The sequence below is a fragment of the Pinus tabuliformis genome, chromosome 8 (genome assembly GCF_031772625.1).
Source record: "Pinus tabuliformis cultivar Carrire ecotype Pingquan chromosome 8, CPIR1, whole genome shotgun sequence".
In the NCBI taxonomy this organism is placed as follows: domain Eukaryota; kingdom Viridiplantae; phylum Streptophyta; class Pinopsida; order Pinales; family Pinaceae; genus Pinus; species Pinus tabuliformis.
Window position 1 is genome coordinate 1,876,891,998 of NC_142294.1, and position 72,089 is coordinate 1,876,964,086.

The 72,089-nt window shown below is 35.4% G+C and overlaps 1 protein-coding gene across 1 annotated transcript; it reads right to left on the reverse strand.

The window, feature by feature from the left end:
• Positions 1–5,084: 5,084 nt before the first annotated feature.
• On the reverse strand, positions 5,085–52,205 carry LOC149243875 (uncharacterized). The gene is made up of 2 exons (XM_089371333.1): positions 51,021–52,205; positions 5,085–5,108 (listed from the first exon to the last, which is right to left on the reverse strand). The coding sequence occupies exons 1-2, from the start codon at positions 52,203–52,205 to the stop codon at positions 5,085–5,087; spliced, it is 1,209 nt and encodes a 402-aa protein (XP_089227459.1).
• Positions 52,206–72,089: the final 19,884 nt, after the last annotated feature.

Consider the following 72,089-nt stretch of genomic DNA (forward strand, 5'->3'; position numbering starts at 1 on the left):
AATTGGCAAACACAGGTGAATCGAGGTAAACATGAGCCAGAAGGAATTCATATTCATAACCAATTCAATCAGAAGAAAACATAAAGAAATAGCAGAAACTGAGCATAGAGAGTATTCAAACTAATTCTAGGCTATTCTTTCTTCCTGCTACTTAGATAGTGGTAAACAATAAACAGAGGTAAGATTCACTTATTGCTTCAGGCTGCAGCACGAGAATTCCATCTTCATACTTCCATAAACATTCATTCACAACAGACAGTTTGCCCTCCAAGCTTTCGACAATCTTTGATTATGGAAAAACTTAGGTATACACAACGAGTCCCTAGTGAACTTCTCAATTGACCAACACTAAAACTATACAGAGGGTGGTATATATAGGGCAAAAACTCTCTGCAGAGTTCATTTATTACATCTTGACCTAATTAGGTCATAAAGAAAAATGACTACTTAACCTAATTCTATCCAGAAATAAATGCAAAAGATATCTCGGGCTGTGACCAGGGCCGCCGTATCAAAACTGAATAAATGATGTTGTCCTTGGTGGCTTGCTGCAGTGTTTTCTGAAATAAATGAGTATGGGTTTCTTCACCTTCGCTGTCTGTATGCATTTAAAGCTTTAACTGTGATTTGAGGGCAAGGATGGGCTTACGCCTCCTGATTTGACTTTCTAGGGGCCTTATCAATGTTCAAGTGCCTCGAGCCCCTAAAAAATCTTGACTGATACTCTTTGGCTCTTCTTCTTCCTCTGATACTCTTTGGCAATAAATTGATGTTCTTTTGACGTGCCGTGGGTTTTATTCACAAATTAATGGCCGTTGCTCGGCCTCTGTTTCTCTCAAAACTGTTATCTGCTCCTTCCGGCAAGCTTCGCGAAGAAAAATGGGTCATTCGGCGCCTTTCGGACTTGCTGGGGCCGCAGAATAAAAAGATTCCCTGAAGATTCCCCATTCAGGCCCAAAAAATCTGGCGATGAGCGCAAATCGCTCATCAAAAACTGCTTAAGAATCGGATTCCGGGGCTCCGAAGTGCGATTTTCGCCTCTGCGCGCAAAAAGGTTGATGATGACGTCAGCGTGACGTCAGCATGAGGTGACGTTGTACGGTGGGTGACGTCAGCGTGACGTCAGCAGGACGACGTGGCGAGATGACGTCAGCATGACGTCATCATATACAGACGATGACGTGGCGGGGACACGTGGCAGGAGGCCACGCAGGCAGGTGACTCGACATGGTGACTGGGCAAAGGGGGTGACGCAAGCGGTGACTGGGCAGAGGGTGACGTGGGATGTGACGTCACGGGCGGTAAGCAGTTTTGTGGCGCACCGCTTCTGGGCAAAGGCGGTTTCGGGGGAGGGGGCTCCGCCACACCCCAGAGCTTGACGCGTGGCGGGAGTACGATGGCAAAACCGCCGAACTCTCGGACGCTAAAGCTCGGGTGCTTTGGAGATGGGACGGCCCGCCCACCGTAGATCTGTGGGGCGGGGGATCTAACGGTTGGCGGCGGACGCGAAGTGACGGCGGGTTAGTGCGGGGTATATGCGTTTTTTAATATTTGCGCGGGTGGGTCTAAAACTTAGGGAAACGGGTTTATGTGGGTTTTACAGGCGCGGATTTAATATTTACACACCGAAACTTTGGGTTAGGGGCGGAATATGGGTTTTTTGGGGGTTTTAGGGTTAGGGAAGAGGTTACTAGCTGACCAGATGTCAGACTAGCTCCTTAATGACGCGGATGGGCTAAAGACAGCCCCAGATGGACTGTGATTTCCCGGACTTAGTAGAATTATGGCTATAATGCCAGGGAGGGGATATTTACATAGGGGAGTTTTATATACATGATTTTAATAGGGAAAGGGAAAAACTGATAGGGGAGTTACATACTAAAGTTAATAGTTAATATGAAGATGCAAAGAGGGCGCTAAGGTATGAGACCTTAGGCTTGGTTGGGGAAAAGAAGGCTCACAGATGATGAGTGAGCAGTCCTTGAGTAAAGCAGATCCTTACCAAGGCGAATGTCATGGAGATGATGAACCTGAGAGGCTCAAGCAGATCTTGACCTCTTGGGGGATGTTAGTAAGTGACTTGGGGGAAATGAGAAGAAGGGGAGGTTAGTGAATTCCAGCTTGAGTACCTCCTTTGAATGCAAAACTGCCTGATAACTGTGATAAAAAATGGAATACAGCAGTGGCATTTGGACCAGGATACTTTCATGGCACTTTGTGCCTGCAGAGTGACTCGGGGGCAAGTCATAATATTTTTGTTGGGGCATTGTTGGGACAGGGTCCCCTGCGGTCAGTTTTGGGGCAAAAGCCCAAGTTTTGAGGTAGAAAGCCCAAGTTTTTGTTATGTAAAATGTAAATTCTCCGCAAGTTGTGGTCATGAAGAACGTAGATAGTAAGTGCCATAAAGGTATTTTCCCTTCTTTTATGTAAGTTGTGTCGACTTTAGTAGACCTACCCGTGGTCCGCGGACCATGGGATTGTTTAGGAAGGAGAATCTTAGAGAGTCTAAGGCAGTTCAGAAAAGAAAAGATAGCGAAGAAGGAATGTAATGGGTCATTAGAAGTGAAGAGTGAAGAGTCTTAGAGTAGAAGAGAGGCTCTGCAGCTATGTGCATAGAGGCCGAGAGTAGAGTCCACAGCTGAGTGCGGGGACCCCTATAGCTGAGTGCGCAGGGTAGTCTCGAGTCTGTAAGCAGAACAAAAGCATTAATAAAGAGATTATTCTGGAAATATCTGTGTTTTTTCCATTTACTTATGTTATGAATAATTGTGTTTATGTTATGATAAATGATGGGTTTATGATTTAATATTGTATTGATGTGCGATTCTGCAAGGTTTACATTGTTATATGAATGCAAGTACTAATATATGTTTACGCGAAGAACTAAGAGTGATTATAGAAGTAAGAGTAATTACAGAGGTGCGTAAGTAGTTGATTCACCTATTTAAGGTCTGTGAAAGACAGTTGTAGACCTTCGCAAAGGTCTAGGTGCTGGTAAGAGGAAGTTATATCAATAAGCCTTAAGGGCTTATCAATATGTGCGAAGGTAGGTTTAGAGTATAAAACAAGATCACACTCATCTCTTGGTGCAGAAACTTGGTTTCAGCACCCCCCCATACTGCTTCGGGTGACACTTTAGTCCACGCACTGCGGATTGATGCCGAAAGTGCAAGTAGTGTAGGGATTTATTTGGAAACTCTTAACCTGGGTTAGGACCCACTAAGCCAACAGTGGTCTCAGGCTCAAGAGTACAAGAAGATGATGCAATAATATGGGATAAGGAAGGTTAGGAATCAGAGTTTTCATGGAAATCCAGACTAAAGATCTAATGAAGTGTATCAAAACTAGGCATGGTGTCTAGATTGTTTAAGAAATCTCGCAATTCACCATCCTAAGTAGACTCGGTATGATGTTGAATCAAAGAAGTAGGCTAGGTCTCCTCATCACTATTGTCATAATATAACCATAATGTATCCTTGAGTTGCCAAGTAGATCTAGCATGTGGGTATAAGGTGACCTTTTTCCTAGAGTCTCCATGTGAAATATACATGTCACCGAAGTGACATCCAATGTAAGCATTAGTTGTGGCAAGCCATGGTCGTCCCAGAATCAAAGGATGTCCTCCCACAGGATTCTTTGGCTAAAGCACAATGGAATCCGTGGGGTATTCCCATGAATCTATAGAGACAACCATGTCGTCCAATACTCCATCGGGCTTGATTTTATATATGTCTGCAAGTTCAAGCACGGTGGGTGTCGGACCCAAGTTGTTCCATGGTTTTCCTGGTCATCACATTGATGGCCGCCCCCAGGTCTATTAATACATTAGAGACAAGGATATCACCTATCTGAACAGAAACAACTAGGTTTCCAGGATCTTTATATTTCTCCATCGATACGCATCCTGTCATCAACTCAGCTTCTCTACCAACAAACTGAATGGTCTGAGGTTCTACACTCTTCCTCCCTGGATTTTTAAGACATAATTCCCAAATGATCTTTGTGCATATGGGAATTTCTCAGATAGCCTGAAGTAATGGAACCTTTATACAAAGATTCCTTAATTCAAAAGCCAAGGTGGACTCAAGGTTGCTCTTCTCCATGGCCAATTGTTCTGGATAGGGGGGCTAGTTTGAAGAAGATGGTGAACTTGAAGGCACAAAAATGGGCTGAAGGGTGATATTGTTTTTCGAATGATTAGGAGTTGCCTCCTCATTTTTCTCCTCAATAATCACCATGGACTGTTTTTGTTTTTCTGGTATAACCACCCTTCCCTATCTCAACTAAAGCTCATTTATCCCAACCGAAAAGGTTCGATAGGCTGGGAATGGGCATGGTCCAACCGAATGAATCAGTTGTACCACCTTATTATTAGGATTCGGTACTGGTTGAGCAGGTAGTTGAGGTGGTCTGAATGGTGGTGGCAAAGGCAATGGTGGCAATGATTGACTTTGCTAAGGTGGAGAGGGGAAATATGGTTGTGACATATGGTGTGGTGCATAAGAAGGAGGGTATGATGGCATCTGAGGAAGATAGGAATGATATGAATGGTTTGGCCTTCTCCATCCTTGTTGTCAAGGATGAGAGGACTGCCCATGATGGAAATGGTCCCCATGCGGCCAATGTTGAGAGTGATTATTATTATTATTATAATAGGAATATGGAGATGCATTATAGCCATAAAAATGTGGTTCAGGAGCGATACCTGAGGCCAGTTCCTTCGTGCTCCCCTGGCATGTAAGGACTTAGGTTCGGAATGATCTCCTTCAAGTACAACTTTTAATCCTGGTATGAAGGGGCAATCCTCGGTGGCATGGTTCTCTACACAAATCACACAATTATTAGCACTTTTCATATTAGCGGGACATTCTCTTAAAGGATGCTTCTTTCTACACTTTGAACAAAAAATAGACAATGACTCTTGTTCTTTTTCTAGTTTTTTTTGAAATTTCAAAGAGTCTATTTGTTTGTTAATAGTATTCATTATTTCAATTTTCATATTATCCATCTTATTCTCCAAGCCAATGATCATAACATCTGTAGATCCCAGTTTGTTAGTTTTGCTTCGACCTCCTCTAGTGGATCTAGACTAGTTCCTCAAGAACTTCCTGCACATGTCACAAATTTGTTCAAAATTTTTCTGAGAAATGTCTCCTTGTCCTAACAAATTCAAATTATGTCTAGAATCCTTAGTAAGTCCTCGTAGGAACAAGGTTCAAATATTACTTAAATAAAATTTGTGTTTGGAATTTTGGAGTATATACAAAAATATCTCTAAGTAATCCTCCAAAGTCTCATCATCACCTTGTACAATAGTGAAGATCTCATCCTGGATTTCTCTAGTTTCATAATATTCCTTATATTTATTCAAAAATACTATCTTCATTTGGTCCCACGAACTTACAGTGTTTCCTCCTAGTCCAATGAACCAATGCAAGGCTGAATCCTTAAGAGTTGCAGGAACCAACTTTAATTTCTAGGCATCAGAAGAGTAATCATAACTCTGACATAATATATAATATTCGAAAAGAAATGAATCTAGGTCTTCGTGCACCTTACAATGAAAGTGTGGGAGCGTTGAAGGTGAAATATTCTTCATTTGTACATTCTCTTTCGACTTCACTATTGGAAATCCAAAAGTGGACTTCTCGTTATTTACCTAGTTCTCACCAGACCCCTCTGCATGGTCTTCATGATCAGCGATTGTTGTGCCTCTGATCGAACTACTACTAGAAGGTGAAGGTTGACTAATGCTGAATTAAATTTTTCCATCGCCTTTAGCCTCCTTCTTCCCCTTTTCGGGTTGTTTCACACCTGAACCACTGTGTCCAAAATCTAGGTGGATTGTTCCAGCATGATGAGTTTGCGTTAACTTGGACTCTGCCTTTCTGTACTGTTGTCAACCATTCTCTGCGCTCTTCAGTATCTCACTACTCTAGCCTCTGTCACTCTGATCTCTGACTGCATCAATCACTCACAATTAAACTCATCATGGACCTCTAAAACTTAGGGAGAACATATACATGACTTCCAAAAGACTTCTAACTTGAAATTCCTAAGTTAACTAAGTCAACTAACTTAGTTAACTACTACAAGTTTCTATGAGAAAAGAATTACAATTTTAATTCAAGGAAAATTAAATTAGAATTTATGGATTCTATTTTTAACATTTCTTGTTGCTATTTTCAACATATCACTCACCAAATAGACACCATGATTTACCATAGAAACCCTTAAACAAGAAACTATCCAATCTTTGAATGGCACCTCTAACTCTAAATCTAATTGTATTAACTTCATTATTTAAAATACAATATATAATATTTTGTGGCATACCAAACCTTAATCCATTACCCTAAATTAGATTCCTTAATTGGAATTATATTACAATCAACCAAAAAAACTATTAGTTGAAAAACACCAAAAAAAGCCAAAATAGACCAAAATAGCCTTATTTTTTTTTTTCTAGGGATGGTAGGGGGCTTAGATATCCCCTCCCTACAACCTTCTTGGAAAATATGGACAACACATGGAGATAGCAATGTAAATACGATAGCGCATTCCCAAAAAAAAAAAATAGATTGGTGTACTGAGATTTGTGCTTATCCAACTTGTTAAAATGGAGTCTATAACATAAAGTAAGAGGGATGAAATAAATCAATAGGAATGATGAAAAGTGTTAATTTGACATGTTAAATCCCACTTATGAATGCTAATAAATATTACTATAAATGAAGAGAACATCGGCTCTTATAAACAACTCTACTTATGCACATCCCTGACACATAAAGGGTGATCTTATTTCAAGGCCAAAACACTATGTAATCTTCCAATGAAAAGAAATTACATAATTATTCAACTTGAAAATAAAAATGTAATGAGGGTTAAATAGGAAATACATAATCCCAACCTCCTTCTCTAATGAAGAAACTGCCTTATGTATTGAGGCCCTTATTACAAAAGAGTTAAGAGAAAATTTCTAGCAATAATAATAACCAAGCTGGAGGAAAAATGAAGCCACACATGTATAAAAACCTTTATTTGTCCATTAGCTTCATCGGATATCCAATTAGGCTCATAGATTGGATCTCCCTAAATGTAACCAACATGTACAAATGGAGAGATCAAATCCTGATATAGATTTTAGTTCAATCCCTTACAATAAAATAATAATTTAGTGGTTCTCAGATCCATCGATTACTATAAGGCAAATATTAGAAAAAGACTAAACTATTACATAAAAGGCATATCCATGAATAAAATAATGAAGCCATGTAAATGAGATCCCACATGCCTTATCCGTATACATGATACTCCACGCAAGATGTTAGTGGTCCTCTTTGCCTTTAGAATGCCTTTCAAAAGTGATTCTGTATAAACACCTCTAATAAATAATTAATATGTTATAAGTCCAATGAAGTGGGGGTGCTCTTCAATAAAAATTATTCATCCTTAAGATGGAGATATGCCCAATGCCCAATAGTCCAACAACCTAAGATAATGTGTATAAAGGGTGGCACTCTCTCCAAAATTAGCACAAACAACCCCGAGTTAAAATTTCATGTAATAAAGTTAAAAAAGAAAAAATAAGACTAAGGTCATAAGACGCTTATTCCAAGTTTAATGTATGCAAACTAATGTGAATACCAAATAGATAAAGATAGTATAAGATGCCAAAATAAAATACATTACTCGTGACATGACTAAGAAGATAAACCATATTTATCTTTAGTAAATAACCACCTATCCATCACTAAATACAACCCTACCAAACACAATAAATGTACATACAAATAAATACACATAGACTCATCGTCACATCCATTAAGTTTTTATAGTACAAATTAACATGTGGTTCCTCCAAGGAGAAAGATGCTTGTGTGGATATAGATATATCACAAAAGAAAATTTTGTGAAGTTGTACCCCTTGACAATGAAAGGAATCAAATGTCATGGTGAATTGCTAGGGTTGTCCAACTTAAATTGTGTCCATGAAACTACCACTCCCTTCTCTCCCGGGCCCACAACTAATTCTACTAACCATTTTTCGAAGAGTGTGACATCCCCTTTTACCATTTTCTAGAGACAATGTAGGTATTTTTTTTGGGATAAAAAGATATGAAATCAATATTTTGTTTGGAGTTGAATGTTGCACGCCTTTTCTTTATCGTTTATTGGATTCTGATTAAAACTAAAACCAGAAGTGATGGTCGAGTGGTTTACCGACACCTGGACAACTGAAAGAAATGCACATGAGCCCATTAGCGACTCTCTAGCAACGCGTCAGCGCGGAGAACAAAACTAACGACGTCTCTTGACGTTTGGATTTCTTTTTAACATCGTCATGACAAAACAAAAGAAAGATCGTATTGGAATCCTTTTCTTTTGTTTTGTTCGGGTTAACAAGCGTGTAACTTCATTCTGAAAACAAGTCGAGGTTCCACTGGAGGAGATTTCCACGAAGAGAAAAGACGAGCATGGGGTATAGGGCCATTAGATCGGGCAAGTGCTACGGCTAATGAATTTGTCATAGGGCATTAAATGCTCGCTCAGCTGCAAGCTCGTTAGCCATATAACACGAGGTGGGGACGGAGTGTTCCGAAAGTCACAAGGTGGAGACGGAGCGTTCCGAAAGTCACCGCGCGCGCGTGTTAGATATGGCTAATGAGCTTGCAGCTGAGCGAGCATTTAATGCCCTATGGCAGGTTTGTTAGCCCTTGCCATTAAATAGCCTCGTCAAACACGGAAGCGGAGAATAATTAATCCTATTGGTCCTACGTACGACTTTCCTTAGGGCCCCACCCGCTTTACGACTAAATGATGACTATGGAGGCGCTTCTTACTAACTGGACGGCAATTCCTATTTCATCGACTATAGAATAGTTAATGCTGCCTGACATGCAGGCATTTAACTATCCCCCTTTCAGTGAAAGCACGCTCATCGAGATAGCATCATCGAGAGGAAGGGGGATAGTTAAATGCTTGCATGTTAGGCAGCGTTAACTATTCTATAGTCGATGAAATAGGAATTGCCCTAACTGGACATAGGACCAAGTTGTTCACAGCCACACTGTCAGGTAAGTCTTTGGTGAACTTTTTCCATGTGTCAAATTTTCATTTGGCCAAGGACGACACAAATTAAGCTTACTCATTGGCTGCAGTGAACAGTCTTTGGATATCCAAAGCCCGCAGTGAAAAATTCCTTCAGCGTATTAATGTGATTTATATTATTGGTTTCAGAGTTTTATGATCTATATTGAATTAATTAATGTTTTTTGGATTAATCACATTATCATTTGTTGATTTATGCTTTCAATCATTTCATGTGATTTATTTTTATGACAAAATTAACAAAATAAATTTATTATTATAAATAAATAACATAGATACAACTTGAACATTAAAAAATAAAATATTTTAATTTAAAAATAAAAATTAGACAATATCAAAGTATAAAATCAATATATTAATTTTTTTTTTAAAAACTATTAAAAAAATATATTAAAAACTACAATTAATTTTAGAAACATTTACTTATATAATATATAAGTTATTCTGGAAGGTGAGAAAAGACAAAAGTAAAACATAATGACATTGAAAATAAAATTCACATATAATACAAACCATAGTTACCGAATTCTATCGAAGGGGAAAAAATCCGAAAATACAGCGAGGTTCCATAAGACATATTCATCATAAACCCTTTCACATCCATGAAATTACATACGGTTAATTGTTAAATTGTATGCAACTTTCCATTAATGGAGTTGGATTTAGCATACTTTGTTTACAGGGAGAGCGGAGCAGGTTTCCGATCAAAAATTACGGGAGGTTTTGCAAGGTGAATTTCTTAGGAAGGTTGCTAATAAAATTGTAAAGACTTATGGCTGAGGATTTGCAAAGTGAATTTCTCATGAAACTTGCTAATAAAATCCATCAAAACTATGGTTTAGGATGGATAGTAAAGGTTTTCATTAAAATTATGTTTTAGGATGGTTGCAACATTTTTAGAGAATTATGAAGAAAAATTGAGCAAATCCAGAAGCTTTTTATAACTTATAACCTAAAAATTAAAAATAATACACCCTATCCTATTCTCCTTATAGAAGTAGGTATTTCCCCCATTGAGAGCCTAACTATAATTAGGTTTCTGTTGTACAAGCACAAACTCAAAAACATAGACGATCATAGACTTCCTAAGCTAGCTTTAAATTCTAGCCAAAACCACCTAAGGCTCAATCGGGGGTGGCATAAAGACACAAGGGCTTAGTTAAACTATTGGGAGATCAACGAGAATGATGCATTGCAAAACATAAATAACATTAAAGATATTGTTACTTCTAAGTTCAAAGAAAAAATGCAGTGTGAGAAAGATTTAACCGCTAAAAGAAAATTAAGTTATTATAAGGAGGTCATCAACCCCACCCTAGAAGATCAAAAGTATCTCTCTATTTTAACTAGCTTAAAGAAGAAAATTAATATAGCAAAGATTAGAACGAATTCTCATGAGCTCCATAGTGAAACAGGTCGTTGGGCAGTTCCTAAAACGCAATGGATGGAAAGGATCTGCCATATATGTGAGAATAGGAACATCGAGGATGAAAACCACTTCCTCATCTGCCATATATGTGAGAATAGGAACATCGAGGATGAAAACCACTTCCTCTTAGAGTGCCCCGCGTACAACCACATTAGATCTCAGTTTCACAATCTTTGTTACAATACTGACCTTCTTAGCCTTTTACAATGTCAAAATTATAGTGAGCTCGGGAGGCTTCTCTCCAAGCTTTTTGAGCATAGGAATAAAATCTTAAACCAAAATAAATAATTTTTTTCTTTAGGTCCGATAGACCAATGTTTGGTCTTAGCGGACGTTAATCATCATCATCAGAATAGATTATTTGTTTGTAAAATAGAAGATAAATATATGTGTGGTATATTTATTAAATTAATTGATAATTTTTTTATTTATTGGAAAGGTAAGTAAATATTAAATTATAAAGTTTAAAATAGATTATTTTTTTGAAAAAGGGAGGATAAATATATTTGTGGTATATTTATCAAATTTAAATAGATATAGGAAAATTTTGATAATATATTTTATTGAAAATTTGAATAAATATTAAATTATAATATTTAAAGTTTTCTAATATTTATAATAATGGGTAATAAATGTTGTTGTTAACCGTTATAATTTATAATTTGATTTGATTGTATTGATAATAAATGTTTTGAAATTTTCAATATTATATTGTAATTTTTAATTTTTAAATATTGGTAAAACAATATATTTAAGTATTTGTAGATTTAATTAATTAATTAATTTTATTTTATTTTTGAATTCAGGTTTTTGTGATCCATAATGAATTAAGAAAAGTTTTTTCGGTAGAAATCACATAAGATAAATTTTTGGCCGATGCCACAAGTGTGGTTCATCATCTTGACCAGATGAAGAGGCAAATCATGGCAAAGGCTTAAATAGAAGCCAAATATGTCTTCAACTTGGAAACCCTTACGCGAGACTGTTCAAAATGATGAACTTTAATAGTAGTGGCCCTTCTGTATAGGGTAGTGATTTCTGAATTCAGGCTTCTGCGATCCATAATGAATTAAGAAAAGTCTTTTAGTAGATATCATATAAGAGAAAATTTTGGCCAACGCGTTTCAAACGAACAAGTGTGGTTTATCATCAGGACTAGATGAAGAGGCAGACCATGGAAAATGCTTAAATATAAACCAGATCTGTCTTCAACTTGGAAACCCTTACGTGAGACCGTTCAAAATGATGAACTTTAATAGTAGTGGCCCTTTCGTATAGGGTAGTAATTTTTGAATTTAGACTTCTGTGATCCATAATGAATTAAGAAAAGTCTTTCGGTAGAAATCACATAAGAGAAATTTTTGGCCAACGCATTTCGAACCAACAAGTGTGGTTCATCATTAGGACGAGACGAAGAGGCAGACCATGACAAGGCTTAAATAGAAGCCAAACCTGTCTTCAACTTGGAAACCCTTACATGAGACCGTTTAAAATGATGAACTTTAATAACAATGACCCATCTGTATAGGGTAGTAATTTCTGAATTCAGGCTTTTGTGATCCATAATGAGTTAAGAAATGTCTTTCGTTAAAAATCACATAAGAGAAATTTTTGGCCGACATGTTTCAAACCAACAAGTGTGGTTCATCATAAGACCAGATGAAGAGGCAGACCATGGAAAATGCTTAAACAGAAGCCATATTTGTCTTCAACTTGAAAACCCTTACGCGAGACTGTTCAAAATGACGAATTTTAATAGCAGTGCCCCTTCCGTATAGGGTAGTAATTCATGAATTCAGGCTTCTGTGATCCATAATGAATTAAGAAAAGTCTTTCGGTAGAAATCACATAAGATAAATTTTTGGCCAACACGTTTTGAACCAACAATTGTGGTTCATCATTAAGACCATATAGACCATGGAAAAGGCTTAAATATAAGCCATATCTGTCTTCAACTTGGAAACCCTTACATGAGACCATTCAAAATGATGAACTTTAATAACAATGACCCTTACGTATAGGGTAGTAATTTCTGAATTCAGGCTTCTATGTGATCCAGGTGGATATTGGTGGCCACCTGCCAAGTCCACCTGGACCCGCACCATTGTCTTTCTCAGCATTTTCAGTTTCCTTAATTGTAGCACAACTTACTATTTTTAGCAGTTTTTCGGGTCCTAAACTTTCGGATCCGTTTTGAGGCCCTAGACGACGTTTTTTTGGGAATCCGCCGGCAACATGGGTCCATAGAATGGACCGATGTTGCCTGTTCCAACAATGATAGTGCTCGGATAGATCTTCCTAATGAGCTATTGTACGTGTCAAACGGAGATCATATGCCAAATTTACGACCCCGGGAAGTTGATGTACCAACTTACCCCCAAACGGGGCCTACAGTTTGGCGTTTCATCTCCTAGGGTTAGGTTTTGGAATGTTAAGGGTTTTCCATTGTTTCTCAACAATAAATAGGCCTTCGAGCCTCATTGTAACACAGTTCAGAGGCATGTAGCCATCACATCTCTTCTCAGAGATAAGCTACCATCGCCCTAGCTAGTTTGTTTCCATTTCTGGTTGTAAGCATATTTCAGTATTTTCCATTAATGAAATGAAGTATTATTTCCGCTGCATCTTTGTGTATATGGTTATCTCTATAATTTGTTGCGTTCTTGTTTAAATCCGGATCAGTGGTATCAGAGCAGTCTGCTTTTTCTCTGTTTTTCTTTGCATGTCCCCAACAAGGTCGGGATATAAGGAGTTAGGGCTTGAATTGGTTGAACCTTTGCAAGACCAGCCTCGCAAATCCCGACGGCCTCCCATGGCGGACGAGAAGAAAGATGAGGGGGCAGGAGATCCCATCAAAATCTTGCTCGAAGAAGCCCTCGAGCGACAACGGAACGCGATGATGGACAGCTTTGCCCAGATCCTTCAGCGGCTACCCAGAAGCAACGCATCGGCTTCCAGCAGCTACTCTGGAAACGCCACACCCTTTAAGGTACAAGTTAATTTTGAAATCCCCATATTCGAGGGTCAGATAGACGCAGATGCCGTAGATAAATGGTTAAATCTGCTAGAGGGTTATTTTTCTGTTCATGAATTTTCGAGTCGGGAAAAGATTGTTTTTGCTCTCCTCAAAGCAGCCCCCCACATCAAGGACTGGTGGGAAACCTACTGCGAGCAAAAGGATGAAAGTACTGGCTCACTATTTTCAGCCGCACCCACCTGGGATTCGTTCCGGGATGCCATCAAGGAGCAGTACTACCCTGTCAGGAGCTATGAGGATGAATACATAAAGTGGACCACGCTGCGGCAGGGAAGGGACCAAGACGTGCCAGAGTTCACCAATCTTTTCCATACCCTTCGCACAAAGTTGGGTATCAAGGATTCGGAGCAACATTTGATACTCAAATACCATGGCTGCCTGCACAAGTACATCCAGGAAGAAATACAATTCCTAAACATCCCCTCGCTCGGCGCAGCATACCGGTATGCTGTCAAGGTCGAGCATAAGTTTAAACAAAAGAAGCGAGACTTTGGATCTGCGAATCCAAAGCAGGGGAAAGGTGCCCCTAAACCACAGAACAAAGGACAAAGCCAAGGCGGGACAACCCAAGACAACCAGCCGAAGCTGCAAGCAAAGAACAGCGCCGCGAAGCCGAGAAAGGACACTGGAAAATGGTGCGAGTTCCATAAGAGCTCCACTCACAACACAAGTGAGTGTCGGGCCAAGCAGTCACTGGTGGCTGAGCTAAAGGTTTCAGAATCAGATGCATGTTCCGACTCTGAGTCAGAACCCGATAAGGGGTATGAAAAAGGGAAGCAGATCATTGATGCAGACCCCAGCGCCACTGTTGCTACCGCAAAGATCCAGAAAAATGAACCCGAAGATCCAGAGGAGGAGGAGCGTCTCTTCCACTCCCAGATGTGGGTAAAGGGCTCCCCGATACAGTTCATTGTTGATAGCGAGAGTCAAAAGAACCTCATTTCGGCAGAGGTCGTGAAGCGGTTGGGCTTACCGACCACAGCACATCCACAACCATACACCATTGGGTGGCTTCACCAAGGACGAGATCTTCGCGTGAGCCAGCAGTGTCGCCTTCCATACAACATCAAGCCCTTCACGGATGAGGTATTGTGTGACATTGCTCCCCTTGAAGTTTGTGATGTATTACTAGGACAACCATACTTGTGGAAGCGACATGCTGTGTATGAATCAAGGCCCCGTGTTGTTATTATTACATTGAGAAATAAGTTGTTCAGGATACCAGAGGTAGCACCACCTGCCGCCCTCTCTTTGATTACTGCAAAACAATGCAGTAAGATCATTTCCAAAACCAGGAAATTTGTTTTTCCTGATGATACGCCCTCAAGGAAAGAAGAAGACAGTGGCCGCGGCCTCCAAACGGGGCCCCTCTGCACGACAACTACAGATGGACAAGATTGTGGAGGAGTACGAGGACATCTTCACCTCCCCGGCAGGGGTTCCTCTGCACTGTCAAGTCAAGCACTCCATCGATCTGACCCCAGGTGCGCCGCTACCCAATGGACCAATTTATCGGCGCTCCGTTCTGGAGAATGATGAAATCAAGAGGCAGATTCAGGAGCTCCTGCAGAAAGGTCACATCCGTCCGAGTTCATCGCCCTGTGGGAGCCCGATCGTGTTGGTACAGAAGAAGGATGGGACGTGGAGACTCTGTATTGACTATCGGGCGCTGAACAAGATCACTGTCCGTAATAGGTACCCGATCCCGCGAATTGATGACCTCCTAGACCAACTAAAGGGGGCGAAATATTTCAGCAAGATCGACCTGAAGTCAGGATATCACCAGGTACCAATCGAACCCTCCGATGTGTGGAAGACTGCCTTCAAATCCAAGGAGGGCCTCTTCGAATGGTTGGTCATGCCTTTCGGATTGACGAATGCTCCTGCAACCTTTATGAGGCTAATGGATGACATCTTGCGGCCATTCACCAACTCCTTTGTAGTAGTATACTTGGATGACATTCTGATCTTCAGCCAGAGTTGGGAAGAGCACCTCCACCACATCCGACAGGTTCTCCAAACACTGCGGCAACACCAACTATGTGCCAATTTGGAGAAATGCACTTTTGGCATGACCCAGGTTCAGTATCTGGGATACATCATTGATGAAAGGGGGTGCATGTCGATCCAACCAAGATCCAAGTCATTCGGGATTGGCCCTCTGCAACCACTCTAACAGAGCTCCGCAGCTTTCTAGGTCTTTCCAACTTCTACCGCATGTTTGTGTTGGGGTTTTCTCATATTTCTTGGCCCTTGAGTCAAGTCACAAAGGGCGGGGCGAAAGCAAAATTCTTTTGGTCTGAATCTCAACAGAAGGCATTCAGGGAGTTGAAGGATCGCCTCTGCACGGCACCAGTGCTCGCGTTACCAGATTTACAACAACCATTTGAGGTCGAGACAGATGCCTCTGACTATGCTATTGGGGCAGTCCTTACTCAACATGGACATCCAGTGGCATATCACAGTGAAACACTTTCAGACACAGTCCGGAAGTACCCCACTTATGATAAAGAGATGTATGCCATTGTACATGCCTGCCGACAATGGAAGCATTACATTTTGGGGAAGGAAACGGTCACCCACACAGACCACCGACCTCTGCATTTCATACAGACCCAAGGGAAATTGCAGAATGATCGCCATCAGAAGTGGTCTACATACCTGCAACAGTTTCACTTGAATATCAAGTATAAAAAGGGCAGCACCAATAATGTTGCAGATTTCCTCAGTCGACCACCGATCATGGCGCTAACCACCGTGCTCAACTCTTGTGGGCACGAGACTTCTGATTGGCCACTTCTCTACAAAAGCGACCCAGAATTCGGCCACACATACCAGACACTCTTGGAGGGTCGGCAGGTTGCAGATTTTCACCTCCAGGATGCCCTATTATGCCACCTCGGTCACCTTTGTGTTCCTTCAAGCGAGCGTGCCAAGATGATTTGGGAAGCACACTACAGTCGGGCTGCTGGGCATTTCGGGGTCGAGAAAACAGTGGCAGTACTGCAAAATTATTTCTATTGGCTGAATCTTCGACAGGATGTTGGGAAGTACATCCGATCATGTACTGCATGTGCCATTGCCAAACCGGCCATTAAGAAGCACGACCTCTATACCCCGTTGCCTACCCCTAGTCGACCTTGGGAATCCATCTCCATGGATTACATGTCAGGCCTTCCTTCCACTAAGCATGGAAATGACTGTGTTTTTGTGGTCGTCGACAGGTTCTCGAAGATGGCCATTATGGTGGCCTGCAAGAAGAATATCACAGCAGAAGCCACTGCTAAACTCTTCTTTGAACGAGTGTGGGTGCACTTTGGGATCCCACAGTCTATCATCTCAGATCGGGACAGTCGGTTTCTCAGCACATTTTGGTCCAGTCTCTGGTCAATGCTGGACACCAAACTCACGAATTCCACAGCCTTCCATCCTCAAACTGATGGCCAGACAGAGGTTGTCAATAGGATGATTGTGCACATTCTGCGCATGTATAACTCAAAGCATCCACGCACATGGGACGAGAGCCTCCCCTATGTTCAGCACAGCTACAACCGAGCTCTTCACAGCTCCACTGGCCATAGCCCTTTTCAGGTGGGTTTGGGATTCCAGCCACTATGCCCCATTGATGTGGCCATGCCACTTGCAGCTACTCACATGAATTCAGCTCATGTCCAGTCCGAAAAAGATAAGGCCACCAGCTTCATTGAGCACATCCAACATATTCGCCAGCAGGTCCATGACATTCTTGAGAAATCAAATTCCAAGTAAAAAGCAGCGACATGACCAACATCGGGTGCCACACAAGTTTCAGGTGGGCGACAAAGTCTGGTTGCATTTGCAAAAGGAACGCCTTACTGGAGCCTATCGGAAATTGAGACCACTCTGATATGGTCCTTACACCATTACTAAGGCTATGGGAGACAATGCATTTGAGCTCAGCATTCCCCCATTCCTTGGCCTGCACCCAGTGTTCAATGTGGACCGCCTTCGGCCATACTTTCCACCATTGCTAGACACATCCGACATTGCAGAACAGCTCAAACCCACAGAATTAAATCCAGATTGCATGGAACAAGCTGCAACTGATCGGATCATGGACACACAGATCAAGAACAATCGCCAACAGAATATCCAACTGTATCGAGTTGTCAAAGCAGGTCAACTCCTTCAGCAGGGCAAGTGGCTCACCAGGGAACAAGTTCAGCAGAAGTTTCCTCATCTCATGGAGGAGCTCAACGCAATGGGGACCATTGCTTCCTAAGGGGGGAGGAATGATCCAGGTGGATATTGGTGACCACCTGCCAAGTCCACCTGGACCCCCACCATTGTCTTTCTCAGCATTTTCAGTTTCCTTAATTGTAGCACAACTTACTATTTTTAGCAGTTTTTCGGGTCCTAAACTTCCGGAGCCGTTTTGAGGCCCTAAACGACGTTTTTTTGGGAATCCGGGGGCAACATGGGTCAATGGACCGATGTTGCCCGTTCCAACAATGATAGTGCTTGGATAGATCTTTCTAATGAGCTATTGTACGCGTCAAACAGAGATCATATGCCAAAGTTACGACCCCGGGAAGTTGATGTACCAACTTACCCCCAAACGGGGCCCACAGTTTGGCGTTTCATCTCCTAGGGTTAGGTTTTGGAATGTTAAGGGTTTTCCATTGTTTCTCAACAATAAATAGGCCTTCGAGCCTCATTGTAACACAGTTCAGAGGCATGTAGCCATCACATCTCTTCTCAGAGATAAGCTACCATCGCCCTAGCTAGTTTGTTTCCATTTCTGGTTGTAAGCATATTTCAGTATTTTCCATTAATGAAATGAAGTATTATTTCCGCTGCATCTTTGTGTATATGGTTATCTCTGTAATTTGTTGCGTTCCTGTTTAAATCCGGATCACTATGATCCATAATGAATTAAGAGAAGTCTTTCGGCAGAAATCACATAAGAAATCTTTTTGGCCGATGCGTTTCAAACCAACAAGTGTGGTTCATCATCAGGACTAGATGAAGAGGCAAACCATGGAAAAGTCTTAAATAGAAGTCAGATCTGTCTTCAACTTGGAAACCCTTATGCGAGACCGTTCAAAGTGATGAACTTTAATAGAGTGCCCCTTTCATAAAGGGTAGTAATTTCTGAATTCAGGCTTCTGTGATCCATAATGAATTAAGAAAATTCTTTTGGTATAAATCACATAAGAGAAACTTTTGGCCGACGCGTTTTGAACCAACAAGTGTGGTTCATCATCAGAACCAGATGAAGAGGCAGACCATGGCAAAGACTTAAATTGAAGCCAGATTTGTCTTCAACTTGGAAACCCTTATGCGAGACCGTTCAAAATGATGAACTTTAATAGCAGCGGCCCTTCCGTATAGGGTAGTAATTTTTGAGTTCAGGTTCTATAATCCATAATGAATTAAGAAGATCCTTTCGGTAGAAATCACATAAGAGAAATTTTTGGTCGACACGTTTCGAATCAATAAGTGTGGTTCATCATCAGGACCAGATGAAGAGGCAGACCATGGCAAAGGCTTAAATATAAGCCATATTTGTCTTCAACTTGGAAACCCTTACGTTAGACCATTCAAAATGATGAACTTGAATAACAGTGGCCCTTTGGTATAGGGTAGTAATTTATGAATTCAGGCTTCTGTGATCCAAAATTAATTAAGAAAAGTCTTTCGGTAGAAATCACATAAGGTAAATTTTTGGCCGACTCGTTTCGAACCAACAAGTGTGGTTCATTATCAAGACAAAATGAAGAGGGAGACCGTGACAAAGGCTTAAATATAAGCCAGATCTGTCTTCAACTTGGAAACCCTTACGTGAGACCGTTCAAAATTATGAACTTTAATAGTAGTGGCCCTTCTGTATAGGGTAGTAATTTCTGAATTTAGGTTTCTGTGATCCATAATGAATTAAGAAAAATCTTTCAGTAGAAATCTTATAAGAGAAATTTTTGGCCGACACGTTTCAAACCAACAAGTGTGGTTCATCATTAGGACTAGATGAAGAAGCTGACCATGGCAAATACTTAAATAGAAGCCAGATTTGTCTTGAACTTGGAAACCCTTACACGTGATCATTCAAAATGATGAACTTTAATAGCAGTGACCCTTCCGTATAGGATAATAATTTTTGAATTTAGGATTCTATGATCCATAATGAATTAAGAAAAGTCTTTCGGTAGAAATCACATAAGAGAAATTTTTGGCCAACGTGTTTCAAATCAACAAGTGTGGTTCATTATCAGGACTAGATGAAGAGGCAGACCATAGAAAATGCTTAAATAGAAGCCATATATGTCTTCAACTTCAAGACCCTTACATGAGACCGTTCAAAATGATGAACTTTAATAACAGTGGCCCTTCCGTATAGGGTAGTAATTTCTAGATTCAGGCTTTTGTGATCCATAATGAATTAAGAGAAGTCTTTCGGTAGAAGTCACATAAGATAAATTTTTGACCAACGCATTTCGAACCAACAATTGTGGTTCATCATTAGGAGCAGATGAAAAGGTAGACCATGGATAAGGCTTAAATATAATCCATATCTGACTTCAACTTGAAAACACTTACGCGTGACCATTCAAAATGATGAACTTTAATAACAGTGACCCTTACGTATAGGTTAGTAATTTCTGAATTCAGGCTTCTGTGATCCATAATGAATTAAGAAAAGTCTTTTGGTAGAAATCACATAAGAAAATTTTTGGCCGACACGTTTCGAACCAACAAGTGGTTCATCATTAGGACCAGATGAAGAGGCAGACCATGACACAGGGTTAAATAGAAGCTAGATCTGTCTTCATCTTGGAAACCCTTATGTGAGACCATTCAAATGATGAACTTTAATAGCAGTGGCCCTTCAATATAGGGTAGTAATTTCTAAATATAGGCTTCTGCGATCCATAATTAATTAGGAAAAATTTTTCAGTAGAAATCACATAAGAGAAATTTTTGGCGTATGCGTTTCGAACCAACAAGTGTGGTTCATCATCAGGACCAGATGAAGAGGAAAACCATGGCAAATGCTTAAATAGAAGCTAGATATGTGGTCAACTTGGAAACCCTTACGCGAGATATTAATATCAGTGGCCCTTCCGTATAGGGTAGTAAAAACCATGGAAAATGCTTAAATAGAAGCCAGATATGTGGTCAACTTGGAAACCCTTACGCTAGAGCATTCAAAATGATGAACTTTAATATCAGTGGCCCTTCCATATAGGGTAGTAATTTCTAAATTCAAGCTTCTATTTACTTCCAAATTTTCACTGTATTGAATTTTAAGCATTCTATGTAATAATTGATAATATGGAAGGAGTAGACAAGAGAGTATAAGAGTTTGTTTGACTTTTTAAATCTTAAGTGAAAAGTATGCATATTCACAATTTTAGGTTTATATGTAATATATGCTTAGATAAATTACATTATATGTGATATATGTTTAGATAAATTATATAAGAAAGATAATCTTTTTACATAGTGGAAAATTTTATCATAATTCATTTGTTAAACTAACAATGGGGGCAATTATTATTGCATGTTGACTTATCATTATTATTCGAGGAAAACCAGGTCATTTTAATGAGTGGTTCATAAAAATGCAGGCTTTCACTCTTCTAAGATACCTCTAGGTCTTAGGCGATTAACCTATTTCTTTACTTTCAAAAAACAAACTCTTAACTACACAATTTTTTTTATAATTAAAAAAATAACTTACAAAACCCGCTTTCACTCTTCTAAGATGCCTCTAAGTCTTAGACAATTAACCTATTTCTTTACTTTCAAATAAACGAACTCTTAACTACACACTTTTTTTTTTTTTTTTAACTTACAAAACCTACAAAGATAAAAACCAATTAAAAGGAAAAAACAGTAAGAGAATACCACTGCCACTTATTTGAACATTGAAATTCAACCAGCCATGAACAAATGACCACTGCTCCGGCGCATAAAGCGTCAGCAAAACCAACTTCTTTATCTGCAATTCTTGTTCTCATTTTTTTCTTTTAAAAAACTCCCGTTCTCATAATGACGTGTAAATTAAAGTTTTGATAGTGGTAAATGTTGGCTTCCAGATGATTTGGACTTTACAACAACATGATGGACTCGTGTGTGATGTGTTAATGAGGGTTAATAATATGTACGTTAGAATTATAATAAGTTTAAAATTATGAAATATAAATTATTAATTATTATTACATAAAATAAATTAATTTTAAAATATATATCTATATATATATATATATTTTTCAAGTTAAAGATAAATTTATGTTTTATGTTAAAGATAAGTTTGTTAAAAGATTTTAGTTATAGAGTGATTTGGTGAATAATTATTATTTTGTTTGATGGATTTAAGTTTACGAAAATATGTAATTAGTCTTTTTTGTATTTATAAAATAATTGTAATGATAAATATTTGAGACATATAAACATTAGTTATTATATTTATGGAATAGTTGTATTTAGTGTAATAATAAAAATTAATTGTTAAAAATTATTAATTCTAATTTTTTTTAATTAAAAAATATAAATCACTTTAGATATTGATCCTTATCCACAATTCGTCCCCACAATTATCGCACCTCCATAAATAAATAAATAAAAAAAAAAAAATAGAAAGAAGTAAAATGATGAGTTTACACGACGAATGAATCACAGTGGTAGACAAATGAATCGTAGTGGTAGAGCCTCGTTGATCATAATGGGATCGATGGTCTGCTGCAATCCTGTGGATTGGATGCATCATTCATCCAAAAGCAGTGCAACTATTAAGAACGGCCTAAAGGTCAATAAACCTACGTCGTTATCAAAGCTTACCAAGCTATTATCAGAAGAAAATTCGATCTATGGCCAATTAACACGATACTGCCAAATATCGTACAATGAATTTTTATCTTAAAAATTAGAGATCCGGTCTTAAATCCTAATGGAGTCAGTGATATAAGTTTCATAATGACCAAGGAAACTAAGGAATTTTTTTTAACTTAAGTTTTAAAAAATAACATATTAATTAAAATATTAATTAAAAGTCAAAGGAAAAATTATAATTCTCTCAAATTTGGTAAAAGTTTAGCAAAAGTAAGTCACACTTGAAGTGATATAATAGAATAGAGAAATAAAATTTAATTATTTATTTTTAGTATAAAATAATAAAATAAATAAGAAAATTTATGTTTAAGAGAGATTTTTCAGCATAAAGTACAAGATATTTAATTTGTTGACGGGTTTGTTGAATGATTAGATCAGGGTTTGCATGTTAAATAGATAGAGCAGAAACTCTAACGACTATGACTAGGTAATGACTATATTGACAACGACTAGATTTTATTGGATTAGGGGAATAACCATTATTTAATTAAAAATTAATTTTGGTTGATTAAATTCTTAAAAGTAAATGGACCCTTTTTAACCACTTATAAATATATCTCAAAAATAAATTATAACCTAAATTAATTTACATTAATAGCTAGTTATCAAAGTTGTTATATATAAAAAGTTAGAGTAACTAATAGTTAATTATAAAAACTATTAAATATAAAAATACATAAATATCTAGATATATAATTCAAAGGGACTGTTGCATCTACTAATAAATATTAAATTAATTATAAACTAAATCAATTTTAAATAATAGTTAAATATAGAAGTTAAACAAATATATAAATAATAGAGTAATATATATATATCTATATATCTATATCTATATATATATATATTATAAAATAAATTAATTTAAATAAATAGTAAGTTATTCAAGTTATTAAATCTAAATATTTAGAGTAGTTAGTTATAAAAGTTATAAATATTAGGGTAATACATAAATAGTAAGTTATAATATTATTTACATTTATAATATTAAAAATAAATTAAAAACAAATTAATTTTAATTCAATGGTTATCTGGTCTCATGGGACGTTAACCACCACCACCACCACCATCATCATAGTTCAAAGAAGAAAATTAATATAGCAGGTCTCATGGGACGTTAAACATCATCATCATCATCATCATAGTTCAAAGAAGAAAATTAATATAGCAAAGATAGACCAATGTTTGGTCTCAACCGACGTTAACCACCACCATCATCATCATCATCATAAAAGTTAGTTAAATATAAATATTAGAGTAATTTAAGGGTTAGAAAGAAAAAAATTTAATATTTAAAATTAAAGGTTAAAATAATCAAAGAATAATATCAAACTTATTTTCTTTATGTTATTAGTATAAAAAAGCGCTGCTATTATGGTAAAAATTTAATTAATATAAAATCAATAATTAATTTATTGTTATATATATATTTTTTGTGGTAATGATTAATAAGTCAAAGGAAGTTAGCTGAAAATTTATTACATTTATTTTTGCACTATATAATCAGTTAAATTTGTAAATATATTTAACAATTTTTTTTGTCTTTTACCTATTAATTTGGTAAAAGTTCAGCAACAGTAAAATCTTGCTTGCAGTGCTATAATAGAGAAATCAAAATTAATAGCTTAAAAAAATAAATAATTTATTTCTAATTTAAAACAATAAAATAAATAAGAAAATTTATAGTCAAAATTTAACTAATAAAAAATCAACAATAAACTTATTGCTGTATTTTTTGCCTTTAGTAATGACTAATAAGTCAAAAGAAGCTACCTGAAAATTTATTACATTTTTTGCACTATATAATCAGCAAAATTTATAAATATATTTAACAATTTTTTTTGTCTTTTACCCACTATTTGGTGAAAGTTCAGCAAAAGTAAGTCTTACTTGCATTGATATAATAGAGAAATCAAACTTAATAATTTAAAAAGATAAATAATTTATTTCTAATATAAAACAAGAAAATAAATAAGAAAATTTATGGTCAAATTTTAACTAATTCAAAATCAACGATAAATTTATTGCTATATTTTTTGCCTTTAGTAATGACTAATAAGTCAAAAGAAGCTACCTGAAAATTTATTACATTTTTTTGCACTATTTGATCAACAAAATTTATAAATGTATTCAACAAAAGTAAGTTATACTTGCATTGATATAATAAAGAAATCAAACTTAACAATTTAAAAAATCAAATAATTTATTTCTAACATAAAACAATAAAATAAATAAAAAATTATACGGTCAAAATTTAACTAATGCGAAATCAACAATAAATTTATTGCTATATTTTTTGCCTTTAGTAATGACTCATAAGTCAAAAGAGGCTACCCAAAAATTCATTAATTTTTTTGCCTTAAATATATTTAATATTTTTTTGTCTTTTACAAATTAATTTGATAAAAGTTCAACAAAAGTAACATTTCTTGCAGAGAAATAAACTTAATAATTTTAAAAAATAAATAATTTATTTTTAATATAAAACAATAAAATAAATAAGAAAATTTATGGCCATAATTTAACTAACACAAAATCAACAATAAATTTATTGTTATATTTTTTAATCTCCAATAATGACTAATAAGTCAAAAGGAGCTACCTCAAAATTTATTGCATTTTTTTGCACTATATAATCAACTAAATTTATAAATATATTTAACATTTTTTTTTGTTTTTTACCCATTAATTTGCTAAAAGTTCAGCAAAACTAAGTCTTACTTGCAGTGTTATAATAGAGAAATCAAACTTAATAATTTAAAAAAGTAAATAATTTATTTCTAATGTAATACAATAAAATAAATAAGAAACTTTATGGTCAAAAGTTAACTAATATAAAATCAACAATAAATTTATTGCTATATTTTTGCCTTTAGTAATGAGTAATAAGTCAAAAGAAACTCCCTGAAAATTTATTACATTTTTTTTACACTATATAATCAACAAAATTTATAAATATATTTAACAATTTTTTAGTTTTTACCCATTAATTTGGTAAAAGTTCAACAAAAGTAAGTCTTATCAAACTTAACAATTTAAAAAAAATAAAATTATTTCTAATATAAAACAATAAAATAAATAAGAAAATTTATGTTCAAAATTTAACTAATACAAAATCAACAATAAATTTATTGCTATATTTTTTGCATTTAATAATAACTAATAAATCAAAAGAAGTTATATAAAAATTTATTACATTTTTTGGCACTAGATTTATAAATATATTTGACAATTTTTTTGTCTTTTATCTATTAATTTGGTAAAAGTTCAACAACCTAAGTCTTACTTGCACTGATATAAAAAAATAAAACTTAATAGTTTAAAAAATAAATAATTTATTTCTAATAAAAAAATCAAACTTAATAATTTAAAAAATAAATAATTTATTTCTAATATAAAACAATAAAAAAAAAGAAAATTTATAGTCAAAATTTAACTAATACAAAATCAATAATAAATTTATTGCTATACTTTTTGCGTTTAGTAATGACTAATAAGTCCAAAGAAGCTACCTGAAAATTTATTACACTTTGTTGCACTATATAACCTGCCAAATTTATAAATATATTTAACAATTTTTTTGTCTTTTACCCATTAATTTGGTAAAAGTTCAACAAAAGGGAGTCTTACTTGCAGTGATATAATATAAATCAAACTTAATAATTTAAAAAAATAAATAATTTATTTATAATATAAAAAATAAATAAATAAAATTATGGTTAAAATTTAACTAATACAAAATCAACAATAAATTTATTACTATATTTTTTGCCTTTTGGTAATGATTAATAAGTCAAAAGAAGCTACCTCAAAATTTATTACATTTTTTTATCTCTATATAATCAACAAAATTTATAAATATATTTGAGATTTTTTTTGCCTTTTACGCATTAATTTGGTAAAAGTTCAACAAAAATTATAAATATATTTGAGATTTTTTTTGCCTTTTACGCATTAATTTGGTAAAAGTTCAACAAAAATAAGTCTTAGTTGCAGTGATATAATAGAGAAATCAAATTTAATAATTTAAAAATAATAATAATTTATTTCTAATATAAAACAATAAAATAAATAAGAAAATTTATGGTCAAAATTTAACTAATACAAAATCAACAATAAATTTATTGTTATATTTTTTTGCGTTTAATAATGACTAATAAGTAAAAAGAAGCTACTTGAAAATTTATTACACTTTTTTGCACTATATAATCAGCAAAATTTATAAATATATTTAACAATTTCTTTGTCTTTTACCCTTTAATTTGGTAAAAGTTTAGATATAATAGAGAAATCAAACTTAATAATTTAAAAAAATAAATAATTTATTTCTAATATAAAACAATAAAATAAATAAGAAAATTTATGGTCAAAATTTAACTAATACAAAATCAACAATAAATTTATTGCTATATTTTTTGCCTTTAGAAATGAGTAATAAGTCAAAAGAAGCTACCTGAAAATTTATTACATTTTTTTTTTCACTATATAATCAACAAAATTTATAAAAATATTTAACAATTTTTTTTGTCTTTTACCCATTAATTTGGTAAAAGTTCAGCAAAAGTAAGTCTTAGGAGAAATCAAACTTAATAATTAGAAAAATAAATAATTCATTACTAACATAAAACAATAAAATAAATAACAAAAATTATGGTCAAAATTTAACTAATACAAAATCAACAATAAATTTATTGTTATACTTTTTGCCTTTAGTAATAACTAATAAGTCAAAAGAAGCTACTTGAAAATTTAGTACACTTTTTTTCACTATATAATCAGCAAAATTTATAAATATATTTAACATTTTTTTTTGTCTTTTACCCATTAATTTAGTAAAAGTTCGGCAAAAGTAAATCTTACTTGTACTAATATAATAGAGAAATCAAACTTAATAATTAAAAAAAAAAAAAATTTATTTCTAATATAAAACAATAAAATAAATAAGAAAATTTATGGTCAAAATCTAACTAATACAAAATCAACCATGAATTTATTGCTATATTGTTTGACTTTAGTAATGACTAATAAGTGAAAAGAATCTAGCTGAAAATTTATTACATTTTTTTTTGCACTATATAATCAACAAATTTTATAAATATATTTAATGATTTTTTTTTTTTTGTTTTGTCTTTTGTCTTTTACCCATTAATTTGGTAAAAATTGAGCAAAAGTAAGTCTTACTTGGAGTGATATAATAGAGAAATCAAACTTAATAATTTAAAAAAATAAATAATTTATTTATAATATAAAACAATAAAAAAATAAAAAAAGTATGGTCAAAATTTAGCTAACACAAAATCAACGATAAATTTATTGTTATATTTTTTGCTTTTAGTAATGACTAATCCATCAAAAGAAGCTACCTGAAAATTTATTACATTTTTTTCACTACATAATCAACGAAATTTTTAAATATATTTAACAATTTTTTTGTCTTTTACCCATTAATTTGGTAAAAGTTAAACAAAAATAAATCTTAGTTCTAGTGATATAATAGAAAAATCAAATTTTATAATTTAAAAAATAAATAATTTATCTCTATTATAAAACAATAAAATAAATAAGAAAATTTATGGTCAAAATTTAACTAATACAAAATCAACAATAAATTTATTGCTATATTTTTTGCCTTTAGAAATGACTAATAAGTCAAAAGAAGCTACCTGAAAAATTATTACATTTTTTTGCACTATATAATTAACTATATATATATATATATATATATATATATATATATTTATATATTTATATTTATTTATTTATTTGTCTTTTACCCATTAATTTGGTAAAAGTTCAACAAAAGCAAGTCTTACTTGCAATGATATAATAGAGAAATCAAACTTAATAATTTAAAAAATAAATAATTTATCTCTAATATGAAACAATAAAATAAATAAGAAACTTTATAGTCAAAACTTAACTAATACAAAATCAACAATAAATTTATTGCTATATTTTTTACCTTTAGTAATGACTAATAAATCAAAAGAAGCTACTTGAAAATTTATTACATTTTTTTGCACTATATAATCAATCAAATTTATAAATATATTTAACATTTTTTTTGTCTTCTACCCATTAATTTGGTAAAAGCTCAACAAAAGTAAGTCTTACTCCTAGTGATAGAATAGATAAATCAAAATTAATAATTTAAAATAATAAATAATTTATTTATAATATAAAACAATAAAATAAATAAGAAAATTTATGATCAAAATTTAACTAATACAAAATCAACAATAAATTTATTGCTATATTTTTTGTCTTTAGTAATGACTAATCAGTCAAAAGAAGCTACCTGCAAATTTATTACATTTTTTGCACTACATAATCAACAAAATTTATAAATATATTTAACAATTTTTTTGTCTTTTATCTGAGGTGTCCATCAATTGGCTCAATGGTGTTTATGGCCAAAATTTAACTAATACAAAATCAACAATAAATTTATTGCTATACTTTTTTCCTTTAGCAATGGCCAATAAGTCAAAAGAAGCTACCTGAAAATTTATTACATTTTTTTGCACTATATAATCAACAAAATTTATAAATATATTTAACAATTTTTTTGTCTTTTAACCACGAGGTGTCCATCAATTGGCCTAGTGGTGTTTATGCCCAAAATTTAACTAATACAAAGTCAACAATAAATTTATTGCTATACTTTTTTCCTTTAACAATGACTAATAAGTCAAAAGATGCTACTTGAAAATTTATTACTTTTTATGCTACGTGAAAATTTATAAATATATTTAACAATTTTTTTGTCTTTTACCCATATTTAACAATTTTTTGTCTTTTACCCATGAGGTGTCCATCAATTGGCCTGGCACTGTTTATGGCCAAAATTTAACTAACATAGAGTTAACAATAAATTTATTGCTATACTTTTTTCCTTTAGCAATGACTAATATAGAGTCAACAATAAATTTATTGCTATACTTTTTTCCTTTAGCAATGACTAATTTTTTGCACTATATAATCAACAAAATTTATAAATATATTTAACAATTTGTTTTGTCTTTTATCCATGATGTGGAGTTTAGTCTACCTGAGGGTTCGAGGGGAAGAGGGAAGATTTACGATGGAAGCTAAATTGGGGCAATGAAAATATCCAAGGGGTTGTGGGGAAATTAAAAAGAGTTAAGATGGAAGCTAAATTGGGGCAATGAAAATATCCAAGGGGTTGTGGGGAAATTAAACTATCCAAGGGGTTGTGAGGAAATTAAACTATCCAAGGCAAGAGTTACGATGGAATCTAAATTGGGGCAATGAAAATATCCAAGGGGTTGTGGGGAAATTAAACTATCCAAGGCAAGAGTTATGATGGAAGCTAAATTGAGGGAATGAAAATATCCAAGAAGTTGTGGGAAATTAAACTATCGTAATGATGACTATGCTAGCATCCCATTATGAGTAGATATTTATTTTTCCATCCAATAAATTAGCTAAGGCGTACCTAAACTCAACATAATCTCAAAAAAATAATTTTCTAATTTTATTATTATATATTAATAATTTTAAAATTTACATATTAATAATAAAATTTACTTAAACTTTAAAATATTTAATAAAAATTACAATAGATAAAAACAAATAAATATTATATATTACATGATTTTTTTAGATCCAATATAAAAAATTATCTTAATAAATAATAATACAGCTAAATTTATATCCTAATATTAAATATTCTGTCTGAAACTTCTTTAGATCTTTTCAATAGCTTTAGTATTATTATGATCAATATTTTCCAAATATTTAATACGGTAAAGGTAAATTATAATTTCCTGGTAAAACCTAATCTAATAATTAATTTTAAATTGTGTGCGCATCTCATTCAAAGAACTACCTAACTAATGATAAAGACCTCCAAATTTGGAATTATGAGTGGATACACTAATTTTGTTGAGAACTACCTAACCAGTGATAAAGACCTCCAAATTTGGAATTATGAGTGGATACACTAATTTTGTTGAGAACTACCTAACCAATGATAAAGAATTTTGTTGAGAACTACCTAACCAATGATAAAGACCTCCAAATTTGGAAGCATGAGTGGATACACTAATTTTGTTTTTCTAGAGTTATCGATAGAGAAGAGTTGTTAACAGTTTTTGGAATACTAAATATTAGTATCATTTTGTTGATGATATTTTTTCATGGTCATTTTGTTCTTATTTCTTTCTCCATTATTTAAATATATGGAAAATGAATAACATATTTTTTATCACTTTGTTTTTATTTTTTTCTTTATTTTTTATCATTATGTTTTAATTTTTTCTTTATTATTTAAATATATGGAAAATGAGTTATATCTATCTATAGGTGTGTGTGTTTTTTTATTACTCATTAGGTTAGAGGAAAAAGAGTTACATTAATTAATAATTTCATGTCTAATCTCATCATCATTTTTTTAAAAATTAGTTGTTCTAAAATTTGTAGTCACTTGTGAGGATCTAACTATAGGTCCTCTAACTACTACTAATTCAAATAAATATCAAAAAATTTCAGAACAATGAAAATTTCAGGTTTATAAAACATCATAAGTATGAAAATACATTAATTTAATCGACAACATATATAACTTGTAATAATTTACATAAAGAATATGGCTGAGTGAAGAATACTTGATCCAGTGACTCTATTGGGATGCGTCTGACTTTGTTGAGATGTTCCTGCTAGGTTGTCTAACTGAATTTATCTACCAGCCAATTAGGAATGATTTCTTATTCCAAGGAACCTCCACAGGTTCCCTAGCCCTTTGAACCCACGTCCTACTAGCTGTAATGTGTCCAAGTTAAAACTACCACTCTCTAATAAATCCAAGTTTGAGTTGTCTCATTTTTCTCTCCATTCTCTCCCTTCTCCTTCTCCACATTCTCTCCCCAATAAAATCCTCCAATGCCAAAATAAAGAACAAGGACCCCCACCTTCTTTTCTCATCCTCCTTCCCTTTATGTCTCTTCTTCTCATCCACCTCAACCACCTACCATCAATGCCATGAATATCTTTGCCACCCCCCTCCCACTCCATCCTTTTAATTTAATTATCTTGAATTTCTTTTCCATATCTTATCCCAAAATAAATTTAAGAAGACATCTTGGGGATGGAAATATTTAAATTTAATTCAAAATTAAATTGGTGAAGACAACTTGGAAAACCTTGGAAGTGAAATATTTATATTTAAATTAGAAATAAATTGCAAAAGACAATATCTTATCCAAGAGTAAATTTGAGAAGATATATTGGGAAGTGAAATATCAATATTTAAATTAGAAATAAATTGGAGAAGACCATATCTTATCCAATAGTAAATTTGAGAAGACACCTTGGGAAGTGAAATATCACTATTTAAACTAGAAATGAATTGGAGAAGACCATATCTTATCCAAGAATAAATTTGAGAAGACACATTGGGAATTGAAATATGGATATTTAATTTAGAAATAAATTTGAAAAGGCCATATCTTACCCAAAAGTAAATTTGAGAAGACACATTGAAATATGGATATTTAATTTAGAAATAAATTCGAGAAGACCATATCTTATCCAAAAGTAAATTTGAGAAGACCAATTGAGAATTGAATAATAACAAATAATAAAAGTTATAATATACCAATATTACTTAATAATTATAAGTCAATATTTTCAGGTTAATTAAACACAAATCAAAATTAGCATGATAGGATCAAGTAGGGCATTACATACACCCCTCTTTCAGAAAAATTCGTCCCGAAGTTAGAGTGAAAAGGACATAAGGAATTCGAAAGAATTTTGGCAATAAGACATAACAAAATAGGGAGAGAGATATGGTAGTCAAATTAGGTAAGTCAAGCAAGGGTATTACTTCCCATCAAGAGTCTCCAACTAACCTATAGCCTCCCATCCTCCCTAACCTACTTCCACTTCCACCTTATCCATCCTCTGTTGCAATATACTATGGCATTAACTATATTCATCTAGTAATTGATCAAACCAATATGGCAGATGCGTCGACTATATCGACCTAACTTCCCCAATAGGCAACTGAAAATCATCATCACACTTCTATGGGAGTATGTCCATCACTACCATCCCACGATTCCAAGCTTGGAGGTTACATGGTGGGAAATGCCTCCACCCGTCCTCAAAACTAGGGTTAAAACCCTAATATGGAACATACTATAGTGCTAGTTGGATACTTGTCATCGAATAATTCGGTCAAGAAGTCATGTCACCTGCCATTTACACTTTATCCATGTCATAATAGTGCATATCAAGTAGATACAAAATGTAATAGTACAATGTAAATCATACCGTTCCTCATTGGATATATCAACATTCTCCAATCACGTGTAGACCTTGTTTATCATATAGTTCTTTCTAATATGCAAGTTAGTTCTCATCCATGCAACAAAATATATATAGACAAGTGATCATAATCATCATGTTATTAAGTCTAGTATTCACATACTCATTTTGTAATTAATATCAGTATACTAGAAGTAAATCTTACATCAGATAGATCATAACTTCAATAACTCATTCTCTAGATACATCATATCCCATTAAGCCATACATCAAACAACAACAACTCTGATAAGCCATACACTAGATAAATCATATCCACGTAAGTCATAGATCAAGTAAATCACACATCAATAAGTAACACATCAAATATTTTAATCAACAATACCTAATTCATTAAATGGTTTATATAAGTAGTTTCATATGTCCAACTTAAATGCACCAATATTACATAGCATTCATAAATAAAACAACATGAAACTACAATTAGAGCCTTAGCATAGGTAGTTATTCAAGTCAAAATGACATCACAAATGATAAAAAAGTTAGGGGTAGTCATGACATATGGTCTCTACATCTTCCCACACAACAAATCTTGAGCTATAATTGTCCAACCACATATTATGAGTACCATGTATGATATTATAGATAATTTATGTTATGTGATGGAAATTTTTATTTATGAATAGGTCATTTAGTTCTTATATTCAAAGACCTCATGTCTTTTGGACCTATATACTTTCTATTTGTAGACTCCATTCACGAAATGACACAACGATTGTTTGAGAAATATTTTATGTGTAAAAGAATATGCTAACTCTCAGATATAAAAATATTGAAAAGTAGAGCTAGTTCAAAGAAGAGTATCATAATTGTATCTACTTACACATTCACATAATAGATTAACGCTTTCTAAAAGACCACTAGGTTAAGAGCTTGAGTGTTTTCTTAAGCGTTAATAAGTAAACATTGTTTACAAAACACAACTAGATACTGTGGAGTGAAGCACAATTGAACATTGAAAAGTGAGAAATCCTATCCATGGACTTGTAATATTATGCAGAGCACATTTAAGGCTCGATGAATCACAATTAAAGAAGTAAAACGAATTTAATATTGTTAAGGCATACTCTCTGTAATGATTGTGAAGTGGATTGTAATTACAAACTAGTATGTGAACACCTATGAAAATAATATTAATGAACATACATGACTGTAAGAGTTTGTGAATTCTCTTTCTTAATATTTTACATTTTGGGTTTTATTAAGTTTCCATTCTCATTTATATTCCATAAATTATTTGCATCGATTATTAATTATTTGCATTGATGGTTGCAATAATTGGCATTATTTGGACCTTGTCACATTAGTAATTACCAACACTCTCAATGGATCGTCATAACTTCTCACTCCATCCAACTTGAACAACTAGTTCACTTTTTTTTTTAAAAACTTAACATTGTCTCCTTTAGGTATTTTAACATTGTAATAGTAGCAATCTGGCTGAAATGTAATGCATGACTTGATGCAATTACAACCATGTGTTTATCACTGCTAAAACATGATTTCTCAAAGATTCCACTAAACGATCTATACATAGAATGAACACAAATACATTGTGTAGTTATTTAGTTTTATTGTATAACTGAGGTGGATGTTACTATTTCTTACATCTAATAAACTAACTAGACATTAGTAGAAATTTCTTCCACTTGCCACTAAGAATGATGCATAAATTTTCTTTTTTGAGTTTTGACTTGCTCTAAACAATGATTGTTAACTCAATGAACACAACCACTTTGGTGCAATACAAAACATTTTTCTAAACTTTCCTTATGAGGTGTATTAGTTTCATAAATACCTTTCTCACAACCATATCTCATGGACAACCCAATATGCAAATATGCATGTAACACACTTAGTTTCCTTTTGAAATAAGTCATTCTCTAATATATTATTGAGTATCTTGAACAATCGATAATGTCCATAAGAATGGAAATTAAGTAGCCATTATACACACTTGAATTAGAAATAACATAAGGAAATAGCATGGTGTGACCGAAATAATAAAGTAAATAGAAATTACACTTATCTTAATCAAGACTATCGATAGAAATTGTTTGCATTTGAGTTATTCCATGCTCGACCATAGTTTTCCAACATAAGAACCATCTCAAAGTCAGGCTATGATGTGAAAAGGGTGAAGGTTGAAGTGCGTAATCGATTGGATAACTTATGTCTACCATACCTTATTATGATTTGCTTATTTTTCCCTTCGTAACCAGTTACCGTTGTTTTCAAGTCAAATCCATACAGAATTGTAGAATGATTGTGGAATCACAATTTCTCAATCAATTTATTTATATTCTGATATTTTTATTCAATTAAATTAACTTGTTTTATTTTATTTCATTTGTAGTGTTTTTCCTCATTAATGCCACCTTGAAAATATCATGATTCTCTTATTGTATGTCATGTTGTCTTTCAGAGACTTAATAATTCACCAATGAACTTATGATCACATATTCAATCTTTTCTCATAAATGATTTGTTTCTAGTCCACTTTATTAATATTTCTTTTAGATTCCCATTTTGTAAAAATTCTACCCAAGTTCTTATACTTAAATAACATAATCCTTATTAGGATTAGACATGGATTTTTTTTTTCCAATCTCATTTAATCAATGGTAAAGAACTTAAATTTTCCTTCCATTTAATTGTGTACTAACTCTTTATTCATGATCCTCATATTTATTCATATAATTTTTCATATTTTTTATTTTCTCTCCCTTAGTACACTTTATTACACCTTCCTTCTTATCAAAAGTGATTATTATTATCCTAAAATGCACCACATAATTGTGGAGCTGAAGCTTATTTTTGTAAGATGTTAATAGTTATCTTAAAAGGTTTATATTTTTTGTTGGTATCATGTATCTCAAATTGAACCTTGTGGTCAAAGAAATGTTAGAAGATTTATGTAAACTAACATTCCAACCTAAATTTATGCTTTCTTGTCCACAACTTCACATTCATTGGTACAACTATATTGATTTCCTCATATCTCTAATCAATCATTAATTTCATTCCTTTTCAAACTTTCTAAGGTGACTATGTTTTAAATCAAGGGGAAATTTGCATATAACCGTATAAGAAAATTTTCATTGCTTAATAAACCATATGATGTTTCTTACCTAACTCTTTTGTTTCAACAAAAATTCTCCTTGAAAATTCATTTTCATCATTGCAATGTTTCCATCACCTAAAGGATGTATAAATTAATCTATGGTATTAGTTTTCCATAACTTGTTATATGTCTATCAACGCCCTACTCTTTACTAGGGTAAAACAAGGATGAAGGATATTCATTTTTTCATACTATTCTTGTGCCAAATGAGTCTACATGTTTCCAAGTTACTCTCATTGATATATACTGAGAATGTAACATCCCTAACACCACTACAACTCCAACAATTGTTGTTTTTTTAAGGATATATGCATAATTATCAAGAAATATTTTCAACTTAGATTTTTAATTCCTTAGTATTTTATAATGGGATGGTCATAATATCCATTTTAATTGTGTAATGATACCCCTTCTATCTAAACCTCTCAATTCATTAATAATAGGATAGTGTTGTCAATACAATATGTTTAAATTTTTATAGCTACAAGTACATTTAAATCCCATATTATTCATTTTCAATTTACCTTCCATTACATGCATTTATCTCAGTAGGTATGAATAATCCATTTTTTTACACAATATATACATGCATATGTTAACATTCATACTCATCTTTCAATAGATTTTGTAGTACCCATGACATAATTATAATCTACTTGAATATGGAATCACTAAGGTTTGTTAATCATGAATAGATAAAATCAAAATTTGGAAAATCATAAAGGTTAGTGTAAATGTCTTGATTATTAGTACATCTTGTTTGAAGAATTTTATTTTATTTTATTCACCTAATGATACTTATTTTAATTATGTGTTGATAAGAAGAAAAATGTAATATTGAGATTTACAGTGTAAATTCTAAATTTATTAGCTTAGCCAACTATTTTTTTTCATCATTTTTCAGTTTCTAATTAGTAATACTTATTTTAATAATATTATAACAAATTTATTATTAATGAATTAAACTTCCCCATTTTTTTTCCCATGGAAAAATTCGTAATTTCATTCATAGTAAGAAATTACATTTTGTAGATGCATGTGCATATTCAGAAACATTCAATGACAAGGCTGTCATCAACCAGTAGCGAAGTTCAGATCCAAAATAAGCAAAAAACTAGTTACCTTTGATCCACACAGGGAGGTAACAGCCCAAAATATACTGAGATAATTATGTAAAGTAAATACAGTCCATCAGTGCGATATATACAATGAGAAAATTTAAACCATATTCCCTGCAAAACTAATCCATATTTTCCATGAAAGGCCTATGGTAGTATTGATAATGGCCTTCATCATTCTGTTCGTGGATCATCCAGATACCCGGCTCCCAGAGTGCAACTTCTTTGGATAGGCGGTCATCAACTGTGTTCTGCTCCCTGTATATATGATTACAAGTAAAAAAATCAAAATGAGTAATCAATTTCAGAGTCTCATCCAGAATATGTCTCAAAGAGTAAGATGAGCATCTAGTGGATCCATTCAACTAGTCACAGACAATTTTCGAGTCCCCAAATAATTGTAGGGCTCGACAATTTTTCTCCAAAGCAAAATGTATGATGTGTTTTGCTGCTGATAGCTTTGAAAAATTATTGGTGTCTCTTCTTAAACCCATGAGCAAACTATATGAGTGTGTTGGAGAGATATGAAGAATGGATCCACCCCCACATCCTCCTTCTTGTGCGGCCTCGTCAAAATATGCCCAGGGCCTGTGGGGATCATATTGTCCAGGGATGATGTTCTTAGGCCGCGGGGGAGGTGGATCATCAGGGATGTGTGCATAATCTACCATGACCTTCACAACAATAATAGGCCACCGAGGAGGAGTGTTCTGAAAAATGAGGTGATTACGGGCGGTCTAGATCGCCCAACAAGATAGCAGGGGGAGCTTGCAGATTTTGGGGGGAGATGCGCAGGAGAACCATGAGTGCCAAGCCCCTATAATAGAATTAGCAAGCCAGTTTAAGGGTGGGGATACAACAACAAAAAGCAGGGACCATAATTTTTGAGCTTCAGGGCAGGTGAGAAATAGATGATTTATGGATTCGTAGCCACTGTTACATAGATAACACCAGCGAGGACCGTGAAATGTGCGCTTCATAAGGTTATCTCTAGTGGGGATTTTTTTGTTCATTATGCACCACATAAGAATCCGCGTCCTGGGGGGAGCTTTCAGCTTCCAAAGGTGTTTCCACCATGCCTAAAGGTTTAAAGGTTTCCTAGCTTCTGACAGGACCATATATCCTTCCTTTAGAGTGTATCTGCCCATCTTGGATAATGCCCAAATAATCTCATCTTCTCCGTCTGTAATGCAAATGTGTGCCTCAGATAGAGCTTGTGTGAAGTCCAGCCAGTCCTGATTGAGGAATGTAGAATTTGCATCGTCTGTAATATGGGCTATGGCTGTGATATTATGATCCCGAAGATGCTGAAGAATCCCATGTGGTAATCTGTGTGAGTTCCCACAACCAATCCACGGGTCAATCCTAATTCTAACACTTTGGCCCGAGCGAATCCTCCATGTAAGGCCTGCCCGAATAGGGTCCAACGCCTTAATGATTGCCTTCCAAATGGTCGAGATTCCTGCAGTGGTCCTGATCGGTCTTCTGATCTAATCCATTATCTGTAATGGTGAAATATATTTAGCTATTGTCACTCTGGACCAAAGACTGTAAGATGTGACAAGATGCCACCCAAGTTTTGCAGCCAGATCAGAGGAGAAGTCATCCAATTTTTTTAATCCCCAGCCACCCCATTTTTTTGGCAGGATGAGGGCATCCCATTTGACCCAGGCGAAAATCTTCCTTGGTTGGCTACCCATCCATAAGAATCTACAACATAACACTTGTATCCTAGATAGTATTCCTCTAGGGATCCAAGCCAGTGACATCCAGTAAACAGGCGTGGCCTCCAAGACACTCTTGATGAGTGTGAGGAAACCAACCCGGGATAAATACTTGAGGTACCAAATGTTGAGCCTTTTCTCCAGCTTAGCGATGAGCCAGGTCCAGTCAACAATCTTGTATCCAATTGAATTTAGCTTATACCTCAAGTATTTAAATCCCTTAGGGAGTCTCAGCTGAGTAAATCTGAAGCGTTGAAGTGCAAATAGGATCTCATGTTGATTGCATGCCATGGAAGTAAGAGTAGATTTGCTGTCATTGATCAACATACCCAAAGCAATTTGAAATAAGGAAAAAATTGAACAGATATTGGTCAGGTCACCTATACTCCCATTTAGGAAAATTAGTACATCGTCCACAAATAGGAGACGTGTGAGTTTGCATTCATCTGTTATCTTGATTCCTTTAAGCCTTCCTCTTCTGTGTTCCTCCTTTATGATCCTGCTGAGCCCCTCCATGACTAGGAGAAAAAGAAGTGGGGAAGTGGACATCCCTACGTCAAGCCTATTTCCGAGAATAAGAATGGGGATGCACTTCCATTGACCAGGACACTAAATGGAATGTTAGTGATGCAACACATAATCCATTTGATAAAATTGAAGGGGAACCCGAGATGAGTTAAAAGCATCCTATGTTGGGTTGTGTTATATTCTTTCCACAACTAGCCCATGTAGTTAATCGGGGGTTAGAAGGGGAGGGTCACATGGGGTTTGAGGTGTACCCGTAACCCCACTTTATGGGGTCCGGGGCACTGGTTTTGGACCCTATGTTAGGTTGGGCAGACCCACCTATGGTTTTGTGCATGATTTTCGCACATGTTTTTGGACGCGATGGTTTTCGGTCCATGGTATTTGACACAATGGTTTTTGGTCCGTGGTATTGGATGCTTCGGCATGTATAAATATGTATTATAACATTGAAAAGAATACAAATGAAAAATCAAGCTGGTAGTCCTGGGTTTGGGATCCAAGGGAAACTATCTGTGTATTTGTTTTATGTGTTATGCTCTCGCATTGTTTATTTTCTGTGTTTTAGAATTTGTATGTAGGTAATTTATGTACGGGGTTAAAACCTACATTTGGTATCAGAGCTGTTTTGGCTTCAAGGGGATGCCTTTGTTGCTGAGGGGTTTCGCTCGGGCCTATGGTAGACCCTGTTCAGTGGGAGATCTGCGAGATCGATTTTGGTGGTGAAAGAAGATGGCGAGCAATGGAAATATAGAGATAGAGAAATTTAATGGTCAGCGTTTTGAGTTGTGGATACTCAAGATGGAGGATCTGTTGGTGGATAAATATCAATGGATCGTAGTAGATCCAGGTACTAAACCAACGGGAGTGTCCGATGAAGAATGGAAGAAGTTGGATCAGAAGGAAAAGAGCACAATACGATTGTGTGTCTCAGATTTAGTATTGATGAATGTATCAGGGGAAGCTATGATGAAGGCTTTGTTGGACAAGTTAGGGACTTTGTACCAATCTAAGTCTCTGGTGAATAAACTATTCTTGCAGAAAAAGTTGTATAACCTGAGGATGAAAGATGGAGACTCGGTGACAGAGCATATGAATGCATTTAATACTGTGGTAAGTTAGTTAGCATCTATTGATATTAAAATTTTAGACGAAGATAAGTGCATCAGTTTGTTGTATTCTCTACCAAATTTGTGGGACAGTCTGGTTATTGCAATAGGTAGCAATGCAACTGCCTTGCATTTTGATGAAATAGTCTCATCCTTGCTGATGGAGGAGATTAGACAGAAAAATATGGAGAGCCAGAATGGTGATGCCTTGTATGTATGAGGACAATCCCAGAACAGAAACAAAAATAAGTCACCGAGTGGGAGATCTAAATCTAGAGGGAGATCTAAATCTCCAGGAAAACCTGTAAAAGTGGTGTGCTGGAAATGCGGAAAGAAAGGACACTACAAAAGGGACTATAAATCTAAAGCTCCCGATAAAGGAAAGGGATCTGATGATGCTCCTTCTGCAGAGGCGAAAACCACCTCAGATGAAGGTGGGGATGTGTACTTGGCTTCTTCAAGTACACATGTAGATCATGAGGCATGGTTGATTGACTCAGGTGCATCCTTTCACTTCACTCCCCATAGAGAGTGGTTTTGCGAGTATGAGAAATACAATGGTGGTGATATCTTCTTAGGGGATGATAGGAAGGCTAGAATTCATTGGTCGCGAAAAAGTAAAGTTGAAGTTGCAAGGTGGAAGGGTTAGAACACTTCCGGGTGTTCTGCATATTCTTGCATTGGCCAGAAATTTGATTTCTGTAAGCAAGCTGGATGATGCAGGTTTAAAAATAGTGTTCGAGAAGGATACCTGCAAAATGGTTTGGGGAGCACTGGTATTGATGCGGGGAGTTCGAACTGGAACTCTATACAAGCTGCAAGGTAGAACTGTTGTTGATGGGTGCAACAGTTCTGTGGTTCTTGAAAGTGGAGCAGAAAATCTAGTGGTCTCTCGAGAGAAGACCTTGTTGTGGCATCAAAGGCTTGGACATATTGGAGAGAAGGGCCTTCGAATACTTCATGGTAAAGGTATGGTAGAAGGTATGAGTAATAGCTCTCTGGATTTTGATTTCTGTGAAAATTGTGTATATGGGAAGCATAATTGAGTGAGTTTCCCCTCTGGTGGTAAGAGGGTGAAACAAATATTAGAACTTGTGCACAGTGATGTGTTTGGACCTGTGAAGGTTCCATCACTGGGTAAGTTTGTGTACTATGTATCATTTATAGATGACTTCTCAAGGAATACATGGATATATTTCCTTAAGAAGAAATCTGAAGCCTTTGACAAGTTTAAAGAATTTAAGGATTTTGTGGAAAATAAAACAGAGAAGAAGATAAAGGTGTTGAGGACAAGTAATGATGGAGAGTTTTGCAGCAAGGAATTTGAAGAATTCTGTAAGAAGTGTGGTATATCACGGCAGAAGACTACTCCATATACACCTCAGAAAAATGGAGTTGCAGAAAGAATGAACAAGACGTTGATGGAAAGGGCAAGAAGCATGCTCAGTGGTGCCGAGTAAGGATAGGAATTCTGGGCAGAGGCGATGGATACTGCATGTTACCTGGTCAATAGGTCACCTTCATCAACGTTGGAGGATAAGACTCCACAAGAGGTATGGACTGGTAAGAAACCCTCTCTTTCACATCTAAGGGTATTTGGATGTGATGCGTATGTACATGTTCCAAAGGAGAAGCGAACCAAGTTGGATAGTAAATCTGAAAAGTGCATCTTTATTGGGTATAAGGATGGTTTAAAGGGTTATAAGCTTTGGAACCCAGTAACAAGGAAGGTTGTGTACAACTGAGATGTGGTGTTCAGAGAGGTGAAAGATGTTATTTAACATGAAGTCCAACCATAGGAACCTGAGAAGGTAGAGTTTGAGCTAAAGGAGGAAGAATTAGACTCTACAACAGAGGAGGAATCAGAAGATGAAGAACCACAAACTCCAGCTGTGAGAAGATCAGTTCGAGAAAGAAGGCAACCAGAAAGGTATAGTCCATCTGCTTTCTGTTCAAATTTTTCTTTGTCTGTTAGTGATGATGATCCCAGAAATGTGAAGGAATCAATGGATTCAGAGGATGAAAAACTCTGGAAAGAGGCCATGTTTGATGAAATGGCATCTTTGCAGAAAAATGAGGCTTGGGATCTGGTGGAGTTGCCGGCTGGAAGAAAACCCATTGGCAGCAAATGGGTGTTCAAGAAGAAGATAAATGCAGAAGGAAAGGTGGAGAAATACAAAGCTCAGTTGGTAGCAAAAGGTTATTCCCAGGTGCTGGGAATTGATTTTGGTGATATTTTTTCTCCTGTTGCCAAGGTAACTTCTATTAGATTACTTTTATCTATTGCTGCTGCTTTTGATTTTGAGGTAGAACAGATGGATGTGAAGACAACATTTCTTCATGGGGATCTGGAAGAGGAAATCTACATGAAGCAACCTGAAGGCTTTGTGCTGAAGGGTAAGAAAGAACTGGTATGCAAGTTAAAGAAGTCTCTGTATGCGTTAAAACAGTCACCAAGGATGTGGTATCAGAAATTTGATACATTTATACAGGGACTTGGCTTCACCAGAAGCAAATCAGATCACTATGTGTATTTTAAATTAATTGGTGACCGTGTTATTTATCTGGTCTTGTATGTGGATGATATGTTGCTAGTTGGAAATGACAAAGAAATTATCCAGGATTTGAAGACCCAATTGTCCTCCAAATTTGACATGAAAGATCTTGGTCTTGCAAACTATATTTTGGGCGTGGAAATTAAAAGAGATCGGGCAAAAGGAAGCTCTGGTTAAACCAGAGGAAGTATGTCGAGACAATACTGCAGAGGTTTAATATGCAGGATAGTAAACCGGTGAAGGTTCCTATTCCTGTAGCTGTGAAGTTATTTGCTGAACAGTGTCCTGAGACACAAGAAGAGGAAGAGGACATGTCCCGTGTTCCATATGCAAGTGCAGTCGGTAGCTTGATGTATGCAATGGTCTGTACTAGGCCAGACATTGCACATGCAGTGGGAGTATTGAGCAGGTTTATGTCAAAACCAAGAAAGGAGCATTGGACAACAGTGAAGCGGGTTTTCAGGTATTTGCGTGGCACTAATGATTATGGTTTGTGCTACCAAGGAAGACCAAGATTTGACAGAATGTTGGATATTCATGGCTTTGTTGATGCAGACTGGGCAAGAGATCTAGATCAGAGAAGATCTACAATTGGGTATGTGTTTAACCTATTTGGAGGTGCAATCAGTTGGATGAGTAAGAAACAATCTATAGTGGCATTATCAACTACAGAGGCAGAATACATGGCAGCCACTCATGCAAGCAAGGAAGCAGTTTAGTTGTATAGATTGTGTTCAAGTATGGGGTTAGTATAGGGAGCTATAAGGATAGACTGTGACAGCCAAAGTGCAATTTTCTTGGCAAAGAACCTTGCATATCATTCAAAGACAAAGCACATTGATGTTCAGTATCATTTTGTGAGGGATATGATAGAAGACAAAAAGGTGTTGCTGGTAAAGGTGGACACTTTGAAGAATACTGCAGATGCATTGACAAAATCTATGAGCTCTGAGAAGTTCTCTTGGTGTAGAGAGACAATGGGCGTTTCAGGGCTGGAAAAATGACTAAGCTCTCTTGTGGCCCCCTGTGGAAAGAAAACAACAAGTGGGAGAATGTTGGGTTGTGTTATATTATTTCCACAACTAGCCCACGTAGTTAACCAGGGGTTAGAGTGGGAGGGTCACATGGGGCTTGAGGTGTACCCATAACCCCACTTTATGGGGTCCAAGGCAGTGCCCCAGAAAATTTTGGTTTTGGACCCTATGTTAGGTTGGGCGTACCCACCTATGGTTTTGTGCATGATTTTTGCACATGTTTTTGGATGCGATGGTTTTTGGTCCATGGTATTGGATGCGATGGTTTTCGGTCCATGGTATTAGACGCGATGGTTTTCGGTCCTTGGTATTGGACGCGATGGTTTTCGGTCCATGGTATTGGATGCTTCAGCATGTATAAATATGTATTGTAACATTGAAAGGAATATAAATGAAAAATCAAGCTGGTAGTCCCGGGTTTGGGATCCAAGGGAAAATATCCGTGTATATGTGTTATGCTCTCGCATTGTTTATTTTCTATGTTTTAGAATTTGTATGCAGGTAATTTATGTATGGGGTTAAAACCTACATCCTAATATACAACCAATTCACTCTGTCAAATGCTTTTGATAGATAAACGTTCAGAATCATACCTTTGCAATTTTTGATGTGTAAAGTATGAAGTACTTCCTGGGCTATGCCAACAGCTTCATGAATCTGCCTGTCTTGGAGGAAAGCGAATTGTTCAGGTGAGATGTGGGTGGATAGAATGAGCCTCAACCGATTTGCTATGATTTTAGCAATAATCTTGTATAAGCAGTTACAGAAGGATATAGGGCGATATTCATCAAAGGAGGACGGATTATCGGATTTTGGGATAAGAGCAATAAATGTAGAGGTAATGGAAGTCCCAAAATGTCCTCGTGTTCTAGTGTCCTCAATGACATGCAGTAAATCTGTACCAATGATATAAAAAAATTCCAGATAGAACTCAATAGTCCAGCCATTTGGTCCAGGGCTCTTGTCCTTTTAAAACCATTTTAGTGTGGCCTCCAGCTCCTCAAGGGTGACCTCCTTCATAAGATCTATGCCCTCTTCGCCGTCCACGAATTGAGGAAAATATTGGGCCACTCTGATTATTTCAGCCAAATTAGCTTCCCTAGGGGTACTGTTGGGTCCCTACAATACTAGTGATTACCCCATTACTATTGTAGTTATACCCCTTATTTATATTGATGTACCCATGTAGTGCCCATATTGTTACTATTGTGCCACATAGAAGCCCACTATTGTTATTGTTTGTGCCTACAATATTATTGTTATGTAGGCTTTGATTGTATTGGGACCACTTAGACTCCTATATATAGAAAGGAGGTTTTTCATTTGTATCATCCAAGAATTGTTCATTTATGTAATGTAAAGGAGGTTTCCCCCTCGAAGAGGCTGAATTCTAAGGCGTGGATCTCTCTTTTCTATCTTTTTGTGAGCTGGTTTCATAACATTTGGTATCAGAGCTTTGGATTCTAGGGTTTCGCTGCTCCAAACAGGTCATCGTGGAATTTTCGCTATAACTTTTTTTCTGTGACGTTTCAGAAGTCGCAAAAAAAACCCATTTGAGAAGAATTGGCGCTGAACCTTGGGTCCGAATTTCAGAGCTTTTCGCGTGATATTTCGGAGATATGATCTGAGGAAGTTGGTCTTTTTGCAGACTCCTGAATTACATTCAAAACAGGTGACCTGGGGAAAATCGTCATAATTTTCTCTCTGAGGATCGGATTGAAATTTCGTAAAAAGGTACAGAAAGAGGACGGACTGTAGTTTCTTGTGTGTGTGTTTCAGATTCAAAGGTTGAAACAGTGACTCGTGGCACGTCGTACAAGTTCGCTCTACTGAACCAGTCTAAAAGCAAGTCACTGTGGGAGATTTCACATAACTCTTCCTTGGAGAATCCAATTTGGCTCAGACTTGTGGCATTGGAAAGAGGACGCAGAAGGCTACTACAGGTAGCAATTTCAGAATTGGATGATCCGAAATTACAGAGATACATCAGATTCAATATCAGGCTTCTATAAAGTGAAAAAAGGTGTGTAGTTTTTTTTTTAATTTTTGTGTAAGCTTGGTTTAACGGAATTCAAAGGGCATAGTAAAGCATTATTATCGGTAACTGATGCCCCGAGGAAAGAAAATGCAAACACCTAGTAAGGAACCTGAAAGCTCTAGCATGACTCATGAAGAAGAGGAAGAAATGCTACATGATATATCAAAATTACAAGAACAAGTGCAACAAATGTCACGCTCACAAAAGCTAACAGAAGCTAAGATAAGTGGCGTGGAATCTAAGGTAAATGGCGTGGAATCTAAGATAAAGGGAATGGAAGCTAAGATGGATGGCATGGAAGCTAAGATTGACGCTAAAATTGATGGCATGGACACTAAAATTGATGGCATGGATGATAAGATGGATGAATTGAAGAAGTTGCTACAAGAAAGGGTCACTAATGGTGAAAAGGTAGTAAAGGAAACTCATGATGAGAACAAAAGAAATGTTAATCATGATTCCATAGACTCTAATGTTGGATCGAAGACTCACCATGTTCCAAAAATCGATATGAGGAAGTTTGATGGCAAGGATCCCGCCACATGGATATTACAGATGGAGCAATTCTTCGATCTCAATAATGTGCAAAACACACAAAAGGTACGTATGGCAACTTTATATTTGGAACCAAATCAGTTTGTATGGTATCAATGGCTTTGTTCTCGTAAACAATTTATCACTTGGGCAATTTTTACGGAAGAATTGATAGCACATTATGAGGATACAAAAAGCAACACTTTTTTTAGCCAATTGATAAGTCTCAAACAAAAGGGTTCAATAATGGAGCACATTGAGGAGTTCCAAAAATTGAACATAAGGGTAAAAGATATTCCAGAGGAGCATAGGATTGATGTGTTCATAGGGTCTTTAAAGGATAATATCCAACATGATGTGCGCCTTTGGGAACCTGATTCATTAGAGAAGGCATTCAGGTTAGCAAGAAAAATGGAAAGCAAAATTATGGCAACTAGGAAGCATACCATTCACAACTATAAAGATGGAAGTGTTGTTGCCCATAGTCTTCCACAACCTACAAGGTTGACACCACAACAATTGGAAGAAAAAAGAGCAAAAGGGCTTTGTTACAATTGTGATAGCAAATACACAAAAGGTCATAAGTGTGCTGAGAAGAAATTATTCTACATAGATTGTGAAGAGGAAGAAGAAAAGGAGCAAGAAAGGTCAAAAGAAGAGGATATATTCCAGGAACAAAGCCTAGATGAAGAAAAATAAATCCGACCATATCTTGTAATGCATTGGCGGGAATTACCACTCCTCAAACCATCAAGATAGAAGGACAAATCAAGAAGAAAAAGGTAATAGTGTTGATTGATTCAGGAAGCACCCACAATTTTATTCATTGTAGGGTAGCAAAAGAATTGAATTGCTTCCTATATCCAGCACCAGAGTGTCAAGTGATGATTGCAAATGGAGGAACAATAAATTGCTCTGGAAAGTGCCATAATATCAAGCTATCCATGGGAGAATATGTATTGACTAGCCCAATGCTTTCCATTCCAATGGGAGGTGCTGATGTTGTACTAGGAGTCCAATGGCTACAATCCTTGGGTACAATAGCTTTTAATTTTCAAGAACTTTTCATGAAATTTTCTGTGGAAGGAAAGGAAGTTGAATTAAGGGGTATTGCAGGGAAACCAGGAAAGATAATCAGCTCTAATGGTATGACAAAGCTTCTAAAAAAGGAGCAAAGAGGTGTAATTGCACAATTATGTTCGCTAGATGTTTCCACATTGGAATCATCTATTTCTCCAGATCTCCAAAAAGTCCTGGACAATCATTCCAAGGTATTTGAGACTCCCAAAGGTCTCCCACCTATGCGTGATCATGATCATGCTATTCATCTGATTCCAGGAAGTGTTCCTCCAAACATCAGGCCGTACAGATATCCCTATGTCCAAAAAAGTGAAATTGAACGTATGGTTGCAGAAATGCTAGAGGCTGGTATAATTCAACCGAGTCAAAGTTCTTTCTCTGCTCCAGTAGTATTGGTGCACAAGAAGGATGGATCATGGCGCATGTGTCCGGATTATAGGGAGCTCAACAAGCTCACTATTAAAGATAAGTTCCCCATTCCTGTCATTGATGAATTACTGGATGAATTGCATGGATCAATTTACTTCACCAAGTTGGATCTTCGTTCAGGATATCATCAAATCAGAATGAAGATTGAAGACATTCCGAAAACGGCATTTAGAACTCATGAGGGTCATTATGAATTTTTGGTCATGCCTTTTGGCCTTACCAATGCACCTTCAACATTTCAAGGTTTGATGAATTCAATTTTCAAACCATTCCTTAGAAAATTTGTGTTAGTATTTTTTGATGATATACTAATCTACAGCAAGTCTTGGAAGGATCATGTTGAACATGTTGACAGGGTGCTACAACTATTGGAGGAGAAACAATTATATGCAAAAAGATCCAAATGTTTCTTTGGAGTCCAGGAGGTGGAATATTTGGGTCATATTGTATCTCATGAAGGAGTTAAGGTAGACCCTAGCAAAATTAAAGCCATTAAGGAATGGAAAATCCCCACATCCATAAAGCATCTGCGAGGATTTCTTGGGTTGACAGGGTATTATCGCAAGTTTGTTAAGAATTATGGGAGAATAGCAGCACCTCTAACAACATTATTGAAGAAAGATGCATTTTCATGGACTCCGGAAGCAACAAAGGCCTTTGAACATCTTAAAGAGGCAATGTGCCAAGCACCGGTCTTAGCTACACCGGACTTCACAAAAACCTTTATTGTGGAATGTGATGCTTCAGGAAATGGAATTGGTGCTGTTCTAATGCAAGATGAAAGACCCATTGCTTTTGAAAGTCGTCCAATCAAGGGAAAGTTTTTAAGCAAAGCTATTTATGAGAAGGAAATGTTGGCAATACTCCATGCACTTAAGAAATGGCGACCCTACCTAATGGGAAGACACTTCAAGGTAAAAACAGATCATGATAGCCTTAAATACTTTTTAGAACAAAGATTATCCTCTGAAGAGCAACAAAAGTGGGTCACAAAGATGTTGGGTTATGACTTTGAAATCATCTACAAAAAAGGGAAGCAAAATGTGGTGGCAGATGCACTCTCAAGAAAGGATGAGGATGTGGAAGCATTGTTGTGCGCCATTTCTATTATCCAACCAGATTGGATAAACGAAGCAAGGGAGGAATGGAAGAATGACGAAGAAGTGTGGGCACTTATTCGAAAGCTACAACAAGATTCCAGTACGTCTGATACATTTAGCTGGAAAAATGATTCGTTATGGTACAAAGATCGCTTATACCTCTGTAAGAATTCCCAGCTAAAACAAAAGATTCTTATGGAATTGCACACTTCTCCCTTAGGAGGGCACTCAGGATTTTTAAAAACTTACCACAGGGTTAAGAAGGAATTTTTTTGGGATGGCCTTAAATCAGATATTCAAAAGTTTGTGGCAGAATGTTTGGTTTGCCAGCAAAATAAAGTTGAAACAATTAAGACACCGGGTCTATTACAACCTTTATCCATTCCAAGCCAACGTTGGGAGGAGGTTTCAATGGATTTTATCACAGGTTTACCCAAGTCTGAGGGAAAGAGTGTCATCATGGTGGTAGTTGACAGACTTACCAAGTATGCACACTTTTGTGCATTATCACATCCATTTAAAGCCAGTACAGTTTCTACTGCATTTATGGAAACAATTCAAAAGCTACATGGAAACCCAAAGATTATTGTAAGTGACAGAGATCCCATTTTCACTGGAAATTTTTGGACAGAATTATTTTCTTGTCTTGGTACTCAGTTAGCTCATAGCTCATCTTATCATCCTCAATCTGATGGGCAAACTGAGATAGTAAACAAATGTTTGGAAGGATATCTTCGTTGCTTTGTATCTGATAAACAGACACAATGGGTCAAATGGTTGCCTCTGGCTGAATGGTGGTATAACACTTCCTTCCATACAGCAACAAAAATGACCCCATTTATGGCACTTTATGGGTATCAACCACCATCCATCACATCATATTTAAGAGAAAATTCTAAGGTTCAGGCAGTGGAACATCACATCGAACATCAACAACAAGTCCTCCAACTCTTAAAGGATAACCTCGTGTTGGCACAAAATAGAATGAAACAACAGGCAGATCAACATCGCAGTGAAAGAAGTTTTGATGTAGGTGATTGGGTATTCCTACGGCTACAACCATATAAGCAAATGTCCCTCAAGCAAGCTAAGAAGGATAATAAATTATCACCAAAGTATTATGGTCCGTACAAGGTGTTGCAAAAGATTGGTACTATGGCATACAAATTGGAGCTTCCTGCAGCTTCTCGATTGCACCCAGTTTTCCATGTTTCATGTTTAAAGAAGGTTATAGGCGACAAGCTCCCAGTTCAAACAATATTGCCAGAACTTGACGAGGAAGGAAAAATTATATTGGAACCGGAAGCAGTCACAGAAACAAGAACTCGACAGCTACGAAATCGATCAATTTCAGAGTATCTTATCAAGTGGAAGAACTTATCCGCTGAAGATTCCACATGGGAGGATGAGAATTTTATGCAGAAGTATCCAGAACTACTCAAGCGTTGAGGACAACACTTTTTTGAAGGAGAGGGGCATGTTGGGTCCCTATAATACTAGTGATTACCCCATTACTATTGTAGTTATACCCCTTATTTATATTGTTGTGCCCATATAGTGCCCATATTGTTATTATTGTGCCCCATAGAATCCCTCTATTGTTATTTTGTGCCTTATAATATTATTGTTAGGTAGGCTTTGATTATATTGGACCCTTAGACTCCTATATATAGAAAGGAGGTTTTTCATTTGTATCATCCAAGAATTGTTCATTTATGTAATGTAAAGGAGGTTGCCCCCTCGAAGAGGCTGAATTCTAAGGCGTGGATCTCTCTTTTCTATCTTTTTGTGAGCTGGTTTCATAACAGGTACTGTATGCTTTTTTGAAGTGTGATGTGGCTAGTGCAACCAGTTGAGGAAAGGTGTTAGCAGTACGTCCCCGTTCATCCTGTAGCTGCGAGATGGTATTAATCGCCTTCCTCCCATTTGCGAACTTGTGATAGAATTTGGTATTAGCATCACCTTCCCGCATCCATATAACTTTGCTTCTCAGCCTCCAGACTTCTTCCCTGTCCTTAAGAATCTTATTGCGAGCAGTATAGAGGGATGTGATCTTCTCCTTATGTTCATCTGAGGTGTATAGCCCATCCCGATCATTTTCAAACTCAGTCAACTCGAGTTCAATTTGTCGAAGGGTATGGTCATCTTGTGTTCTTTTGTGATGTGCCCAATTCTTTGACAATGTCTTCAGCTCAATGAGGTTATTAACAAAGTCCTCTGATAAATTTCCTCTAGCCCCAGGAGGATTTGCTTTCCAAAAATCAGTAACCATGCTGATGTAAGAGGCTTCTTTGAGCCAGGCAGAGCAAAATTTATATGGTCCCTTGGGCTTTGCTCTGCCCCCATCCAATTCCATATATATAGGCAGGTGATCAGAGATCCCTCCAGTTTCGACCCATTGCCTAATGAGAAGTCCTAAATCCATAAGAGTCTCCTTGACTAGGAATCGATCTAGTCTCCTAGCCAAACCGTTCTCCCCAATCTGATTATTTCTCCAAGTAGCTTGGATCTTGGCAGGTGGGATGTCGATCAAATGAAAATACTCCAGAGTGTTTAAGAAATAATCCGAGGGAGGGTCTTTCTGAGCCCGATGACCCCATGACTCTGAGTGTCCTATGGAGAAGTTGAGATCTCCTCCAAGAATGAGATGATCTACAGAAAATAAGGTCGAGCCTAGGAGATGATCCCAAAATTCAAGCTTGTTATGGCATAGCCCATATATGTTGATGATTCTGAGGGACATTCCTAGGTCGGCAGAGTGGATATCCGCTCCAATGAAACCAGCTCCTCCGCAGCTGGAGAGTAATTTGATAGAATGGGTGTTATATCCCAAGGCTAGGCCCCCAGATCTTCCATGTGCATCCAGACCAGTAAATTTCCATCCAGGAAGCATATACTCAAGGGAAAGGGAAATATTCACAGCAGGACCGAGGGTTTCCTGTAAAAAGATGAGGTCCAACAAGTCGGTGCCAATTAACCGACGAAAGGCTAGTTTCTTCTCAGGCCTAGCCAACCCTCTACAGTTGAAGGACATAATCTTAATGGTAGGGGTTCTGAGGGGGTTTCTTTGGCTCTAAGGACCCTAGGAATGGTGGACTGAATACCCAATGCAATTTTGTCGCCCGCTTGTGATCATGCTATAGAGAGGGAAGAGGGTCGACCTCGATGAAGTTTAGGGGGAGGAGGGGAGGGGATAATGTCAAGTCCAACATGATCCATCACCTGTTTCTTGGCCTTTGAGCGAGAGAGGTACCCAGAAGGAGGAGCAAGTATGGAGGATGAGGGTGCTGGAGGGGGGGAAATAGACAGTGAAGGGGGGATGAGAGAGATGGAAGGGCAAGGGGGTGCAATATCAAAAATTATTTGAGCAGTAGTAGCCATGGAAATTGTTGAACCCGTACCCAAAGAAAGACCAGATAATAAGATATCATATATATGAGATAAACAGTGAGAGGGTACAGATTGTGTGAGATTCTTACTCAATGTATTAGAGTCTCCAGATGTTGCCATGGACGGACCAGGTTGCAGAGGAGGTGGACGGTGAGGAGGTTTGCCCCGCTTCTTCTGGGTGGTCTGTGTAGGTGCCATAGCCAAAACCTCAGTGCCAGTGGGTGTATTCGTCCTCTCCATATTGGATACAATGTTCTGAGGTTGTTCCTCATGAACTCTAGGCTGTTCCTCCTATACAGGTTTCCCATGAATCTGTTCCTCCTGCTCCTTTGGTTCCTGACGAGTAGCCCTATTGAGCGACCCACCATTGAGGGGGAAGTCTTTGAAAAGATGCCCCACTTTGTGGCACCTCCTGCATCTGAAGGGGACGCCCTCATAATCCAAAAGTTATAGCTTGGTAGTATTTCTCCATTGAATGTTAATGTGCTCCAGAAGTCCATCTGAGAGGTTAAGATGCACCAGAATCCTGGCAAACCCCATACACCCAGTAGTCTGAAAGGAGGCGTCAAATGTGAGATAGGTTCCAATAGCGTCCCTGATCCGCTTGAAGATGTCTTCCATCCAAAAATGGAAGGGTAGCCCCGGGAGGCGAACCCAAATTGGCCCAGCATCGACCCTCTCAAGCTCAGGATCGAACATTGGCATCCATCGCCTGAGAAGAATAGGGGCTTGGTCAATGTGCCAAACAGTGGAGAGTACCCAGTTGGTATGTGCCAAGAAGGTGAACCGCAGTGTGAACCATCCCTTGACGAAAGTTAGTACTCTAGGGGGGTCCTTCAGATGGTGTCCCCAAACCTCCATTGTTCGTTTCTGTAATCTTTCCACACTGTAGTGCTTGCCTCGTACTCGGCCCACAAGAACTTTTTCCGCCGAGTCCATGGCTTCTAGTAGCGGGGTATCCTCTGAAAGTTTGAGGAAAACCTCACTGCTCCATAATAGTAGGCACTGCTTGTGTTTAGAACCCTTACTGTTCCTTTTGCCCGCAACTTCAGAAACCCCAATCGTATGAGTGGCCGCAGAGGACAGAGAAACCCTAGCCGTAGATGGTTGCTTTGCCGGAATGGAATCAAAAATACTAGGTATGGTACTAATACTAGTGAAGTTGCCAAGAGGTGGATTCTCCGAGGCCAACGACGCAGATGTAGCGGGCACTTGTGATGTTGTGTCTAGGTGTTGAGCGTCCAAGGGTTTTTTCAAACTAGCCAAAGAGGGATTCGAACCGTGGGCCTCTCCTAGGGTTTGTTGGCCTGGAAGTTTTGTAAGCTCTATAAAAGCCAAAGTATGCGACAAGAGGGGTTGGGAGATGTACTCTTGGATAGAAGATGCATCAACTAGGAGCGAGATGGAAGGTATGCTAGGCTGAGAAAAAGTGGGGAGAGCTTCAACTTCCTCTGTGAGTTCATGGTCGAAAGTAAGAAAATCTTCTGCAGTGGTCCTGGGATGATTAGAAATGGGCGTTTCCACCAATGGGTCTGCAGAATATTCAAGGAGATCATCCATAACTGTCGCTTAGACAGGCTGACAGCTGCCTGTTGGATGGTCCTAGGAAATAGGGAGATGTCGGTAGGAGAAACTGAAACCGTCTAGGTGAGTGACACAAACCAGTAAGTTGTGCCCATAGATTGTAGTGTTGAAGGTAACAGGTGCTGCAAGGAGGGAAGATGGTTACGGTGGCTGGTGGAAGAGTAGTTTAGCGATCCCTATAACCTGTAAACGGTGCCGGTTTCGAAACCCTAACCCCATCATATTCTCATACCTCCTCCCTCCATGGTATTGAAGTTATCACGGTATTAAACTTCCCCATTTATATTTGCGTTCTCATTTTAACGATTCAAAGTAAAATATCAATTCAATTTTCATGCTCAAGATTAAGTACCACAATTCAACAATTAATAACCGCACACTAATTCATATTTCATATATATGCATTAATAAGTCTAGATTATAGTTGTTTAATGTTTAAAACATTACCATACCTCCTGCCTAATATAGTAATAAATATGAGGAGTAATTCAAGATCACTAGAGCACAATTCAAGGTATTTACTGTCACCATTGCTTTCCACCACATGGCATTAGTGTCAACCATATTATCTCCCAATGATTATAATGGAACATAACTATCAAGATATGACAAAATAATTTATTAACAATCACATGATGTATATTATTAACAATAATTAATATCGTGGATCTAAATCAATAAAAAATTAAACGTTGTAAATTCATATGGTTGACATTATGAGTATGCCCATGTTTTATTTGAAGTAGGACAACCTGCATTGATATCCATCAGACAATTACCTTTTTCCATTCAACTCTGATTAACCTTCCCCACATTTCATGATTATTGTTAAAATTATTAATGAATTAGATAGCATCTCAAATAGGACAAACCTTATACAACACAAATGAATGGTCAAAATATTTGCAACTTGTTTACGAACTATTATAGGAGGGAGCATGGATATGTCCCATAAGCTAATAAGTTTTTTTTTCATATGCTTATGAGGAAAATAAGATTCTAGAAATGAGCATAGAATTGAATTACTTTATTATTAAAAAAACATTAAAATATTTTATTAATTATTATATTAATACTTATATATATATATATATATATATATATATATATATATATATATATATATATATATATATATATATATATATATATATATATATATATAACACGTAAGTATAACATAATTTTGGTATGCTCAATCAAATTTATTTATATAACCTCCACCCCTCCTCAAAACTAGGGTTGACACCCTAACATTGACCATACTACAATGCTAGTTGGATACTTATCATTGAATAATCCAGTCAAGTAGTCATGTCACCTGCCATTTACACTTTACCCATGTCATAATGGTGCATATCAAGTAGATACAAATGTAATAGAACAATGTACATCATATCATTCCTCATTGGATGTCTCAACATTCCCCAATCACATGTGTATATCTTGGTTATAATATAGTTCTTTCAAATATGCAGGTTAGTTCTCATCCTTGCAACAAAATATATATAGACAAGTGATCATAATCATCATTTTATTAAGTCTAGTATTCACTTACCCATTTTGTAATTAATATCAGTATACTAGAAGTAAATCTTGTTGGCATTATGATACAGGTGTTGTCCTTGATGGCAACTCGCTCAGAGGTATGATACAGGTGTTGTCCTTGGTGGAAACTCAATCAGAGAAAGGGGGAGATTGTTGAAATTATGATATAGGTGTTGTCCTTTATGGCAACTCGCTCAGAGGTATGATACAGGTGTTGTCCTTGGTGGCAACTCAATTAAAGGACAGATCTTAGTACAATAGGTCAAGAGAGAGATATACGCAGGTTAACCTTGATGAAAGTGCGTATACACGCGGGTGAGAAGAACAAAAGGCACGTATACGTACACATGCAGGTTCACAGGAGGAAAGGTGCGTACATGTCGGAAAACTAAGTTTTGGTCCGTGGTATTTGGTCCATGGTATTTTGGTATTGGTCCATGGTATTTGGTCCGAAGTGTTGACCCCAAGTATTGGGTCCAAGGTATTGGTTCTAAGTGGTTTTGGACCATGGTATTGAAAGAGGCCTAAACCTATATAAGGAGAAGATCATTAGGCCAAGGGGTGGAAGTGCAAGTAATGAATGTCTGATGAAGTGTGAAGATCTAGTATGCTGGTTATGGGTTTGTGATGCTTGGCTCGATTTGAATCAAGTTGGAAATGGCAGCGAAGGTATAAGTAATTATCTTTAGATCTGTACGCGGGTTCTCTCTGGTGAAAGTGCGTGTACATGCGGTTTTGACACAGTCAAGTAGCATATACATTATGAGATTTGATGTTTCAGGTTGTTGTTAGTTCTAGTGGTTGTTGTAGAGTTTTGGGCTCTGGTCTGTGCTCAGGTAATTGTATTTTGATGACAGGGTTTCAGTGATTCAGTATTGGGTGATTCAGAGATTGATGATGTAGGTATAAGTTGATTAGTGTATTGCAGTGGTGATTGTTTTGTATTTATTGATCCAGTATGAAAATTTATGAAATGTGGTCCCTGGAAGAAAAGAGAAGGTTGTAGCCTTTTGTAGGCCAGCACCTACGTACTAGTACATCAGATACTACAAGAGCTAAGGGGGTTGTAGCTCCCTTCTAGGAGAGTTTGGAGAATGAGAGAAGGTTGTATCCTTTTGCAGGTAGAAGCCTGTGCACTGGTATAAGACTGCACCAGTACATAACCATTGTAAAAAGAAGTTTCTTATTAAAGAAGATAGAGACGAATTGCAACAGGTGGTTTTTCACCCACATTGGGTTTCCACCTTATATCATGATGTTCATGTGTGTTTCTTATGTGTGATGATCTGTTCTATTTTACTACTCCTTTTTACTGTTCATATGGTTAATAATGTTCTGATGCACTCATTAAGGATCAACTAACTGAATCATAAGTTTACTGGATATACACTTGTTGCATTACACACAGTTGCATATACACGCGGTTTTCCTTAACTAAAGTAACGTATATGAATCTTAATATGGAAATGAAAAATTTATATTGATTTTATAATACTGATTCACCCCCCCCCCCAGTATTATTTCCAACAAATCTTACGTCAGATAGATCATAACTTCAATAACTCATTCTCTACATACATCATATCCCATTAAGCCATACATCAAACAAAAACAACTCTCATAATCCATGCACTAGATAAATCATAGCCAAGTAAACCATACATCAAGTAAATCACACATCAATAAGTCACACATCAAATATTTTTAATCAACAATACCTAATCCATTAAATGGTTTATATAAGTGGTTTCATCTGTCCAACTGAAATGCATCAATATTACATAGTGTTCATAAGTAAAACAACGTGAAACTATAATTAGAGCCTTAGCATAGGTAGTTATCCAAGTCAAAATGATATCGCAATTTCTAAAAAAGTGAGGGGTAGTCATTACATATGGTCTCTACATCTTCCGAGGCAACAAATCCTAAGCTATAATTGTCCCACTAGATATTATCAGTACTATGTATGGTATTATAGAGAATTTATGTTATGTGATGGAAATTTTTATTTATGAATAGGTCATTTAGTTCCTATATTCAAAGACCTCATGTCTTTTGGACCAATATACTTTCTATTTGTAGACTCCATTCATGAAATGACACAACGATTATTTGAGAAATATTTTATATGTAACAGAATGTGCTAACTGTTAGATATAGAAATATTGAAAAGTAGAGCTAGTTCAAATGAGAGTATCACAACTGTATCTACTTACACATTCACATATTAGATTAACACTTTCTAAATGACCACTAGGTTAAGAGCTTGAGTGTTTTCTTAAGCGTTAATAAGTAAACATTGTTTACAAAACACAACTAGATACTGTGGAGTGAAGCACAATTGTGACACTGAAAAGTGAGAAATCTTATCCATGGACTTGTAATATTATGCAGAGCACATTTAGAGACTCGATGAATCACAATTAAAGAAGTAAAACAATTTTAATATTGTTAAAGCATACCCTTTGTAATGATTGTGAAGTGGATTGTAATTACAAAATAGTATGTGGACAACTATGAAAATGATATTCATGAACTTACATGACTGTAAGAGTTTGTGAATTCTCTTTCTTAATATTTTACATCTTGGGTTTTATAAAGTTTCCATTTTCATTTACATTCCATAAATTATTTACATCGATTATCAATCATTTGCATTGATCGTTGCAATAATTGGCATTATTTGGACCTTGTCACAATAGTAATTACCAACACGCTTAATGGATCATCATAACTTCTCACTCCATCCAACTTGAACAACTAGTTCCTTTTTTTTTTTTTAACTTAACATTGTCTCCTCTAGTTATTTTAACATTGTACTGGTAGCCTTCGGGCTGAAATGTAATGCATGGCTTAATGCAATTTCAACCATGTGTTTATCATCGCTAAAACATGATTTCTCAAAGATACCACTAAAATATCTACACATAGAATGAACACAGATACATTGTGGCCTTATTTTGTTTTATTGTATAGATGAGGTGGATGTTACTATTTCTAACATCTAATAAACTAACTAGACATTAGTAAAAATTCCTTCCCCTTGCCACTAAGAATAATGTAGACATTTTCTTTTTTTGAGTTTTAACTTGCTATAAACAATGATTGTTAACTCAATGAACACAATCACTTTGGTGCAATACAATACATTTTTCTAAACTTTCCTCATGAGGTGTATTAGTTTCATAAATACCTTTCTCATAACCATATCTCATGGAAAACCCAATATGCAAATATGCATGTAACACACTTAGTTTCTGTTTAAAATAATTCATTATGTAATATATATGTATATATATGAATATCTTGAAAAATCAATAATGTCCGTAGGAATGGAAATTAAGTAGCCATTATACACACCTGGATTAGAAATAACATAAGGAAATAACATGGTGTGACCGAAATAACAAAGTAAATAGTAATTACACTTAGCTTAATCAAGACTATCGATAACAGTTGTTTGAAGTTGAGTTATTCCATGCTCAACCATAGTTTTCCAACATAAGCACCATCTCAAAGTCAGGCTATGATGTGAGAAGGGTGAAGGTTGAAGTGCGTAATCGATTGGATAACTTATGTATACCATCCCCTACTATGATTTGCTTCTTTTGCCCTTCCTAACCAATTACTGTTGTCTTCAAGCCAAATCCATACAACATTTTAGAATGATTCTTGAATCACAATTTTTCAATCAATTTATTTATATTCTGATATTTTTATTCAATTAAATTAGCTTGTTTTATTTTATTTCATTTGTAGTATTTTTCCTCATTAATGCTACCTTGAAAAGATCATGATTCTCTTATTGTATGTCAGGTTGTCTTTCAGAGACTTAATAATTCACCATGAACTTATGATCACACATTCAATCTTGTCTCATAAATGGTCTGTTTCTAGTCCACTTTATTACTATTTCTTTTAGATTCCCATTTTATAAAAATTCTACCCAAGTTATTAAACTTAAATAACATAATCCTTATTAGGATCAGACATGGATTTGTTTTCTCAATCTCATTTAATAAATGGTAAAGAACTTAAATTTTCCTTCCATTTAACTTTGTACTAACTCTTTATTCATGATCCTCATACTTATTCATATAAATTTTCATCTCTTTTATTTTCTCTCTCTTAGCACACTTTGTTACACCTTCCTTCTTATAAAAAATGATTATTATTATCCTAAAATGCACCACAAAATTGTGGCAATGAAGCTTATTTTTCTAAGATGTTAATAGTTATCTTAAATGATTTGTATGTTTTGTTGGTATAATGTATCTCAAATTGAACCTTGTGGTCAAATAAATGCTAGAAGATTTATGTAAACTAACATTCCAACCTAAATTTGTGCTTTCCTATCCACAATTTCACATTCATTGATACAAATACATTAATTTTCTTGTATCTCTAATCAATCATTAATTTCATTCCTTTTCAAACTTTCTAAGGTAACCATGTTTTAAATCAAGGGGAAAATTGCATCTAACCATAAAAGAAAATTTTTATTACTTAATAAACCATATGAGGTTTCTTCCCTAAATCTTATGTTTTAACACAAATTCTCCTTGAAAATTCATTTTTCTCATTTCCATCGTTATGCTATATCTCCCTCTTTATTTCTAGTAGCTTATATATGATTATGTCATAAGAGTGGTTTACTTACGACAACGCTGCTATTAAAGTCAAATATCAATTGCTTGTCACCTTGATCTCAGAGAGAGTGATTATTGACCTTGATCAAGTTAATCTCTGCAATATGGGTCACTGATATCTGAATATATGTCGTTTATATAGACCTAATGGACTTAGTCAAGTCGAGATGTGGCCTGGAAACTTCTAAGTCGGGCATTCCATTTCATTAGGGGGCAGCTGGTTGTTTTGTTTCTGACATCGAACCCCCTTCCCTATTATGAAAGGTGTTGAACCATGAAATTCACCTAATTTTCCACGATAAGGTCACACCATGAAGAGACAGGTTCAAGGCCTTTGCTTCTCGATCAGAAAAAACTACTAAATATACACCCGTAACCGGATCTACAACATCTCTCTTTGCTGGTGATGCTTACCTAACTCGACCCACGAAAGAAAGTAGGGCCTACAGAACAGATTAGGCACCCACTCTGCCTATTGAATTGATAGGGAGAGGGGAAGCGCATTTCTCTATCCATTGCATGCATTTTCCTCCCATACCAGACAAAAGTTGCGCTCGCGAGACCTTTCACCCTCATTATATCGAAGTAAGTGAATAGATAGGTCAAGCTTACTTACTAGTAAGTAAAACATTTCTCCTTGAACAAGCGAATAATCTTGGCACAGAGAGGGAGGAAAGGGTCTAGCGTAGCTAATATGGTATTAGTTTTCCATAACTTGTTATATGTCTATCAATGCCCTACTCTTTACTAGGGTAAAACAAGGATGAAGGACATTCATTTTTTTCGTACTATTACAATGCTTATGCCAAATGATTCTACATGTTCTCATGTTAATCTCATGGATATATACTAAGAATGTAACACCCCTAATACCACTACAACTCCGACAACTTTCATTGTTGTTTTAAAGGATATATTTATAATTATCAAGAAACATTTTCAACTTAGATTTTTAATTCCTTAGTATAATTATAATGGGATGGTCATAATATCCATTTTAATTGTGTAATGATACCCCTTCTATCTAAACCTCTCATTCATTGATAACATGATAGTGTTGTCAATATAATATGTTTAATTTTTTTATAGCTACAAGTACATTTAAATCTCATATTATTCATTTTCAATTTACCTTCCATTACATGCATTTATCTCATTAGGTAAGAATAATCCATTTTTTTACACAATATATACATGCATATGTTAACATACATACTCATCTTTCAATAGATTTTGTAGTACCCATGACATAATTATAATCTACTTGAATATGGAATCACGAAGGTTCGTTAATCATGAATAGATAAAATCAAAATTTGGAAAATCATAAAGGTTAGTGTAAATGTCTTGATTATTATTATATCTTGTTTGAATAACTTTATTTTATTTTATTCACCCGATGATACTTATTTTAATTATGTGTTGATAAGAAGAAAAATGTAATATTGAGATTTACAGTGTAAGTTCTAAAGTTATTAGCTTAGCGAACTATTTTTTTTCATCATTTATCATTTTCCAATTAGTAATACTTATTTTGATTATATTATAACAAATTTATTATTAATAAATTTTTATATTATTCATATAATATAACCATTCTTTACTGAATTAAACTTCCCCATTTATATTTGCGCTCTCACTTTAACAATTTAAAGTAAAATATCAATTCAATTTTCATGCTCAAGGTTAAGTATCATAATTCAACAATTAATAATCACACACTAATTCTTCTTTCATACATATGCATTAATGCGTCTAGAATATAGTTTTTTAATGTTTAAAACATTACCATACCTCTTGCCTAATATAGTAAAAAACCTGAGGAGTAATTCAAGATCACTAGAGCACAATTCAAGGGATTTACTGTAACCATTGTTTTCCACCACATGGCATTACTGTCAACTATATAATCTCCCAATGTCTATAATGGAACATAACTATCAAGATATAACAATCACATGATGTAGATTATTAACAATAATTAATATCGTGGATCTAAATCAATAAACTTAAACATGTTGTAAATTCATTTGGTTGACATTATGGGTATGTCCACGCTTTATTTGAAGTAGGACAACCTGTGTTGATATCCAACACAATTACCTTTTCCCGTTCAACTCTGATTAACCTTCCCCACATTTCATGATTATTGTTAGAACATAATTATAATCCACTTGAATATGGAATCACTAAGATTTGTTAATCATGAATAAATAAAATCAAAATTTGGAAAATCATAAAGGTTAGTGTAAATGTATTGATTATTAGTAGATCTTGTTTGAAGAATTTTATGTTAATCATTTTAATATAGCCATTCTTTACTGAATTAAACTTCCCCATTTATATTTGCGCTCTCACTTTAACAATTTAAAGTAAAATATCAATTCAATTTTCATGCTCAAGGTTATGTCTCATAATTCAACAATTAATAATCACACACTAATTCTTCTTTCATAAATATGCTTTAATGGGTCTAGATTATAGTTGTTTAATGTTTAAAACATTACCATACCTCCTGCCTAATATAGTAACAAACATGAGGAGTAATTCAAGATCACTGGAGCACAATTCAAGGGATTTACTGTAACCATTGTTTTCCACCACATGGTATTAGTGTCAACTATATTATCTCCCAATGGTTATAATGGAACATAACTATGAAGATATAACAAAATAATTTATTAACAATCACATGATGTAGAATATTAACAATACTTAATATCGTGGATCTAAATCAATAAACTTAAACTTGTTGTAAATCCATTTGGTTGACATTATGGATATGTCCATGCTTTCTTTGAAGTAGGACAACCTGCGTTGATATCTAACACACAATTACCTTTTCCGTTCAACTCTGATTAACCTTGCCACATTTCATGATTATTGTTAAAATTACTAATGAATTAAATATCATCTCAAATGGGCCAAACCTTATACAACACAAATAAATGGTCAAAATATTTGCAACTTGTTTATGAACTATTATAGGAGGGAGCATGGATCTATCCCATAATCTAATAAGTTTTTATTTTATTTTATATGCTTATGAGGAAAATAAGATTCCATAAATGGGCATAGAATTGATTTAGATTATTATTAAAAAAATTAATATATTTTATTAATTATTATATTAATACTTATATATATAAAGAAAACACGTAAGTATAACATAGTTTTGGTATGTTCAATCAAATTTATGTATATAACCTTTTTATACAAAAATATTTGTATGAGTACATGGAGAGCTTGGTACAATATGAGTAAGAATACAAAAGCACCAAAGACAAAATCCGAAAATGTAAGTGCATTTAGAGTCCATAAAGAACTAAAGGACCTTAAAAGTGTTGTACTCTATCAAAAGGAGACAATAATCAATACATGAACTAAGGTTGGTGATGAACATAAAGTATCATATATCAATTTAATGTGCCACATATGCACTAGGTTAGATGCTACATGCCCACTATAAACATAAACGATATTGAAGAAGTTGTTTAATACTTACCCTTTTCTATTTTTATCGAGCTTATATAGTAATAATATTGATTAAGTTATGTACTTGGTAGAAAACCTCAAGGAAAAATTTAACCTGAAGTTACTTATAATATTGATTATGTACTTGGATTGATTAAGTTATGTGCTTGGTAGAAAATATCATGGGCAAATTTAACCTGAAGTTACTTATAGGAAATTTTAGATTCAATTATAAAAATGATCTTGAGTACAACACATCCATTTTGAAAAAGCAAAAAAATAAACAAATTAAACAAAAACAAATCGTCATAATTGCAATACATATACAAGTCTGATTTTGAGAGATCTAGGAACAGAGGAAGCTAAAATTCCACCTATTTTGTATCATTTGAAAATTTCTTATCTTAATATATCATGCTTAAAAGAAATTTTTGATCCCCAGAATAATATTTCTTCATAGATATGCTGCATTGAGTTGGAAGTCTAAGAAATCAAATAAGAAAATACTCCCACCTTTTGAATTTAATAGTTATATTAGGAATCCTTTACTAATGTTTAAGGAATTCAAGTTATGTTCATTTCATGTCATATAGTAAAATTTTATGTTTGTTATTTTAATTGTTTTTTTTTTCGCATGTACTCTATCAAACTCAAACTCAATAAGCAAGAGGAAAACTTTAAATGTGTAATAGGGGACATGCACACATTCAACTAGGAGATAATTCAAGTGTCTCTAGTCTCAACAATCAGAATATATATTTCCTTTATATTTTCATTATTACTTTTATATTTAACAGTGAACATTATAAAGGTTGTAAAGGTTATTCTAGCAATACTGTAACTATGGTGCATCTACGTTGTAAGGTACGAGCAAAGAAATCATAATGACAAGGAAGTATATAGTTAGTGCTTGTATGATTTGTGAACTTTGATATTTGGATTTTAGTTCAGAATATACTACTCAATAGGATCGTGAGACAAAACCCAAATTATGGAGGCTTTCAACAACCGAGAGCAAGAATTACAAATGTCTTCTTGACTTCAGGAATAAATTATGTTCTACATAAGACAAACTTTGAAAAGATAAATGTTTGGTCTATAATGCAGATGCAAATTAGAGTTTCATTTACTATCAATCCGGGTAAGTAACCTTCGAGGATCATCCAATATATATGGACTTAGAGATAAACTAAACTAACCTAGGTGAAGAAATGCCTAAGCTCCTTTACAGGAGTTCTTTCACTGGGATTTCCGACACCTATTTAGTCATTTAATTAAAATGAAATCTAAAGACATTGTGACAAGTGTAAGAAATATTAAAGCTCCCTTACAGGAGACTGCTCATTAATATTTCTAATCATCTTAATCAACAAAATATTTAAACTAATGAAATTAAAACACTTAAATCTAATTCTGATTGATTGCATGAAATATTAAAGCTCTCTTACAAGAGACTATTCATTTATATCTCAAGCATATGAATCAGTAATTTAATCTAATTAAATTCACAAACAAACATAAAATTAAAGTTTACCAAAACAAAACGAGCATGCAAGTGAGGCAACGAGGGCCCTCCATAGCTCTACAAGCACACCTAGAAAGAAGTAAAATGTAGAAGAAATTCCAATCCACTTTATTTATCATCAATTGCAAATTGAAATTTCAAGCTCCAAGTTCTACATTCCAAGAGGTCCTAAGATCTACATTACAATGATTCTAAAATTACAAATTACAAATGAAGGACTAAGTTTCTAAATTCTAAAAGTTAAGATTACAAATGAATATTACAAATGAAGGAGATAACACTCCTATTTATTAAAAAAAACTATGATAACAAACTCATAAATGTAGACCCACTATTCCCTCCTTTGACCCACATATTTCTCAACCAATGGTGACACATAACCCTATCCTCCATGATCTCCTCCATGAGGTCCATGATCTTCTTCATGAGGTCCATGGTCTTCTCAAATTCGAATTTGAACATAGAGTGCCACATAAAGATGCCTTGGAAGCTTCCTTTGTACCTACACATGTCAACAAACTCATTTAATTGTTAGGTATACGTATAAGCATAGTATTTTCTAAAGTTTAACCATAAATCCACTTAAAAATGTTAAGAATTGATAAACTTTGGAAAATCATAGTTATAACCCAATGATGAGGTAATGTAATGATGTGGAGGTGAAATGGAGGTGACATGAAGGTAATATGGAAGTAATGTGAAGGTATTGGTGAATGATGGAGTGAGAATAGGGACTATTTTGAGGCCCAACAATAAAGTTGGAAAAAAAATATAATTGAATCTCAACAAAAGAGATAGAAGCATGACAAGCAATTGAAAAAATAATTAGTCACTTTCTTGAAGAGTTAAAGCTTGGAAGAAGGCATTTAGTGCAGATGAACAAGTGGCATATTTTCATAATTCTAAACAAAAACTCCACCTACACGTTGAAGTCAAGGCCCCACACAAAGTGCATCGAGATCAGAGATAAGACATGGTTTGATAGAAATATAACAACATGTCAAAGCGGTCTAATCACCCTTGAATTGAGGCCCTACAACCCTGAGTTACGGGTGTGCTCATCAGGTCTAAACATGCCATAAATTTTAAACACTGATGTAGTAACAATAATCATCGTGGTTATTTTATATGGATGGTACCCTTCCTGTCTGAGATGGTATTTGTGAATGGTGACTAAGGATACCAACATGGGTGTACTACGTGGGGTAACTATTTGAAGAATAGAAACACAAGTATAATGAAAAAATAGGCACTTACTTTAAACTACAAGGTTTGGAGGAGAAAATTGTCGATGAGAATCCACATTTATTTTCTGCTACACATTTTTTATTATTATCTCTAAGCTATGCATGCCGCTAGAGGTGCAATACTCTTTTCATTCCATTGACTAAATACTCATAGATACCATTGAAATTAGTTTCGATTGTAAGGAAAGTGAATGTTTCAACTTGCATCGTGTGGGAGCTCACAATCAATGAAGATAAGAGGAAGGATCAAAGAGTGGACCAATAATAGAACAATGCCTATATATTAACTTTACAATGATAACAATGCCTAAACATTAACTTTATCACCTGCACTGATTGAATCCATACATACACACACCCAAGCATCAGTCAAACATTCATTATTTCCTTCAGATGCTTGCCCATTGGCTCTCCTGAATGAGTGATTGGAGCCGTAATTTGGATTATAGGAAAATACACAATCTCAGGGGATCTAGGAGTGACCATGGTATTGGAGAATGACTCTTCATAATAATAGCAAGAGAAAGCACAAATCCCAGGTGGTTGCTGAGAATGCAATTGGAGCTATAGGTCGCGGTTACAACATCACTAATGATCTCTGATTATCTTATTGCAAGGGGGATTCTCGTCTGATTAGGCTAGATTGTGACCTCAAGAAGGTAGTCATTCTACCCAGAAACATTATCGTTCCCAATCTATCCAAAGCCATGAAATGCAACAAGGGGAAGCACATATGTTAAAGATCTGATGTCCAGATGGCATATCGTACCATGTGATGCAGTGAAACAAGGGGTTCATATGCATGGGATATTGTAGCATTAGCTAGATTTATCGACAAGTATGACACATATATTATTATTGGTGTCAAAATGGGAGGGAATCATGTTATATACACTAAACAACCTCACGCTTCAAATATTTTGATTACAGAAGTGCAAAAAAATGTTAACAAAAGAAGCAGATGAATGATTTTCTGATGTCATTTTCATGTGTCTATTTTTTTTGGGCCTCAATTTTTTATTTTTATTTTTCGCTTGGAGTTCTTCTTAGTTGTTTTGGGTTGTACATGGCTTCTTCTGTGGGATTTAGGCCTCAAATTTTGATTTATGGATTTAGTGGATTGGTGGGTTTTAGGCCTCAAATTTTGAATCTAAGGCTCTGATACCACATGTGAAGACCCAACCATAGGTCGTCTAACTACTACTATAATCATCCAAATAAATATCACAAAATTTCAGAATAAGGAAAATTCCAAGTTTATAAAACATCATAAGCATGAACAACATTAATTTAATCTAAAACATGTATAACTTGTAATAATTTACATAAATAATATAACTGAGTGAATAATACTTGACCGTTGACTCTATGGGGATTCTCCTGACTCTGTTGGGATGTTCCTGCTAGGCTGCCTGATTGAATTTACCTCCCAGCCAACTAGGAATGATTTCCTAGCTAAGGAACCTCCATAGGTTTCCTAGCCCTCCAAGCCCAAGTCCAACCAGTTGTAATGTGTCCAAATTAAAACCAACACTCTCCAATAGATACAAGTATGATTTCTCTCATTTCTCTCTCCATTCTCTCCCTTCTCCTTCTCCACATTCCTCTCCGCAATAAAATTCTCCAATGCCAAAATAAAGAACAAGGACTCCCCCTTCTCTTCTTATCCTCCTTCCCTTTGTGTCTCTTCCTCTCATCCACCTCAAACACCTAACATCGCTCCCCCCAATCCTTCTAATTTAAGGATCTTGACTTTCCTTTCCATATATTATCCCAAAATAAATTTGAGAAGACACCTTGGGGATGGAAATATTAATATTTAATTCATAATTAAATTGGAGAAGACAACTTGGAAAACCTTGGGAAGTGAAATATTGATATTTAAATTACAAATAAATTGGAGAAGACCATATCTTATCCAAAAGTAAATTTGAGAATTCATCTAGAGAATTGAAATATGGATATTTTATTTAGAAATAAATTGGAAAAGACCATATCTTACCCAAAAGTAAATTTGAGAAGACACCTTGAAATATGGATATTTAATTAAGAAATAAATTGGAGAAGAATATATCTTATCCAAAAGTAAATCTGAGAAGACTCCTTGGGAATTGAATAATAACAAATAATAAAAGTCATATTAGTAAAATAAAATTACAAATTCACAAGTGTGGGTATTGTTACACTAAAAAATGTCACCTTGACTACTTAGAGTTAGTATGGCTCAAATCAACAGTCATGCTACCCTCTTAGGCAAGTCTCATGCCTCTGTTATCCATCTCAAACTCAAAGAAGAGAGAAAGTCTTGTAAAAACTATGTTTATCTCTGGGGTCGCAGGTTCTCTCTAGCCTTACCTGCGGGGACGCTGACCATGTTCACAAAATCTGCGTCCATGGACGCTCTGTATGTTAAGGGACAGGTGCGTCCCTCTGTAAAAGGCAAAATGCGCGAGTTTTATCTTGAAAAAGTTACTTGTGGTTACTTCTAGAACATTCTAGAGGTCGGTTTGATGAAATGGATGCGCCTCCAGTTGGTTCATGTATCTCTATTAAGGGGGAACTTATCCCATCAATAAGGGAGCTATCCCACCCATAGAGGGGGATGATCCCATTGATAGTGGACCTGAATAACCTCTTTACAGCACTATAAATAAAGGCATTGAGCCAGAAGGAGAGGAGGTTGGAGCTATACATTTTCTTTGGGTAAATGCTGCAGGATTTAGGTCTTCCATTAGAGCCTTTGTGAGGAGAGATTGTCTTCACTTGATTCTACTTGGGAGAGGGTGAGCTTTGTCAAAGTAGAGGAAAACCCTTGATGGACCCTGGGAGGAACTTGCACAACACCAAGGCCAGGTTGTAAGAGTTTCTTTGTTTCGTTATTAATACAAACTGGTTTATTTTTCTCAATAGCTTGTGTTAATGAGTTATTTCATGTGTTCCTTGGTCTGCATGTTGAATATATGTTTTATTATATGAAATGCAAGTGCTTGGTAATTGTTTGATTGTTTGTGGTTGCAGGAATTGACTTGAAGGAGGAGCTCATCCGGATCGTCAAGAACGGACTTCAACAACAGCGTTTTGGAATAAGGTAAGCCTAAACACTTGTAGTTTTCATGTTGTAAAAGGTGTATTTAGAGAAAGATCACTCCATTTTGTCTTGTTTGTCATTAGAATGTCTTAGACTTCTAGGAAGGTCAGTCGTGTCCGCACCCTTGACAGATTCCGTGTGACAAATTGGCGACTCCGCTGGGGAATCCATTAATGAGAGAGTCTTTTCCTTTATATGAACTTTGCTTTGAGAAAATCATTTTTATTTTCTGGTTTTTGACTGTGAGAATTAGTATTTGGGTGGCTTAGCTTTAGATTTAGTTAGATTTGGTTTTTCTTCATTTTTCCAGAAGGACGCACCCTCTTAGTACTGCACAGTGCGTCTTTGGACGCGCTGTTGCCGTCTGCACAGAGCGGGGCCGCACCTGTGACAACGGGTTGCCTGCGTCTTCCTGTAAAACTTAAGAAAATTCCATTTTTGCTTTAAATTGCTTTTAGATTTTGTTTTTCCTTAGTGTTTTCTGCCCAGATCCTTTAGTACCCTGTCAAGAATTTTCACCTGAACTAGTTTTGTGAGCTTTGAGTGTTTTAGTGGTTTTCAACGAAGTTTAGACCTAGGGTTTGATTTTTGGAAAGGCTTTGTAGTGACTTTGATAGTAGAAAGTTGTCCAGCCTTAGATCTCTCTGGTTAGTCAACCTTCTTAGAAGTCGGGCCTGTCGTAAAGTCTCCTTTTGTGAGCAACTTGCCATTTGAGTTGTTTTGGGTCAAATTTCGAATTACTTGTTTATAAAGTATTGATTTCCATTTTACAAAAAGAACAAAAAGATTAGAGTTTTGTTTTGGCTAGTTTTTGATTCTGCAATAAGCTAGTCCTTGATTTGATTGTGATCAAGTAAAACACCTTAGAAATAATCATTGTTAGTTTTGGCCTCGTTAAGATTGCTTAGAGTAAATTTGCCTTTAGTTTGCTTATGAGTGCATTTTCATAGATTTTAAGAGTTGTTAAGATTGATTTTTGGTTATATTAGATTTACTTGCTTTATTAAAAGAAAAATACAAAAACATCTTCTTAAAAAGTCTTGTTTCAAGTAGCTTTTTGTTTTCAAAAGAAGAAAAGAGTTTTTTCGTGCATGTAAAGAGAAGTTATGTTTTTATGCTTGGAAAAGAAAAACGAATTGTTTCTTTGATTGTCTTCAATTAAGAAGTTGCTTTTATAAAGATTGCATTCTCTCAACTTTTTAGTTAAGCAATTCATCGAAAAAGTAAAGTAGTGGATAAATCATTCTAGGTGCATTTTGTAGTGGTTTCGAGTCGAGTCAACACACCACTAGTTTCACTTCCATCACCTTTTGACTTAAGAAACAACCTTAAAAGTAACGCTTAAATTAAAATCAATCTAGTAATCTTTATTTTTCTAGGGCTCTGAAGCACCAACATAGCTTAGGCTAGGGTCTTGGAGTAGGTGAGTACTTAACTCTCCAAGACTACAAAACCAAACAGATAGTCTATCTTGAGTAGAACAAATCCAATTGTTTCAGTTACATTCTGGGAAAGCTCCTCTTAAAGGAGAAACACGAGCTCGTGTCCGAACCAGTGAGGGGATCATTCCTCCCTCGTTGGGAACGACGCCAGGCAGTACGTATTACAAACGGTAAACCTCGGATTAACCATTGTCGAGGAGCCAGGGGTCACTTATCGGTAAACCTTGGATTGTTGTCAAGGAGCCGGTAAGGGGATTGGAGCTTGCTACTCTGCCCTTGCGTGCTGTCGGAGTTTAGACTGTTCCCCCAGGTGTAATTGTTGTGATTGGTAACCTTAGTGGCCATAATATCTAGGATTCTACCCAAGGTGACGGTGGAGGGAAGGTCCCACTGTACCTGGAGCAGACGTCGGTTATACTCACTTGGATTTTCTGGGGGGTTCGCTTCACTTCGAGACGGTTAAAGTGGAGGAACTTGGTCCAGTCTATTCATTAAGCAGGTTGCCGGGGTAACTGTTCCACCCACTATTTCTGTACTGAATCCTGCGAGGTTGGGCCTAATCACCAACTAGCGCTTTTGGTCCGGAAGACTACTGTTTGTGTGTGGTTTGACGCTCTAGATTATTTAGGCGTGTGCTTCAAATTTGATTGGTTCTTTAGAAGACTTTAGGTGGTTTGATTTGAAATTTTTTACTTTGTTTTCGTGTGTTGTAGTTAAAATCTTTAATTGTGGCGGAATTACCGAGACAGTCCCGTAGACTTCGGGGCAAGTCTCCTGAGATTGTTACCGGAATAGATTTGTTAAGAAAACTCCGTAAATCGCGGGGTGAATCTCCTGAAGACATTCCGGGTCATTTAGAAGGGTTAAAGGTCCTTGTAACTCCTCCTAGTGGCAGTAGAGTAGGATCACCTGAAGAAGGAGAATCTTCCTTGGTAGTCCATCCAGATTACCAAAGTTTAGAAACAGGTTAC

Bases quoted from the DNA above. Each gene is read 5' to 3' on its own strand.
- LOC149243875 (XM_089371333.1), bottom strand. From the start codon at position 52,205: ATGTCCTTCAACTGTAGAGGGTTGGCTAGGCCTGAGAAGAAACTAGCC. The intron at 5,109-51,020 runs GTTGCACTAGCC...TGACATGTGCAG, and splicing joins CTAACACCTTTCCTCAACTG to GAAGTTCTTGAGGAACTAGT.